The 72,089-nt window shown below is 37.4% G+C and overlaps 1 protein-coding gene across 1 annotated transcript; it reads left to right on the top strand.

Annotated features, from left to right (window-relative positions):
* Positions 1-39,393: 39,393 nt before the first annotated feature.
* LOC140016469 (uncharacterized) lies at positions 39,394-44,557 on the top strand. The gene is made up of 3 exons (XM_072069993.1): positions 39,394-41,057; positions 43,529-43,802; positions 44,495-44,557. Exons 1-3 carry the CDS (start codon positions 39,394-39,396, stop codon positions 44,555-44,557), a joined length of 2,001 nt encoding a protein of 666 aa, XP_071926094.1.
* The last annotated feature ends 27,532 nt before the right edge of the window (positions 44,558-72,089 follow it).

Below are 72,089 nucleotides of genomic sequence, written 5' to 3' on the forward strand. Positions count from 1 at the left end.
GCCCTTTTATAGAGGGAATACAAGCGTGCTAAGGCTTAGAAAAAGCCACACTCGTCTATATCCCATATTTAAGGGGACTCTCAAGTAAATGAACCCTATAACTAACATGAAATGCAAAAATCCTAAAATAGAGGGAAAAGGGGTTCGAGGGGCATGCAAAATGATAAAACTAAAAAGAATGCATGACATGTAATGAACATGCAAACATGTACTAACGAGGGGAAATCCCTAAGGGTCTAGCGTTGGACTAACCCATTCTATGAATTTCGACTAGCGTTGGACTAGTGGAAACGTACATTCATCCATCACATTCATTCAGGCTATGGAAAGCGAGTAGACATGCCAAACACTTATAAACACATAGCACATAACATTTAGCATGCTCGACTAGATGCAAGGCACTAACAAAGCAAATTAACACGTAGCAACTAAGCATGCAAGACACATAAGACAATTAAACCCCTAACTATTACATTTGCTAGCTAGGCACATGACTTCGATAGGTCTTCATTGAATGCTCCTCCAAGCCCTATCTATTACATTAGGGAGACCCTACTACAATCTAAAAGGGGGAAAAGGAATAAAATAATTAAATCCCTAACTATTACAAGCCAAGAGGTGTACACATACCCCATAAAGAATAACTTAAATAAAAAGCAAAAGTAAATGACATAAATAAAAGAAATTAAAGAAAGGCTAGGAAAGTAAAGTAGACAAGTATTTCTCACGTAGCACGTTGGTTCACATAGGAGAGACAAAAAAGATAAAAGAGATTATACCGCCTCCTTTTGTGGTGCTAACAGGGTGGACAAGACTTAAATGGCTTATTTATCCTCCAAAATAAAAGAAATGGTCAAGGTACCAATTTATTTGGGAAAATTAAAGGGAACAGGCAAACACAAGCTCATTTAGACACCCAGTTCACAAATTCATGCAATTAAGCATCACCTTAACAAAACATGATTATTAATGAAAGCAAACAAGCAATCGAGTTGAAAAAATTGAGGCTACCATGAACTCAATTGTGAACATTAACCAAGCACTCAAGCCTAATTAAACATTTTAGGAACTTCCAGGGCCCAAGAGCAAAGAAAAGGTCAAGTAAAGGTAAAAATGCAACTACTTCTAGGACCAAATTGCAAACATTAAAGTCATTCAAGTCCAAATGAAACATTCAAGAGCCTCAAAGATTCCAAAACGATAGAATGCCAAATAGTGATTCGACTTGCACCCAACTTAGGATCCGATCGCAAACTAAGGACCCCAAATGTCGAAATTGATCAATCATTCGAATTCAATCGAAGCTTTCAAGAACTTAGAAGGTCCCAAAATCAAGAAAAAGGCAAGTAATAATTCAGATTGCAAAACACTTTAGAGCTTAAATGCAAAAAATTGAAAAGCAATCGGATCTTGGTAACATTGCTGCAAAATTATAGGGACCAAATTGATTGATATTCCAACTATTTGGGCCATAGCGAGTCAAAGGGGACTTGAGGGGTTGGAATGCAAATATTTCTGTTGACTCTCCATGCATGCACACGAGAAAAAAGAATTAAGTTTCTACAACTTCATTTAGACAAAGCTTCTGCAATCCTCACTTCACCAAAATCAGCTTTCAAATAACATTAGATCCAAGCAAACAACCACACAATCCTTTCATTTTGCATCAAGGAACGCATAGCTTCAAAACAGATTTTCAGCAGCCAGCCAAAGTTTTGAGAACTTCAGCAACTAAACATAGAGAATGAAGCTTGCGGCCCTTTTGTTTTCAAAAACTTCAGCAATTTCCAGGTGCAACTACCTCCATTTCATCAAACAAACAAGATCATCAACCCATAAATTATTGACCCAAATCAAAACATGAAACTTGTTTGCAAGATTAAGACAGCAAATCTGTTTTTGATCAGTAACAAAAGAAAAGAGAGAAACTGCAGCAAAAATTTAAACTCCAAGTTTGCAAACAAGGAAAAAAAACAGATACTTCCTCCTGCTTACTCCAAACATCAACTTCATTTCAAGTGACCCAAACAGAGCAAAATCAAACATCCAAGCATACAAAGATATTGGAATAAAAAACCTGCAATTTTCCTGATGCCGAACTCGCGCCATGAAAAATGAATAGAACATTCGCATGATTGAAAACAACCTCAGATTAAACCCACTTGCAGATTTTTACTTGGAAAATTCACAATATAAAACCCATAGTTTTAGTTTCTTTCCCCCACCGACAGATTTACAAGCAAAACATCCACGGTAGAGGGCAAACAGAAACAAGCATCGCAGCAAAGTCTCAACTTTCTAACATGATTTTAATGATCTATGGACAGAAAAACAAATGAAATATTACCTCTAGCCTTTGGAGCAAAGCAGGTCGTAGCTTGATATGTTCGGAAGATGAAGTCTTTGTTCAGCCCACCGTCCAAGTTCACTTTTTTCTGACTCCTCTACTCTTCTCAGTGGCAGAGACAGCAGCAACGGCCGAAGCTGAACCAGCGCCGGTACCTGATTATCTTGCTTCTCCTCTTTTCGCTGTTATCCTTTTGCCCCTTGCTTGGTTCCCTCTCGGTTCTTTTCGGTTTTTTCTTTTTGTCACACCCCCCCAGCTCTCTATTTCCCTCCTCTGGTTTTTTCTTCAAGCTTGCAGCCGTCACCCTCTCTTTTTCTTTGTTTATGCCCGTCACTCTTCAAGCTCCCCTGTTTTCTTTTCTCAACTCTCTCTTCCTCTCTCCCTAGCCGCTAGTCTGATTTTTCTTTTTATCCGCCGCTACTCTACCCTCTCTCTCTCCTTTTCCTTTGCCAAAACCTAGCTCACTCCTCCTAGATTCATCCCCCCTCCAGGTGTCTAGGACACCTGGCCTTTTACAGCTCCAAATTTCCTCTCCAGGACCTCTTCCAATCTCATTTGCAAGCTGCGGCAAAAACGCAGCTTTCTGCATTGCCGTGACTTTTTTTTTTTTTTTTGAAAAGTAAGAAATAATTTTAACAAAAATAAATAAAATACTAAAAAATGCCCAAAACATATTTTGTGAACAAATTCTTTTCTTACAAATTTTATGCTAAAATTCTTATAAATAAAAATAAACAACTAAAAAACAAAACGAAACAAAACTAAAAATGAAATAAAAGACAAAAATAAATTAAGATGCTATAAAAATACTAGAAAATGCCCAAAACAAAAATTATGAAACTAATATATATGATTATCACTAAAATAAAATAAAATAAAAATTAAATAAAAGTAAAATAAAATGGTTCAAAATTTTGGTGTCTACATACACTCAATGAGGTACTAGAAGTATATACAGTACAGAATCATGTAACTTCATTTTCATCAATCATATACACACATCAGATAGAACAGGAAACAGTTAAACACAGTGATTCAAATCGAAAGGATACATGTGGCTCTCAGGAGCCAAATTCCTATTTGCTTCACCGGAGCTTGATCAAATAATAGTTGACACTCTGTCAACTTCCAAATAAAGTAACCAGTCCAGTCCAGTAGAGCACCACTTTACACCAAAATCTGTCTACCAAACCTACCGCTTACCGGGCCCGAACACCTCAACAGAAACAGAAGTGGTAATACTCGAGTATATCGGAAATTCAGAGTCTCCAATACCCAAAGATTTCCCAGAAAAAGACTACCATGACTTGTTATCTAATCAACCAGACCCTTGCCAACTCGACTCGAGTAACTTAGCCACATGATTTGAGCTCAGAGGTCACAGAAGGGTCGTTGGATACAAGCCTCCAAACGACGTCAAAACAGATACAGATACAGATAACAGATTCAAATTCACACAGTAAATGATCACAAGGCAAGAGAACGAGTGTGATAAGGTATACCCTCATCTCATTCAGAATAAACAGAATTCATAGTCATTCAAGTCACAGATTTAACAGATTTCAAGTACAAATAAACCAGTTAAGCAACAATTCAGGGGAGTGGTGGTACACTCACCAGTTCAAGCAAAGATAACTTCACAAGTTTTCTGCCAACGTATGCCTTTGATCATCAACAAACCCTAAAAATAACCAAGGTAAAACACTTATGGATCCTATATCCACAAATCCAGGAAACTGAATGCACAAATGAGACTCGACTACAAGTCGTTAATTAACTAGGGCAAAGAAATAACAATGTGGTTTTAGAGTAAAAAGGTAGCGGTTGGTATTAATAAATTAAACAACCCTAGAACCCTTCATTTCTAGCCAGAATCAACCCAAACTCAAAGGAATCAAGGAACCCTAAATTTTGGACAGCATGCCCTTTGTATTTATCTAATTTCCTGCCATTATGGCTTCATTGTTTTTCTCAATTCAGCCCCAAAATCACACACAAATAATCTTATCACAATAGCCTTTCACTAGGCTCAAAGTCATTCCATTACAAAACAATGCTAGCAATGTAACTGGAACTAATGTTCAAGACAAATAACAAGATAACCGGTTTGACACCTCTTGATGTTTTGGTCACAACTGAAACTACGCTTATCAGATTGGGGTATACTTTATACCGTTTCGAAGCTAACATAGATAACTACAAGTCTTATAAAGACATCCATAGCCAATTCATTTGTTTTTAATATCAAAATGTGACATCTTAGAGGAAAATAGAAAACTGCCCGCAAAATAGTACATTTGGCAGTCAAGGGTATTTTTGTCATTTCACATGTTACAGTACTGCGATTGAGTTGAAATTTTGTAGGCATCTAGTTAACACCATTTCCTACAATTTTCATGTTTTGATCTAAGCCTTATTCGGCCTCTAACATGGACAAACATAGAGGTCAGTAACAGGGCAGATTTGAAACCCTAATCTGAAATTTAGGTACACAAGATGAAAATTCCTTTAGGCAAGGTAAACCAGCCCATAAAACCTCAATAATTCATATAGCAAAGCTATCAAAAAATGAACAACTCTCAAGCATCACATATGATCAGAATTTTCACAATAAAACTAAAATTTACCATAAAACTATTTCAAACCATAAAATTTTCTCACAAAGCTACTAAACTACAACCTTAAGACACCAATTTACACATATATGAAGTAGAGGGGAGTTGCTAGCCAAAGTTACCTTAAGCCTTAAGCAAAGAGGCTGCCAGCACCTTATCTTCCCAAATCACTCCACAAAACCCCTTAAACTTCCTTAGAGATCCACTTTTATGGACTAGATTGCAAAACTAACGGTTGAAACTCAAGATTTAAGCAAAGAATGGAGGATGAAGTTGAAGCTTTGCTCTCTTGTTCTTTCCTCTCCATATATTTTGGCCAAGACAATGAAAATGAAAAGAAATTGGGTCAAACTTTGGTTTAGTAAATGTTAAGACAAGCCCAAGTCAAAGTCAAGGTCCAATGTTTCAAGGACAAATGGCATTAAAGGGTTAATCCTCATCTTCTTGTCTTCCAATGGTTAATCTATCTGGCTAACCTCTAATTATCCCTTAGCACCTTATAAAATAATACCCCTTTATGTAAAATTCACCTAGTCGTAAAAAATTTATCGTATTTACCGCACGAGCGGGTCCCATGTCCATGATACACTTCAAACTTAACATGAATTAACTTATACCAGGAAAATGATTTAAAAACTATACTTGTGGCGACCCCACTTCTCCCTAAGGCGAACCAAAGGGTTGGCGGGCCGCCTGCCCAACTCTCGCCAGGACTCACGCAAGCATTCTAATCCAAATCCTTTTGAAGAATAACCTAATCTATTACAAAACAATTCTCCCGAAGAAGACCGTCACTAAAACCACATTAACTTCAGAGATAGCAGTGATTTAAAATAGCCAATCGAAGCTCTAAAACGTCCCACGTGCTACATACCAAGGTATAAAGTCGTACCAATCCGGATGGATAATTACATACATCACTATTACAAACTTACAAGCCAAACACTCGAATTAGGATTTACACATTTTCCAGCTTCAAGTGGCAATCCAAAATAAAAGTACATAATCTCAATTAACGCATTACAGCCTACAAAATAAGTCTTAGTATTCAAATACATTCCAAAAGGAAAACATGAGTAAGTTTCAAAGCTTTCAACTTCCAAAGCCTGTTAAGGAAAACAAATAAACGTGGGGTGAGCTAACGCTCAGTGGTGCCCCAAAACATGCAATCATGTAAATCAAACAGCGAGTAATAACTTAACCAAATTGAACAGTTAGGAAAGCGTATAACAGCACAAGGTAGGATACAGGGGCTCTCAGGAGCCATTTTCCTTGCTTGATCACCATTCATCGTAGTTGACCCTCCGTCAACTCTCACTACTTATAGTCCATGTAGATCCACTCATTTTAATCCTAACCCGTCACCGTTCTTACCCCTGTCCCGGGCCCGAACACCGACTAAGGACGCAGTATACTCAAGATATACCCGTAGATGATTGGTTGAGGGATTCACCCAACGACGTTACTGCGTTTAGATTCACGGATTCATGAGAAAAGATGTTTCACGCAAGTCACCACTCGAACGGCTAGTGCGATAAAGTACACACTGCTCATTTCGATGGATCAAAACTAGTTTTGCAAATTATCACATATTGAGTCAAGAAAGCACTTTAACCAAGTAAGCATAGAACAAGCAGGGTCACTCATCAAGAGTGAAGTTCAGATGTCAAGTTGGGAATCGAATTCCGTGTCCTCGCAATATCCTAAAATACCAAATTTTGAAACTATAAGTTTTCTATTCAGTTTTTAAGCTTATACATATAGAGAATTATCTAATATATTACCAGTTTACTTTCTCAAGGAAATTTCAAAAATCTACTTAAGTTGAAACTTGACAAAAGTAGTAAAAATGTTTCTTATAGTTTTCCTTGAGATACTTTTCCTTAGAAAAGGGTAACTAGTATTATTTTCTTGAACCAATTCGACCATCCACTTAGGATTGAAATTTAGTAAAAGTAGGAAATGTTTTATATGGCTTTCCTTAAAAATATTTTTCTCTATACGAGTGCGGCTAGTACTATTTTATTTAGAATAAGTTTTCTTGCCGAGAAAGTTTTCTGCTATTTTTAGTTAAAGTCACTAAAATCTTGTATTTTGGAAATTTTCCTCTAGACAATTAGCCAGGGACAATTTTAAGGAAAGAAAAGGAAATAGATCAAGACTTAGGGTTTTAAAACTAGTGAAATCATTTTCTAAAAGTAATAAGGCTAGTTTACGCTTAAAGGAGAAATATTGAGTTGGCAAGGTTTAGTAAATCCCTACACAAAATTTCTAACTTTAACATACAGTGCTAAGTTTTATCGTACCATACTAGAGTGAAGATATATTTAAATAGCTTGCTTAAAAAAACTTCTCAAGTTCACAGGACCAAAATGGATTCCTTACGATTCCGATTTACAAGCACATAATGTTTCAGATTTGTCAATATAACCAACTCACATTTCAAATAGAAATCTCACTAGGGCTTCGTCAATCATTAGCCCTAGGTTTCAACAGAATCAATTCTGATCAAGAATAAAACGAATGACCAAGGCTTCGTCAATCATTAACACTTGGTTTTGGCAGGCTCATATCATATCTTAACTAAATCAAAATAAATGTAAGGCCTCCAAGCAATTCTAGCAATTAAATTTCATCACCCTTTAATACCTATAAAATCATTCAAATGGCCAAGAGCTTCGTCAATCATTAGCTCTGGACATCAAGCAATCACTTTCTACCACAATTCAAACAGAAATTCAACTCAAAACCAAGAGAAAAGTCACGACTAACTTAACTCTTAAATAACTCTAGTTCCACAAATCAAACAATTGTGAAAGTTATACTGTTGTAAAATAGATTTTTAGTACTATCACATCCCAGAAGACACTTTTCAGAGATTCAAATCACAAATAGGCCAAATGTTCGATCCAGGTCAAAATTCAGTTTCATGAAGAAACAGGACATTCAAGCAGGACAGCCTGCTTTGAGGAGTCACGGACAGCAGTACACATGGAGGAAAAATATGAAATTTCTACAGAACAAAGATCCATGACTCTAGTTTCAAATGCCACTGACGGCACCTTAATCGGATTTTCCTACACCAAGATATAAGCATTTTACTGAGACTGGTCAGTGAAATCCGAAAATCTGGAAACTCATTTTTCACTTGTGAAAAACTCCTTTTTCTCTTTTAAAACCATAAGACTTTTATTCCAACCATCCGTACATTTAAGTATGACATTCATACCAGCATATACCAAGGCAAATAACGCTTAATTCCAGTAAACGGTTCAGCCAAGAAATCATATATATACTAAACTGTCATCAGCTAAGTATAACAATCATCAGTTGGCAATTCAACATACGATTACTTCCTTAATTCCCTTCATTTTAAGTACAAGTCTTTCATGCATGAAGAAATCAAGGCTTTATACAATATTTTACAGCTTAGTTCAGAATTTTAGAACCAAAATTCGCAGAAGAAAACTGAAAAATTCTTTTCTTCTTCACTCGGCTACACTGGAAAAATTCCAGCAGCTTAGTCCATCTTTAAACCGAATTTTCCTCGGTTGAAACACTAAATTATGTACCCAAAGCTAACATGCAAGACTAATAAATAAAGTCACTATCAATTTCAGTTTAAAACAGGGTCGGTCACCAACAAAATGTATCCAAAATTCCAGAATTAATTCCACTATTCGCAGATGACATGCATGCAGCAGATTTTTGTTTTCCCTTCAAATTTCTGGCTTATACACAACTAATTGATCTCATGCAGGGCTTAATCATCCAATATTTAGCTAGCTACACACACAACCAAGAGAGTCAAATACTTTTCTAGTAAATTTCATACTACAATATCCATACAATTCCCAAAACAACTCCATCGGCTAAGCTGGAAAATTGATTAAGCAGTCCAGCAACTTCTAATAAAAATTTCCAGCCATGCAACCAAAATCCTAGCCATAAAGTTCACATGCAACACCAAATAAAAGGCTATCTATCAAATTGGCTCAAGACTAAGCTCAGATCATCACAATCAAACAAACTAAAGCTGAAATTCCCATCTCAAACGCACGGCCATCAAAATTTTTCCAGAACTTAAGTGTTCATAAATCCAATATTTTCTTGGCTAAAACATAGTATTACTTACTCAAATTTGACCTGTAAACACTTAGTTAACGGATTAACATTTCCAGTACCGAATCAAGTTCGAATAACAGCCATCAACATCAAAATTTCTAAAAATTATTCCAGCTTGGCTCGGATGAACATGCATCTGGTAGGTTACATTTTGATTTTATTTTTCTGGTTTAAACTAATTAATTAACTACATGCAGAGTCTAATTAACTTGTTATGAACTATCTAATCACCACAATAAGCTCGGCTTACACCAATTAGACTAGATTAAGGGCTGCATTATCCAATTAACACTCGGCAAAAAGTTTTCTTTCTTATAATCAGAATCTTCTTTTCCAAAATCATCATCCGATGGTTTTAACTCAGCATGCAAAGCTTTAAACAATTTAATTGGTTAGTGATTAGTTATTTAATCAACCATGCAAGTTCAGATTTTCGAAAATTATTAACTTAAGATCAACATTTCATAATCAACTCTCGGAAATCCCAAAGGTGCGCACAACAGAAAATTTTTTCCTTCTCTAAGTCATCATCCAGTACATAAATTCAACATGCATGCTACTAATCACTATCATCTACCATTAATTAGCTTAACTTGGCACAGAAATTACCTCAGAAACCACTTAGCTCACACACGAAAATCTAGAAATTTTTCTTTCCTTCCTCTCAGCTTCACGCGCAGGTTTGTTGGTCCTGGTTCCTGAGTTGCGGCTGGAGTGGTGTTGTGGTGGGGTTGATTTCGGTTGGTTGGATGTGAAGGGTGCAGAACTGGAAGTGCAAAATGGTGGGACTTGCTCACGGTCTTCTCCCTCAGCTTGCAGCCCGAAGCAGAAAATTTTGCAGCTCGCGGATTGCAGCTCTCACGGTTCCACTTTGCTGCTCACAAGGTTAGTCTCTCTCTCCCTCTTTGTTCTTGGTCCGGAGCTAAGTAGAATGGTGGAGTGTGGTTTGGGATATGAAATGAAGAGGAAGAGGGATGGTGCCGCTGTTTTGAGAAGGAGATTGCGTATTGAGATGGTTAAAATTTCTATTGGTCGGATGTGCGGTGCTTGTAAGGCTGTCAGAGGGATTGTTTGGTTTTGCATGGAAATGTTGTGGTTGTAAGGGCATTTTAGTCTTTTCACTTTTCTTCCTAACCTCTACTTAAATTCTCAATTCTAACCTAATTCCAAAAATTATCCCCAAGTGTGATTTGAACGCCTAATTATACACTAGTATACTTAAACCATTTTTATCGAAAATTTATCGATTACACTTTAATATTAAGGTTCCTAGTAATTCCTAACATTATTTAGCGATTAAATTAGTTATCATAATTTCCAATTATTTATTCTCAAGAAATAGAGTTAGTCTAACTCGAAATTTATCGATTTAGTATAATAAACTCAAGTGAAATAATGATTTAATACAAGTGTGTTAGTTTGCACATAAAAATTATTTTTACGCACTTATTGTGAAAACAAAGAAGGATAAGACTATAATTATCGAAATTTTCACGCCTTAAGTATGTTTAGTATATTACTATCATGTTTATCTAAAATTCATTGGTTTTCATCTTAACGCGGAAATTCCTATTAACATTTAACGTTAGCAACTAATTGGAATTAATCATTGGATTTTAAATAATTTGTTTTAAGTTAGTAAGGTTATCGACTCAAGTGTCATTAATTTAGCATAATGGCAACTAAGAATTCCAACGTTTTATGTTAAGGCGGAAAATTAATCTAACTCTAAAGATATTAATTTAGTCTAGTAAAACCAAGAAATTTCATAACTTAGGAAAATTTTATTATTTTTCACATAAACTTGTTTTTACGTACTTAATTGCAAACAAGTAAAAATAATGCTAGAAATTATTAAGGAATAAAAGAAATGAAATTGAAATATGCACTGGCTTATATATATATTTCAGGGTTCTCACAATACTCACTTATAAAAGTATCTAAAAAATTAATATAATAAAGTAAAGTAAAGAAAATGCATGCAAAGAAATAAAATAAATATAACCTAATTTTTCGGGTTCTCACACACTTTCTCCATTAAAAGAATTTCGTCCTTGAAATTCTCTCTTTTACTCACAAAAATGATTCTACAGTGAATTCTTCTGCTTTTCAATAGCTTCTCCTCACTCATGCCCTAATCAAGTCAAGATAGTCCTCGAAAGTCACTCAGGCACTAAGGGTCACTCTAATCGAAATTCAAAATATACATGAGATATCCCATCCTGTCGCATTAACAAGTTAGTACAAGTGCTTCCTTTGCCATCGAGTTCTGTGGAGAGGAAATAAATATTTTGGGTGAGCTAAAATCTCAACGAGTGTCCAATAAAAATCAATAATCAAACAAGTTTCACAATAGTACATTTAGATTATGTCATGAATCAGTAATCAAATGGATGTTTGTTGCTCTTGTGAGTCAGAGAAATCATGGTACTTAAACATCCAACTCTCCAATAAAATCCAGTAACAGTCAAGCAGTATAAGAGAGCCATCGGTGCTCCTATATTCATGTGAAGTGTCATTAAAGTGGAGACGTTGGTGTTAAGTACAAGATTTCAAGCACTCATCTAAGCCAAATCATTGCATGGAACATACGCAAGAAAACAGTGCACGAAATAGTTCGCAAATGATTTTGGAAACAGTTTTGGAATCATTCACCAACCACAGCTCATTATCCTCATCCATAATAGATAGTTTCCTAGCTCTAAGTCTAGTTCCCTAGATTCTAAAATCATCAAGTTCCTCTCACCTTGTGACATTCCAATTACGACTGAAGCTACACTTATCGGATTGAAATGAATCTTATGGTGTTTTGAAGCTAAGACATAGGCCTACACTACTTGGTCTCTTATTTCGGCCCTAGGTTCTCGATTTGTTCAGTCACAGATTTTCAATTTCCTAATCCTGAGGTTGTCTAAACCCATACAGATGCCAAAGTATCATTTTCTTAGCTTTCTTTTCCATTATATATATCCCAGAGGATAAGGTTCAGTTGGGCATGCAGACACAGGTAGTCACTCAGGAATCCAAAATACATTTATCTGATATATCACAAAATAGTTACATATGTAGTTTAAAGTATTCCATAGTAAAATCAAGTAGACACATAACAATTTTGCCATTCATAGGAGAAACAAAATAGGCTTTCAAAACTAACACGTTAAACACCCACAACAACTATTAAAGTCCAAATCTAACTACAATCTATCAAAACCCTAGCTAAACTTTTATTGGACAAGTCCAAGATAGCATTCCTCACTCCAATCTCTTCAATCGGTTAAATTTCAAGTCAAGTACAAAAATCCACCGTGCTCTGACCCTTGGCCATTATAACTTATCTTATAGATACTTATGATTTCTATTCACATCATAATACACCAGACTATATTCCTTCCGAATTCACAAGTATTCCCCTAGGAAAAGTATTTAGTACTCAAGTACAAGAATCCAAAACTAAGAAAATTTACAACTCAGGCCGTACGCTCTCGAGTGCAAATCAACAAGGTTCAAGATTCCTACCCGACGTACATATCTATTTATCTCAAGTACTATGATAAAGGTTTAAAAACCTCATACATTTCATGATTCATAACTTATGCTCAAAAGAGCACTAAATTCTTTATACTTATTCATGAGGTCAGGACCATAACACCACATGGCCCAAGTTTAGTAACTTACAATCGCTAACCCATATCTCACAATTTCTATCCGCCTAAATTGTAATCAAACTTTGATTCTATCTTATGAACCTAGGATTTTGTAAAAGTGTGAATTGTACTAGAGTCACTTAGAATCTCAGATAGACAATGAAAAGTAAGAATCATACCTTCAACGACCGTAGCAGAATTGGAAACCTGGTGATAGCCTAATGCATAAACCTTAGCCGGTGCTTTAGATCGACTTCCTCAAGCACTAGACTACTTAGCGGTTGACTTTTCAGGCCTTTGGGTACTACCTCCTTCTTTTGGTACGGTTGGACATTTCGATATCTGGTGCTCGGTACTACCATAATACAAGCACTTCCCTTATTTCCTAAAACAATCACTCTCTGTATGGTTGAACTTGCCACAATAACCACAAACAACTTGGGGAGCCACAGATTGACCACTTGGAGGTGTCCCTCTCGATTGATCTCGTCCATTGCGGTCTCCTCTTGATTGAGTCCCTCTTGGTGTGATAGATATCTCCACTCCACCCGTTCCTTTTCCCTTTTTAAAAGGTGGGGCACCCTTATCTGCCTGTCCAGAAAGGTTACTAGGAGTACCCCCTTTCTTAGCATGAAAGTCTCTAACTTGCAGCCTTGCACTCTCGACTCTCTGCGCTTTTTCTAAGACTTCAGTGAACGTAGAGATTTGGGCTGCTGCTAATCCCTCCTGAATCTCCACATTAAATCCTTGTACAAAGCGCTTTATCCTTCTTCATTCATTAGTTACCAATTCTGGGGCATACTTAGAAAGTTTAGTAAATTTCCCTTCATATTCGGCTACACTAGAAGTTCCTTGCCTCAACTTTATGAATTCATCTTCCCTTTTCTCTTGGACCAAGGGTGGGAGAAATTTCTCATTAAATTCCCTTGTGAAGTTTTTCCAAATCCAAGGGGTCTGCGCTCTTTCCCACTTCCCCCTTATCAAGTCCCACTAGGCACGTGCCACTCCCTCAAATTGGAAAGCAGCAAAATTTACTCGCCTATCTTCGGTATAGTCTAAAGTAGCGAATATATTAGTCAGTCTTTCTAACTATTTCTCAGCTGTCTCGGGGTTGGGCTCTTCAGTGAACTTAGGTGGGTTAAACTTTAGAAACCTCTCCAAAACCCTATCTTCTCCTCTATCCTGGCCCCCGGGCTGGTTAAGTGGTCCTGGACCCTGTTTCTCGGCTAACCGCTCAAGGATATCAGTCATCCTATTAATGGCAGTAGCCACTTGATTACCCTCTAAATTTTCTTGTCCCTGAGTCTGCCCAGTTGCCGATCCCTGATCATCCCCTTGAGGTTGGGCTTGCCTAGACCCTCACCCATGAGCTCGTTCACTCTTTCGTCCGTCCATAGTTCTAGTGGTGCCTAATGCAAGAAATAAAAGTGATCACGCGAGGAATTTCTTAAAACAAGAGCCGATCTTGAAAACATCAGAGATAACAATAATTAACATGTATTTACACTTTAAAGTTCATACAATTAGCAAGTCGGGAGGTATTACAAAAATATAGCACACAAGTGCCACAAAAGGATTTTTAGTCATGCACGACTAAAGTAAAGTCAAGCGCCTCAAAAGTAGGCCACATAATTAAACAAAAATGCCATGGCCTTGGAACTAGCATCACCCCCAACTAAGTCAATCCTTTATAACACTGGAAGGTTTGATCTTCTTGTTCATTTCCGACTCATATCAAGCATTAGGATCCTATTAAGTTACATAGGACCATCCATCAATCTTTCTCTACCTCTCTCTCTTAATTATTGTGCCATCTTAGCCAAACGACTATTGGTTTCCTGTAACTACGCGAATCAGCTCTGATACTACCTGTGACGACCCCACCTCCCCCTAAGGTGAACCAAAAGGGTTCGGTGGATGGCCTACCTAACTCTTGCTAGGACTACGGAATCAAATCACATAGAACCCTGTACAATGCGCGATAGAGCCCAAAGAAAACAAACAATCGGAGACTACTAATTCGGAAACATGATTACCAAACTATGTGGTACAATGGTACTTCGATTAAACATTACAATGGAAAGAAAATAAAAACAAAAAAAAAATGGAACGAAACATGGTCACGTCACAATCCGGCCGGATTTCCGGCTAGACTGGTGGCCGGATTCAGGTCAGTGGCAAAAACTAAAACACATCCAAACTCCTCTGCAAATCCGGCCAAGAACTGGCTGGATATACGGCCGGATTCTCTTGCAAACTTTCCCGCCAGAAATTTTCTTTCCTCGTTCAAATGCTATGCTCACTCGACCTTTCTAAAGGTTACATGAAAAGGTTACCAACGCCATAGAAGCGTAATACCTCAAATGATTACACTTAATAGACAAGATTAAATACTTATACATGTATTTACATCGGAGTCTTCCACATCTTAACTTGAAATACAAGCCAAAGTGTTCATACTAGTCAAAATACAATTAGGGTTTAGGTTACAAAGGAACTTAACAAAATAACATATATATTAGCTCGACCCTTTCTTCCAAAATCATGGTTTCAAAGTTTGTCTCCTGTAAGGAAAACAAAGAGAACGGGAAGGGGGTGAGCTTACGCTCAATGAGGTACTAGAAGTATAAACAGTAAAGAATCATGTAACTTCATTTTCATCAATCATATACACACATCAGATAGAACAGGAAACAGTTAAACACAGTGATTCAAATCGAAAGGATACAGGTGGCTCTCAGGAACCAAATTCCCATTTGCTTCACCGGAACTTGATCAAATAATAGTTGACACTCCGTCAACTTCCAAATAAAGTAACCAGTCCAGTCCAGTAGAGCACCACTTTACACCAAAATCCGTCCACAAAACATGCCCCTTACCGGGGCCGAACACCTCAACAGAAACAGAAGTGGTAATACTCGAGTATACAGGAAATCCAGAGTCGCCAATACCCAAAGATTTCCTAGAAACAGACTACCGTGACTCGTTATCTAATCGACCAGGCCCTTGCCAGCTCGACTCGAGTAACTTAGCCACAGGATTTGAGCTCAGAGGTCACAGAAGGGTCGTTAGATACAAGCCTCCAAACGAAGTCAGAACAGATACAGATACAGATAACAGATTCAAATTCACACAGTAAATGATCACAAGGCAAGAGAACGAGTGTGATAAAGTACACCCTCATCTCATTCAAAATAAACAGAGTTCATAGTCATTCAAGTCACAGATTTAACAGATTTTAAGTACAAATAAACCAGTTAAGCAACAATTCAAGGGAGTGGTGGTACACTTACCAGTTCAAGCAAAGATAACTTCACAAGTTTTCTCCCAACGTATGCCTTGATCATCAACAAACCCTAAAAATAACCAAGGTAAAACACTTATGGTTCCTATATCCACAAATCCAGGAAACTGAATGCACAAATGAGGTTCGACTACAAGTTGTTAGTTAACTACTAGGGCAAAGAAATAACAATATGGCTTTAGAGTAAAAAGGTAGTGGTTGGTCTTAATAACATGAACAACCCTAGAACCCTTCATTGCTAGCCAGAATCAACCCAAACTCAAAGGAATCGAGTAACCCTAAAATTTTGGACAGCATGCCCTTTGTATTTACCTAATTTCCAGCCATTATGGCTTCATTATTTTTCTCAATTCAGCCCCAAAATCGCACACAAATAATCTTACCGCAATAGCCTTTCACTAGGCTCAAAGTCATTCCATTACAAAACAATGCTAGCAATGTAACTGGAACTAATGTTCAAGACAAATAACAAGATAATAGGTTTGACACCTCATGGTGTTTTGGTTACAATCGAAGCTACGCTTTATCAGATTGGGGTATACTTTATACCGTTTCGAAGCTAGGATAGAGAACTACAAGTCTTATGAAGACAGCGACAGTCAATTCATTCGTTTTCAATATCAAAAGGTGACATCTCAGAGGAAAACAGAAAACTGCCCGCAAAACAGTACATTTGGCAGTCAAGGGTATTTTTGTCATTTCACATGCTATAGTACTCCGATTGAGCTAAACTTTTGTAGGCAGCTATTGAACACCATTTCCTACAGCTTTTGTGGTTTGATCTAAGACTTATTCGGCCTCTAACATGGACGAACATAGAGGTTAGTAACAGGGCAGATTTGAAACCCTAATCTGAAATTTAGGTACACAAGCTGAAAATTCCTTTAGGCAAGGTAAACCAGCACATAAAATCTCAATAATTCATATAGCAAAGCTATCAAAACATGAACAACTCTCAAGCATCACATGTGATCAGAATTTTCACCATAAAACTAAAATTAACCATAAAACTACTTCAAACCAAAAAATTTTCTCACAAAGCTACTAAACTACAACCTTAAGACACCAATTTACACATATATGAAGGAGAGGGGAGTTGCTAGCCAAAGTTACCTTAAACTGTGACGGCCCCACCTCCCCCTAAGGCGTACCAAAGGATTCGGCGGGTCGCCTGCCCAACTCTCGCTAGGACTCACTCACTTGTATCTCACGCATACATCCATATACAATAAATAACATCACAATTCAAACTTATAATATACATCGATGCACAAATTCAGATACAAAGCTTCTACACACCAAAAGTCTTCAAAGTATTTATAATTCAAGTACAAATCCCCCTAGTCGAGATATGGCGTGAGTACAAATTCAAAACCCAAAATAACTAGACTACGCTAGCCTGTACACGTCTCACGCCTCGCTCTACCCCCTGTAAGGAAAACAAATAGCGTGAAATGAGCTAAAAGTCCAGTGAGGTTCCAAATAACAAATTGACTATTTTAAAAGTACGAATATCAACATAGCAAATTAATGAGCATCAAAAGTTCATAAAAGTGAACAATAATACTTCAAGTAGCAAATCTCAAAGTGAGCGACTGTAAAAGTTTTCAGAAGAAACAATAATCCAATAAATAATAATCATTCCAAAGTATAAGGATACGGACGGCTCCCAAGAGCCAAATTCCCATCGCATCACCAGAGCTTGATCAAGTAATAGTTGATATTCCGTCAACCTTCAAGTAAGTAACCAATCCAGTAGAGCACCACTTACACTACTCTCCGTCCACCATTCACACCCCCTACTGGGCCCAAAATCCTCAATAAATACGGGTGGTAATACTCCAGTATACTGATTAGTCGATGAGATATCACTCCACTCGACATAACTAACTACCCATGGTTCGTTATTTAATCGACTAAACCCTTGCCGGCTCGACTCGATTAACTAGCCAATGGGGTTTGGGTCCCCAAGAAGTAGATGAGATAACCTCTCCAATCGACAGAAATAAGATAAAAGTATGGAGACGGGAATGAGAGGCACCTCCCACTCGAATTGAGTGTGGTACATACTGCTGCTCCACACTTACAAATCAAGTACAAGTATATCAAGTTAATTGCAACAATAAACAAGTATAAATCATGTTAGGGCAAGTGCGATAAAGTACACTCTTGCCCGATCAACAAATCTCATGTCATTTATTTACAAGTATAAAAACAAGTATCCAGTTCAATCAGGTATTTGGAAGCACTCACCAAAAGTCTAGTTCCTCTAAAATTCACATTCCGATCCAACTCCTTGGTTGGAGTCCAAATCTGCGATAAAATATCATTTATGAATGTAAACCTTTCTAGAGTTCGAAACATAGGAGTTTCGCTCCAAGAAAAGTAAGTAAATGCAACTCAGTTAAATAGTATTCAAGATACTTATCAAATCCCGAAAAATTCATGCTTGTTCGTTTAGTTTCGGTAAGGAGGCGGTTAAAACTTTAAAACTCTCATTGGAGTCGAAAAAACGAGGAAAACATATTTCAATTAGTCATGATTTCCATTTTCCAAAGGGTACAAGGTTCAGCTGAATTCTAACTTATAGACCTCGATAAACAAGATGCAAATATTCTAGATGGTTCACGTGGTATTCGCTCTTAAGGCTTACTCAAGTCGTAAGTATCTTTTTCTAGTCCTCGAGCGTAAATTTAGGCAGCACACCCTTTGTATTTACCTATTTTCCAACCATTTATGACTTCATTCTTTTCCTCAATAAAATCCAAAGTTACACACAACATAAATAGCCATTCGATAGGCTCAAAGTCATATGGTTACCAAACCAAGCTAGAAAAATTGACCGGAAATGAAGTTGAAGGCCTAAAATCAAAGGCAGATTTAACGTCACTTAGCGTATCGGACACAACCGAAGCTACGCTTATCCGAGTAGGGTGAAATTTATACCGTTTCAAAGCTAAGACAGAGTGTTACAACTTTGATGAAGACTACTCAGTCCAGTTCATAGTGTATCTAGGTCAAAAGTCCGGATTACAGAAACAAAATCTCACATTCGGGCTAGTTAACCGTATTATACGTAAACAATAATAACTTAGGCTACCGAGATCCGATTGAGGTGGTTTTAGTTGTGTTGGAAAGCTCAAACATAGGGCTAAAAGGTTCATGTTTTGGGCAAAGACCGGTTTGGTACGGATCAAGGTGAAAAACGCAGCCAGCCTGAGGAAATGTCAAAACTGTCTGCTGGACTCTACCTAGGGCAGTCTCAGGGGTAATTTTGTCTTTTCAAGAGCTAAAGTACTCAGATTGGGCTGAAATTTTGTAGACAATCATAAAATATCATTATTTACAACTTTTATGTTTTGTACTAAGCCTACTTCGGCTTCTAACATAATGAATTGGAACCGGGCAGAACTGAAGCTACAATTTCCAGAAATCTGGAATTTTGTTATATTCAAGCTATAATTCACATTTTTACCTTAAAACTACCACTACTTTCTCCATTTACAAGATTATATACCATATATATACACCATATAACACCTAACCAACAAGAATTATAAGTAAATCAATCAAAACCCTAACTTAAAATTCAGCACTCCAAACATCAAAACCACTTGAAATAGGCATCACAAGCACAATTCTAAACTTCATACCCAACTTAATCATGAGTAATGGAGAAAGAAAGGGTGATCAGCCATTATACCTCAATACAAGAGCTTGCAAGAGTGATCCTCCACTTTTCCTTGAAATTTTTGGTTCCTTAGACTTCCCAAGCTTCCAAACTAGTGATTAATCGGTTTAGTTTTTCTTGTTTGCACTCAATCAAGCAAAACCCAAGATGGATTGAAGCTCTCTTTCTCTTGTTTTTTCCCTCCAAAGCCACGACCAAGACCAGCAAGAATGAAAAAAAATCATCTAAGAAGAAAGATAAGAAGGTAGGAATTAAGTTGGTCAAACAACCATGGAATGGTTGCAACTTGTCGCGATGAGATTAGCTTTTAAAATTTTCTTTTCTCTCTCTTATTTTGGTCCACAATTTCGGTTGGCTTAAGGAGATATTTAGGTATGATTTTGTTCAATTAGTAACAAGGAAATTAAGGTAATAAAGTATGGGTCAAGTGGTGCACTCAGTCGGTAACGAACGGTACACTTCGGTTCAACCCGATTTTTCTTATTTCGCACGTACTAGGGTTTTCACTTATAATTCACTATCTTATGATTATTACTTATAATCAAACACTTAATATCATCTAAAACTAACTCTTAATCACCAAATTTAGTGCACACATCTCACTGAGTGAGCACATGGTCAAAATACGCCAAAAGCCCTAATTTACCCGAACGAAGAACCTAAAGGGAAAACCCTTGATTCTATGGTGGATTGTAATTACTGAGGGTGTGAATGAGTAGTAAAGCTATTATAAAGGAATAAATGCTAAATAAAAGGAATTTTAAGAAAAATATGAGGGATTTTACAATTCCATTGGTTACAATTATGGTTTTGATTAAAATATAAGGGATTTAGGAAAACCGGGTAGTCACAAGTAAACTAGGGTTTTTTTTTTCCTTTTGATTAGAATTTAGGGTTTCTAATCGTTAAAACAAAACAATGTCTTAAAACAAAAAGTAAAATATAGAAACCGTAATATCCTAAAAGTCGGGGCATCACATAAACCTTATGCAAAGAGGCTGCCAACACCTTATCTTCCCAAATCGCTCCACAAAACCCCTTAAGCTTCCTTAGAGATCCACTTTTATGGACTAGAATGCAAAACTAACGGTTGAAATGAATCTTATCGGATTGGGGTATATTTTATACCGTTTCGAAGCTAAGACAGAGAACTACAAGTCTTATGAAGACATCGACAGCCAATTCGTTCGTTTTCAATATCAAAAGGTGACATCTCAGAGGAAAACAGAAAACTGCCCGCAAAATAGTACATTTGGCAGTCAAGGGTATTTTTGTCATTTCACATGCTACAGTGCTCCGATTGAGCTGAAATTTTGTAGGCAGCTATTTAACACATTTCCTACGACTTTTATGTTTTGATCTAAGCCTTATTCGGCCTCTAATATGGACGAACATAGAGGTTAGTAACAGGGCAGATTTGAAACCCTAATCTGAAATTTAGGTACACAAGCTGAAAATTCCTTCAGGCAAGGTAAACCAGCCCATAAAACCTCAATAATTCATATAGCAAAACTATCAAAACATGAACAACTCTCAAGCATCACATGTGATCAGAATGTTCACCATAAAACTAAAATTTACCATAAAACTACTTCAAACCATAAAATTTTCTCACAATGCTACTAAACTACAACCTTAAGACACCAATTTACACATCTATGAAGGAGAGGGGAGTTGCTAGCCAAAGTTACCTTAAACCTTATGCAAAGAGGTTGCCAACACCTTATCTTCCCAAATCGCTTCACAAAACCCCTTAAGCTTCCTTAGAGATCCACTTTTATGGACTAGATTGCAAAACTAACGGTTGAAACTCAAGATGTAAGCAAAGAATGGAGGATGAAGTTGAAGCTTTGCTCTCTTGTTCTTTCCTCTCCATAAATTTCGGCCAAGACAATGAAAATGGAAAGAAATTGGGTAAAAATTTGGTTTAGTAAAGGTTATGACAAGTCCAAGTCAAAGTCAATGTCCAATGTTTCAAGGACAAATGGCTTCCAAGGGTTAATCCTCATCTTCTTGTCTTTCAAAGATTAATCTATCTAACTAATCTCTAATTATCCCTTAGCACCTTATAAAATAATACCCTTTTATGTAAAATTCACCTAGTCGTAAAAAATTTATCGCATTTACCGCACTAGCGGGTCCCACATCCATGATACACTTCAAACTTAACATGAATTAACTTATACCAGGAAAATGATTTAAAAACTATACTCACTTATAAAAATATCTAAAAAATTAATATAATAAAGTAAAGTAAAAAAAAATGCATGCGAAGAAATAAAATAAATATAACCTAATTTTTTGGGTTCTCACACCATCAACCTTCTACACTAGGCATAATCCTGAGAGGGGTGAGAATCATCTCAAGAAAGCGACCTAGTCCACGCCTCACCTAACCCAAATTACTTTATTTCTCTTTCTTTAATCTTTGTTTTACAGGTTGATCGTGCATATCGAATTCTAAAGAACAACAATACTCAAGCTAGATATGATGAAGGTATTTGAAAGGCGTATCCTAGAATTTTCTTTCTTTGTTGCTCTTCAAATTTGGCCTTCATCATTAGTTTGTATATATCTCTAATTTGGTTTTCAATCTTAGTGAAGGGCAAACCAAATGGCTTTTTTAAAGCTAGCGATGGCTTAAAACAGGGGGATCTTCTTTCTGCTTTTTTGGTTATTTTGGTTTCGGAAGCTTTTAGTCATGGTTTGAATGGTCTTCTTTCTGCAAGGAAAATTTCATCATTTGCATTGCCAAGTGGATGTATCTCAATCTCACATCTAAGTTTTACAGCTGATGTTATATAGGGGGCAGCAAAGATCATTGAGAACTTTGATGGATTTCTTAGATTTGTATTAGAGAGTTTCTTGCCAAAATATAAATAACGACAAAAGTTTCAACGTTATTTCTCCCTAATTTTTTCACCTGCTAGGATGCAACTGCTATCTCATGTTATAGGCATTGGACGGAGGGTTTTTCCCTCCACATTCTTCAAAGATAGAAGGAAGAAAGTTCACTTTCAACACCTTGTTGACAAGATGCAAGCTAAATTTTCCAGTTGGAAGAAGTTGTTATCTACAGGCGATCGAATGATCTTGATGAAACATGTCTTGTTAGCAATTTCTAAATATATTTTTGCTATTATGGAGCCTACGAAATGTCTGCTGTATAAAATGGAAAATATTATATCAAGTCTTTTCCAGAGTGACTTAGACGAGAAAGATCATCGGCGTTGGAGGAGATGGAGTAGTCCATGTTATCTTATGGAGGAAAATGGAAGAAATGCGTTTGGTACCAAATGCCATCAAAAAGTCATTTATTATATAATTAGCAATTAAAAAGAAAAAAGAAACAATTGTTTGGATAGAGTAATGTTTGAAATATTATTTGGAATAATTACTGTAACACTTTTTGTGATATGATGTATGTGAGATATAAAGATAGTTGAAAATATAAAAATGTGGATTAGGAAATATATTTATGATGCAAGTGAAATATTATTTGAAATAATGAGATATCCAAACATATTTGTTTGGTGATGTGGTACAAAAAAAAATTAAAATTTTGGTACTAATAAATGCCACTAATAAAGCGCCTTAGGGCTAAAGACCCTAATTTCAGCAATTTTTCGTACTTTCCTCTCAAAAGACTTTCCTCCTTTCTCTCAATTTCACCTGCGCTCAAGCATTGATACTCTTTAACTTTGGGAGAGCCTTCCCACAAGGAGTTGAACGCGAATCGAATAGGATTAGTCCAAAATGAATGCAAGTACATGTGATTGATAAAAAAAAGGCATTCATACTCTTCCTTAAAATCTCTCCCTTGCAATTTGCCAGAAACCGTCAAGTACTAAGAACCATGGGATGGGTTTTATTCCTCTATTTTCCTTTTTCTTAGAAAATTAAATTCCAGCCACAATCAGTACCAATTACTACCTCTTCCACCATCCTTTCTTTTTTATTTTGTTTTATATGGTAAGTTTTTGATCCACTGTCTTTATTCTTTTGTACCAAGAGCATCCTCCAATTACTCAAGTTTAGGGATTTATATTCAACTAATTTTCCTGTTCGTTTTCATAATTTTTCACTTTTTTTTTTGACTAATATGATAACCATACAAGGTGATTGTTCAATTTTAGATTTTGGCAGCATTCTCCATCAGCTTCATGTCCGCTGTTTCGCCTGAATTTACAAGACTAAGTGTCTGTTTGATAACATAAAAAAGTGCTGAAACTAAATTCATTCAAATATTCAAATGTTTTGGGTGTTTGATAAATAAAAATTTATCTGTTGAACTTATTAAGTGGTGCTAAATTTGTATGTATTTTTTTCAGCACAAGAATCGTAACTGAATGTTTAATTTGATAGGAATCAAGAGATTTACTTCAACTATTTTATCTTATCTACCAAATCTATTCTTGTTTGTTGATTACATTTAAAATCCTTATCTAATTAAACAACCTGACATTCTCTGTCTAATGGCTTTCTACTTCTATTTTCTCCCTATTTAATGACTTTTACAATTTCTTCATGCTCCTCACATCTGTCTACTCCATATCTTTTTCCATCTTTCTACTCTTTCATAATTTTGTCATTTTTTCGCCCAATTTTTTTTTATTGTTACCGTACTCACCGATCTCAAATTTATTTTATTCCAAGGTAAGTGACATTGATTATTTGTTGTTTTGATTCAACATTTTTCCATTGAAGTAATTAAATTTCTATATAATTTGGTGTGAATTTAAAACTTGTTTATTGCAGCTTCCTTTTGCTTATATTTGGGCTTTTCTTATCAAACTCTGAAGGGAGGCCATCACGAAGTCCTAAGCTTAAACAAGTACCATCACTAGTTATATTATTATCATTTTATTTTGGAGTGGGAGGTGTATTGCAAATATAGTATAGCCTTGGCTTACCAATGCTTTGGTGTCACTTTATAGGTTAAATGTCAAAAACATGAGCTCGAAAAGTCTTTACACACATATATATGGCTTAAATATTTATGCTAACACCAAAAAGTAGTTCCTTAGAGCTGAATCGTTAACATGCCTATAAGTTAATAAGAGTGCAACGAGGAAAATATTAGTGGGTGCCTGACACACTGTTTGACTACATATAAAATCATATTGCCTTGCCATCAATTTGCTCTATTGAATAGGCAAATAGATCCCAGAATTTTTAGTTTGTCGTCCCAATTTAGTACTAGAATAGATAATAGTATAATGGAGATATATATATATATATATATATATATATATATATGTATCCAAATTAGTAACTGATGATGATGCATTTCACAATTTCTCAAGGCATGACTATTTAATTCAAACTAACTTGTTTATTACAATTTATTTTATAATTTAATTTAAGATTCTTGATTCTTTAATTTAACTTTCATTACTGGTATGATCATTTGATCAAACTGTAATATGCCTTATCCTTAATATGGGTGTCTCTACATATTCAACAAAAATTCCTTTTATGTTGGTTTTTTAGTCCCATTTATTTTTTTTTATACTTTTCTATATGTTATGATATATAGGTTTACCTATGTACAATGTAGGTATGAAACCAGAGAATTCTGTCAGGGCTAATTGGAAAGACCCGGAAGTATTCCGGAGATTTATAGAATTATGTTTGATTGAAGCACGCCCTAATAATTATAGTCGAGGCAGTTTAAAAAAGGAATGTTGGGAACAAATTAAACCAACTTTGAAAGCTGAAAATAAGGGCGATTTTACGCAAAGACAATTGAAGAATGAATGGGATTATTTGAAACAAAAATATATAATTTGGGCAAGACTCATTGGTAACACAGGGAATACTCATTATGACCCTGTTACCAATACCATCAACTGGACTTCAAAGCAATGGGAAGAGTACTTAAAGGCACCTAAGTTTATATATCAATTTTATTATTTAAATAATCGGCATACTTTTGAAAATAATTTTTTTGTACATAATAATTTTTTTGTACATATCGTTACAGGATAATCCTAAAGCAAGCAAATTTCATTTTAATCCACTGGAATATCCAAATGAAATGAGGGCATTATTTGATGGTATTGTGGCTAGCAGAAAAAATGTGTGGGGTCCATCTAAAGAGGGATTACCACGGGATGGTCTTGAAGCTTGTTCACAGACATGTATCAATTTGGAAACGGAGGAAGTTGATATGGCCTCTTCTTCAACTAAGAAATCAAAACAGGGAATCAAGAGTGAAGGCAAACATCCCAAAAAAAACCAATATTGAAAAACTACATGATGTTGATAGCCAGTTGATGAATGTTATTGAGATCCTGGAAAGGTCAGATGGACCAAGTATTAAAGATTGTAACGAGATTTTAGATAAAATGCAGAGTTTAACAGAAATAAATCCACTGTACCTTGCAGCTTCTAGTATTTTTTGTGAAAGTAAAGCTTACAGAGAGCAATGGATCTAGATAGCAGAAAAACATGAAGAATTTAGATTGAATTGGATTGCAATGAATTCAAGAAAGCTAGGTTTATTTTGATTTTTTTTGCAATCTTGTGTCTTCTAAATTTAATTCATTTGTAGACAACTTCATTGGCAAGCAGTTTTATTTTTCATGGGATGATGAATAAATTATTTCATTGTCAAATAGTTTTATTTTTCTTGGGATAATGAATAAATTATTTTCTTTTATGTGATTATTTTTATTTAACTTTTCTTATAAATGGATTACATTATAATATATATGTTAGCTAACTATTCTTATTTCTTTTTTGTTTTGTCAAATAATAATTGGAAGAAGTGTACTATGCACTCTTTTTTAATGATATACTCAATTTGAAATTTGCAGACGTTGACAGATGAGCAAATACAACTTTTAAATGTTGTATTAATATTACTAATCCTAAAAAGAAAACAATTGAGGTGTATTGGAAGAAGACTTGATACAAATTCTATGTTGAGAGGATATGAATACGTAAATGAAATTCTTGATGGAAATCCTGCACACTCTATAGAAATACTACGAATGAGAAAAGAAGTATTTATGAATTTGTGCACTCATTTGCGAAATAAAGGTTGGCTACAAAATAGCTATTTTGTTTCAGTTGAAGAAAAAGTAGCAATGTTTCTTACAACTATGGGTCATCATCATACAAATCGCATGGTTAAAAGGAGATATAGCCATTCGACCCATACCATTCATACATATTTTTATGAAGTGCTACAAGCTATGCTACATTTTTCGAAAGAGATGATTGTCTCGAATTTTAATGGAAACCAGCATGCAAGTCAACAACAACGTCGACTTCTCCAAATATTTTAGGTATTTTCAAATGTAAGTGATCTTTTTTCGAGCTAAATATGTATCTAATTATTGATTTTTTAGGTCCTATTCAAAAGGGTGCTATAGGTGCATTAGATGGAACACTTATGCCTGCAATCATACCCGTAGATGAACAAATTCTGTATCGAGGGAGAGGAAAAGGCAAGTGCATGCAAAATGTACTAGCTATTTGTGATTTCAACATGATTTTCACATTCGTTTTGGTGGGTTGGGAAGGTGTAGTGCATGACTCTAGAGTTTTGTCAGAAGCCTTAGCAGACCCAGCGTGCAACTTTCCTATTCCTCCAGCAGGTTAAATTTTTTTTAACAATAGTATTTTTTTGCAGTAGTTTTCATCCACAAACATTTATATTTTGATATATTTTTTTTTGTGCAGATAAATATTATTTATGTGATGCAGCTTATCCACACACACGTGGTTTTATGACACCATATCGAAATATTAGATATTGGTTGTCTGATTTTCGAAATGCTTCTCATCCAAGATCAAAAGAAGAACACTTTAATCAAGCACATGCAAGATTGAGAATATCTTCTGGGACCTCAAGGATGCATATGGCCTCAAATTCATAGAGCTACAGCAGGTGTGGGACTGGCCAACTTTCCTGGAATTGGTGGAGCATCAGCCTGTGGTCTTCCGTATGCAGCCTATCCGGTGGCATTCTCCCCCGCCTCGTGATAAAAGAATATTTAATGTACATTTTGTACAAGTTTGGCATGAACTTTTGGTATGTTTTGAGAAGATTAAAGCCATATTTGAACTCTTGTGGTGATAATTGCTTAAATATTGTTTAAGTGTTCAAAACTTGATAAATGAGTGGATTAATGCGTTAATTTTGTGAAATTGTGAAGGATATTGATGTATGAAATTCATGCACGAGATGAAAGAAATGTAAGGATCGTCCAGAGGATAAAGCACACAAGAAATTAGGAGAAAAAATGAAAAAAAAAAAATTAAAAAACTGGAAAATGACCAACATGGATCCGAGCTCGGATTCGTGTGAATCAAGGGCGATCCGAGACCTTGTCTGTACTTCTGGAGTAGTTTGCATCCGAGGTCAAATGATCCGAGCTCGGATCATTAAAGAAAGGCCTCAGATCAGCCTTGATCCGAGCTCGGATCGTTCTGCACCCCTCGGATCCGAGGCTCGGATCTGTCTTTCTCTTCTGCAAATGGCACAGCCGGTTTTTCTCACATTTCACACAACTTTCCAACTATCTTGAGTGAGTGAATTCGGTGGCACATGCTTCTGCAACAAAAGGGAAGACAAAATGAGTTATTGACAAGTTAAAACAACATTTCTTTTGACTTTCTTTACAAAATCTGAGTTGTTGGAATCATGAAGGAGAAAAAAAGTGTCTTTTTTATGCAGAGACACAAGGGAAAGTTAGATATCACCATACGTAGCTAGTTTTCCTTCTTGCAACAAGTTTCTCTCTAGTGAGGAGTTCTTGAGGAAGTAATTAGAGACTCATCTTGTAATCATCTTATACAAGAACATAGCAGAAATTTGAGGGTTTCACCATTAATTGGCTAAGCTTTCTTTTATCTTTCTTGTAATTGTACTTTATGATGTTATGCATTAATAAACTTGTGAGTTTGATTTTTATTTCATTCATGAGTAGCTAATTTTCTTTATCTAGGGAGTAGATGAAACTTATGGCTAAATAATATGAATTGAAGGTGATTTACACTTGTTATATCTTGTATTAACTTGTCTATTTGTGCAGTTGTAATTACTTGTAGTTGTTTGATCACCAATAGCATGTTCATAGTTGTTATTAGTCAATGAAAATTGATAGTAACAATGAAAAAACATGAGTAGACCTTGAGTTGTATGTTTATGAAAATAGATGTACACTTAAGTGGATTTTTCAGCATTCATGAAGGAGAACAGAGTAGAACTAGTATTTCACCATGAAAATAGGGAAAACTATATTGCTCTAGGCCATTTCATCATGAGAATGAGATTTGGTAATATTGAAAATGAATCCCTGTAGACACCAAATTTTTGGTGTAATTTCTTTTACTTTTTATTCTCATTTGTCGTGGTTGCTTTTAGTTTTTTTTTTTTTTTTTTTTTTTTAGTTTCTAGTTTCTATTTTAATTCTTAAGTTTTAACGTAGAAAAATCATGGAAAAAGAGAAAAAAAGAAAATTGTTCACAAAAATACATTCAAATTTAATCTTTTGGCATTTTGGTTTATTTTTGTTAATTTATTTTGAAAAAAAAAGAAAAGAAGGAAAAAATGATGAAAAATGATGAAAATGAAAGAAAAGATCGAAAATGGTAATTTTGTTATTTTTAGTTTGATTGATTTTGATGTGTTTGTAATTAAAATTGTTGTTTTTATTATTATTTAGTTTTACTATTATTTTTGTTAAATTATTAAGTTAAGAAAAAGAAAAAAAAAGAAAAAGAAAAAAAACTAACTAAAGCCGTGAATGTTGTGTGAACCTTAGAAGTAGAAGTTGAGTGGAGAGCTTCGGTATTGACACCACCGACTGATAAGGAGCTGGAGTGATTAGTTACGTAGGTAATACCGACCGAGAGGAATAAAAAGGAAGAAAACAGAGAGCGAGGCTTTTTTTCTGCTGTCTGCTTGAAACTGTGAGGAAGAGTGAGAGTGGGGGAGTATTTCTGGTTCCTTTCAGCCACAACCAAAAGAGAGAGAGAGACTTACCTGGTAAGCACCGCGAGAGGAAAGAAAATAGCGAGCTGCAATCTTTCTTCTTCTCCTTTCTGTCCAGACCGTGAGCTAGAGCAACGGAAAGGAAGACACTGCGTGAGTTCCTCCCATTTCTGCACCCTTCACCCTCAATCAACTGCGATCATCCACCCACTTCAACAACCGCAGCTGCAACACCAACTCGCGAACCGAACTGGTGCGTGAAGCCGAGAGGAAGGAAGAAAAAATTTTCAGATTTTTTTTTGTGCGTGAGCTGAGTTGTTACAGAGGTAATTTCTGAGCCAAATTTAAGCTAATTAATGGTAGATGATAGAGATTAAGAGTCTGCATGTTGGATGGTGCGACTGAATGATGAAATTACCACCTGAGAAAATCTGTTTTGCAAAAGAAATGAGTTGACCGAGAACTGATTTGGATAATGCAGCGTTAATCTTGTTTCTTGGAGTAATCTGAGCTTTTAAATGTTATTAACTAACTAAGAACTGGATGGTTAGGTCTTGCATGAAGTTAGTTAGCTCAGATTAAGCTAGAAAAGAAGAGATGAAACAAAATCGGCTTGCATGCAAGTTCATCCGAGGGAAGCTGAACAAATTGCTGGTTGATTGACGAATTCTTGGTAATAACCGAACTGAATTTGGACTGGAAATGCTAGCTAATCAGTTCAGTAGTTGTGCATGTGAGATTTAAGTGCCAAATACAAGGTTTTAACCGAAGGAAAATTCTGTTTAAGACTATTCTATGTTACCAATTCAAATCAGTTCAAATGATTAGATGTTTGGGTTCCGTTTGCTAGTTCGAAGTGCTCAGTTTTTGATGGTCTTTTGTTGAAATTTCTGGACTGGTTCGATTTTCCTTTTGGTCTTGTTTGATCATGTCTTCATGCCTTTGCTGACTGCATTTCGAAGCAGCAATTTGCGGTACAATAGTGAGCTGCAACAGAGTATCTGTTGTTGCAGCAACATTGCTAGATGTATCGTTTGGTTGTTCTAAAGTTTGAGTGGTTTAATTTCTGGGGTGGGTTCGTTGTCTCTGGGTTGCGTTTATTGGTTAGTGGGCAAGAGTTGAAATGGTTTTTATCAAAGTTTCAGGGGTTTTCTTTCTCTTTGCTGGTGTCTTCCTCTGTTTCACTCATTTTTGTTTTGGTGGCTGATATGGATAGTTCAGGTCATTCTCTTAATGTTAAATCCTGGTCAGTGTACGTTAGGAGGATGCGTAGGGAATTCTGTTCTTTGATTCAAGTTGGATTTGATTGGAATAGCTAAACTTGCGGTGGAACATGAAATCTGATAAGTTGTCACACGAGGAACAAGGAAAATTTGCAGAATGCATGAACTTCTTTGAGTCATTTGCATGAGTTTCTTTTCTATGTTTTGCTTTGTTTGCATGTTGAAATCATGTTGCATGTTGCTTAGCTTAAAGCTGTGACATTGGAGCTGAAGGTATCTAATCAAAGTCGTGTGTTAAAATTGGAAATTTGAGTTAGGAAACCAAAATGCAGCAGGCTTTACATTCGGCATGCTGAAATCCTTAGTGTTTAAATTACTTAGTCTGTTTGTTATTTGAAATTTTTTGAGAAGTGTTTAGGTGAAAGGTTTGGTTAAAGAAGGTGTGCTGAAGTCCCAAGTTTGTGTTTGAAACCTGTTTTTTTTTTTTTTTTTTGTTTGTTGTTTGTTTTGAAAGAAAGTTATGGGCAGATTTTCTGTTTTGGCCGATGCAAGCTCAAAGAGCAAAGTGTTGCAGCGGTTTCTTTTTCTTCTTTCTTTCGTGATTGCATGAAAGTTTGCATGAAAATATTTTTTCAGAAAATTACACTTTAACCCCCCAAGTTTCTTTTGGTTGTACTATGACCCAGAAATTGGAAAAATTAATCAATTTAATCCTTCAAGCTTCTCCATGTTCCACAAAAGCCCAAACATGTTCTCATTTCTTTACAAAAAGGTCCTAAGGAGGTGTTAAGATTCTTCAATTGTTTGACACCCTTGTTGATGGAAAATCTGTATTCCGAGGGGTTTAGTGTGTGTTTGGAGGATTTTTATATACCAAAGGCTATTATTGAGGTTGTCCAGCAAAGTCTTCAAGATATTTCACCCTTGCTATATCATATGCGCTCAACTCAAAGTGAATCAATAAAATTACAGCAATCTTTTTCCATCTTGCCTAAAAGCTCCATAAGTGTTTTATATAATTTCCTTCTATGTTTTGCTTGTTGGATGTGAGTTTTATTTGTTTTGATTGCTTAATCCAGAGTTTGGACAAATGAAATGGTTATACTTAAGGCTGTCTAGAGCCCATTTGTAAATGAAGCTGCAGCAGACTTCTCCTTTAGTTGTAGCAGATTTTGAAACATGTTTTTCTTTCAGAATGTGGCGTGATATCCTGTTAAGTTTTTGGCCTTTTTAGATGCGGAAGTTCTTATATTTGGTTGCTTAGTTTTCCATTTTGGTATCTGGGGAACAAAGTTTAGATCAAAATTAGGCATTTGGATGGGAACCTGCGTTTTTGGGAAATAAAATTTCCAGCAAGTTCTATTTTCTGCCGCAATATGGTTCATCATTTGATCTTTCATTTCATTTTAAGGGTTGGTTGTTTATGAAGGGATTGAGTTAACAAAAATGTTCAGTTGTCAAGGGTGTTTGAGAGTTGGTGTTAGTTAGTTAGTTTGTTTAAAATCTGGCATGAAGTTTACAAGAGGAAGCTGCCGAAAGTTTATTGCAGAAACTTGTTTACGTTGTTTTCTTTGTTGCATGAATTTGGCATGTAAAAAGTTTCAAAAAAAAATTGCAAATCAGTCCCTCATGTTCCTCCGCATATTACTAAGGCCCAACTATGTTCTAGTAGCTTACAATTGAGTTCTAAAATAATTGCAATTTGAGTCATGACTTGGCCCCCTTCCTTGCTTTTGAGCTTGTGAATTTCTCAAAATGTGTTAATTAGACTTGAGTGGTTGTTGATGGTTGTAATTGGTTTCTAAAAGTGCAAATTGAACCATTCCTTGGCTTTTTCTTTACACTTTGGCCCCCTAAGTCTCTCCTTATCTTACCATGGCCCAAGCAAATTGAAGAATTCAATTAATTTGATCCCTCTAAGTTTCTCTTTGTGCCACAATAGCCCAAGCATGTTTTAGTATCTTGTAATTAAGTCCTAAAATCATTGCAACTTCAATCATTGTTTGGCTCTTTTTCTTTATTTTTGGAATCTTTGAAGTGCTTAAACGATTTATTTGGACTTGAATGTTTGAGTAATGCTTGTTTTGGGTCTTTAGTAGATGCTATATTTGGAAATTGAACGGGTTATTCCGTTTTCTTGGTCTTTAAGCATTTTTTGAGCTCATTCAAGTCGCAATTAGGTGGGTTTTGGTGTTTTTGCTTATACTTTACTTTTAAATTGATGCCTTGACCCCTTTATTGTTTTGAAGCCATTTTCCTTCATTTGCTTACCATTAGGGGAAGGTATAATTTCTTTTATCTTTGTTTATCTCTCCTATATGATCCAATGTGCTAAGTGAATTGCATGTCTACCTTGCTTTCTTTACATTTCTTTAATTCCTTTCATTCCTTTCATTTATGGGGTATGTGTACACCTCTTGGCTTGTAATAAATAGGGCTTTGGCGAGCGATTTGGTCCATTTTCCCCTTTCCCTTTTGTTTTAGTTAGTGAATGTAATAATTTCATTAGCTTGGTTGCATGCCTATGTGTTACGTGTTACTTGTTTTATTAGGTTTTGCATCTAGTCAAGCATGTTAAGTGCTACGTGCTACGTGTTTATGAGTGTTTGACATGTTTACTAGCTTTCCGTAGTGTAGATGAATGGAATGGATGAATGTACGTTTCCACTAGTCCAACGCTAGTCGGAATTCATAGAATGGGCTGGTCCAATGCTAGACCCTTAGGGATTTCCCCTCATTAGTACATGTCTGCATGTTCATTACATGTCATGCATTCTTTTTAGTTTTATCATTTTGCATGCCCCTCTAATCCCTTCCCTCTCACTTTAGGATTTTTGCATCTCATGCTAGTTATAGGGTTCATCTGCTTGAGTGTCCCCTTAAATATGGGATATAGACGAGTGTGGGTTTTTCTAAGCTTTAGCACGCTTGTATTCCCTCTATAAAAGGGCAAATTGAGTCACGATTTAGGTCTCCCCGTACCCAATATGCATGAATTCCCTAGGCTCATGCATTTTCAAATCCACTCTACCATTTTATACCCTCATCACACTTTCATTTTTCCTCCCATTTTGCACACGTGCACCTTTATGTTTTTTTCACTTGCACACGAACACTTTTATCATCCCTTGCACACATGCACTTCATATTATCATTTCACATACCGTACCTTGCCCACTCACGTGCACATTTTCATTTACATATTTATTGTTTTTTATTACTTTTTCAAACTCATGTCCTCACATTGCATACATGCATTTCATTCATTTGCATCCCACTCGCATTATTCGTGACCTCTCCAAAGGGTCATTATTGGGCTTCACAATTAATGTGATTGGCACCATCCAACCCTTGAAGAGAAATTTCTCCCAATACCCCTAGGTCTAGGGTTTGCATTCATATAGTACATCCAAATGTAATAAATTCTTTGGTTAAAACAAGAAAATCTTTGATTAAATCACGCAACTAGCCTTGGCTAGGTCGAAGGGGTGCCTTGGATTTTTATCCTTGCCTTCCCCTTCGTCAAATGTGACTCCCGAACTTTTTTTGTTGGTTTACGTGGACTAGGAGTCGTTTAAAAGGGGTTTCTTAATATTTTTTCCTATTTTTCTTTAAAAATTCATTTTAGGTGACTTGGTACACCTTAACTCATTACCAAGTGGCGACTCCGATTTTTTATTTCAAAAACCCTTTTTAAACTATAATTTTGGGTCAAATCGTCGCATTCTCAAACCCCCATTTAGACCCATTTTTCTTTTAAATAACAATTCATTTTCCAATCACAAATTGAATCAAAAAATACATCTTTCTCAAACCATTTATTTATTTTTTATCAAAAAAAATGGGGCGCGACAGTTGGCGACTCCACTGGGGATTTTCGAGAGTCCGAGCAAATTTGATTTAATCAATCTTTTTCTTCTTTTAACCTTTTCATATATCACATTTGGGTGTTTTAGGGTTGCATTTTTTCCTTTTTTAGGATTTTTTGCATTTCACGCGTATCCAACTACTCCCTCGCTCGTGAATGTATGATTGGTTGATTGGATGTATGTTTACTTGTTTATCTCGCGCTTGCATTGCATTTGGGTGGGGGACATCACCTTAGAGCCTCGCGTTGGTTCTTGATCCCTCCCCTCCAAACGAGCACTAGCATACGTGCATACGCTTTAATTATTTATCCCTTTTATTTTTCTTTAGTGGCTTGTCACGCCACTCCACCCTATTAGGATTAGGTGACTCACTTGGACATGTGATCACGACACGATGTGTGTGTAGCATGTTCCAATGGGTCACTCAATCTTCCGCTTAAAGCTATTGGTTGATAGCCTTTAGCTTTTGGTCGAAGATTGAGGTTTTGATAGATTCACTCAAACACGTAGCCGTGACACGATGTGTGCGTAGCGGTGTTTGGGGAATCGCTCGAGCCACCGACAAAGAACCTTGGGATTGATGACCCTTGGTTTCTAAGTCTGAAGGCTCGGGGGCCTATGACCTATCGAGTCTAGATGCATTAGTAAGCCAAGTCTCATGCATTCATATTAGAACTGCCTAGGGTAGAGTCAGCCATTATCCTGAACTAGGGACACTATTCACGAGGGGAGGGGTCCCAACCCTCTTTTCTTATTTATCTTTATTGCCTTTTATATTTTCTATTTGTCCAAATGTGTTATGTGATTATGTGTTGAGCTCACGTTTCCTTGTTTTTGTCTTTGGCATTCACAAACATTAAGAAATAAGAGGTCTGGCATGACCTTCTTTTAGGACCTACCCTTGTAGATAGGCTATTGCACGTTTGACAAATTATGGTTTATTTTGTTCATCAATTCATAATGCCATACCGTTTTAGGCCTACTCTGGCAAATAAAGGGTTCCTTAGGTCACGTTTCATTTCAAATTGCATATTTTATTGTTTTAATAAAATGGCATCATGCATAAACCCTAGAAAGGGAACGCCACGTAGGGAATCCCGTTTTAGGAATAAAGCCAACCCTTTTGTGTCCCATGGGTATTTAACCCTTCAAGGGACTGCACGTTTAAGTTATCGCATAACTGGAGGAATGAGACTCGTAGGTAAGGTAATTGACAAACTACTCTCTTCATTATCAGATGGCTTGCCCTCGCCGCATCTATCAATTGTTAATACCGTCAACTGAGGTTCAACAATGGCCCACCTTCATGTTACCTAGTGAATTGAATCAAGTAGCCCAATTTTTAGGACCAATTGGAGACTTTAAGCAGATCAAATCCAACAATTATTTGGTAGAGGCTTTAGTTCATCTTTGGGACCCCGAGTGTACTGCTTTTAGAATAGGCAATAGGCAAATGACTATAACACTCGAAGAAGTAGCTGGTCTCCTTGGTTTACCCACACGAGGAACTGCCTTGGTGTTTCCATTTGCCTCCGACAAGGCCGAATTTTGTCAAATTATAGGATTGAAAGAGTCCGTGCTACGAGGGTCAGATCAGGGCGTCGCTGTGAATATTCTGTTTGAACGATTTGCGCCACGCGATGGATTCGAGAGGCATGTGACGGATTTTGTGTTCACTTCCAAAGCCGTATGGGAGCGCAAAAGGCTACTAGTATATGGGGTAGTTATGGCTGGGACCTATCTCTTTCCGCGAAAAGATCAAAAGATAGCCTTCAAATCAGCAAAAATTGTGAATGACCTTTTCTTAGGAATTCAGGGTAAGCAATGCTCTATAGTCCCGACTATTCTCGCAGATATTTTCTTAGCTTGTACTGGTTGTCAAAAGGGAGAAAAGTTTTTCCATGGGGCGAACTTGGTTTTATACATATGGGCTACGGAACATTTTAAGAGACAAGCATCAGTTGCCAATAGTTTGCCGGTGGTTGGATATAATTGGGTAATCACACATCCCAAAAGAGTCAACGAGGGAGATCTACCTAAGAACGCATCCGAATGTGTGGATTACTTGGAAACATTGCAAGATTTCAACATTAGGTGGGTATTAGATTGGACGGACTGCTTTGAGCCGATACTTCGCACTAAGGAATCCAAACGTGTTCTCTTGCTGGGAACTCAAGGAATCATCTCATATACCCCGAAAAGATTTCTCAGACAACTAGGTCGCATTCAGGGGCCGCCACCGATTTCCGAGTTTAGTGAAGTCACTATTTTCTTTGATCAGGGGGTATGCCCAAAAGAGATCCCTATGAAGAGTCAAATCACTGAATCTTGGAGAACAATATCCGACGATAGAAGCATTCGTTATCTTCCGGAGCTCAAACAGAAGGGGGTAATGACCGCACCATACGAGGATTGGTTGAAAGATTCCACCACGCAAGGGTTGCAACATGAGCCGTATGAGGAAATTGAGAAGCTGAGAGCCATCATTAAAGCCCAGGACATGGAGGTGGTACAGTTGAAGAAATCCATCGAAGTGCACAAAGGAAAGGCAGAAGAAAACAAGAGGTTATATGAGAAGGAGCGAGAAAGGCGCCAAGAGATGAAGCGGAAATGTGGGGAATTATATGATCAAGCCGAACGTGTCCAGATGCCATATACTAGAGAGAGTAAAGACTCTGTACTAGATAGGCTTAGGAACTTTGGTGATCTTGTACAAAATCGCCTTCGCAATATGATGTAAACAGATGTATTTGGTTTTTGCAATGAATCCCTTCTCACAAAGTGTTTGTCAAATAACAGGTTTGATTAATGGGTCTCATTCCGAAAGTATTGCATCATGCTAGGCCTACCCTTGGCACAAAAAGGGCCCCCCCATAGGACATGCATCCGAATTTTTCGAATAATTACTAACTCATGCCTTTTTCTTTTTCTTTCTTTTTTTGAATAAATTGCAGAAATTCAGTAATCATTGGTTTATCTAAGGGAGTTCTTTCTTCATTTCAGGTAAATTTCAAAATAGCTTTTCGGAAAAGCCCCATTATTACGCGATCCCGAAGTAAAGCCCAAAGGAATCGTGTAGACATGAGTACTCAACCAGAATCATCCGATAAGGCCGTTGCCACTACCCAGCCGGAAGCTGCAAGTCCTGGGGTTCAGTTGACAGAGTTACTCACAAAATTTGGGGAAATGGCGTCAGAAATGGCCGCTCAGAAGAAGTTGATTGACGAGCTCGTTAGTAGCGGAGTGCAACCTGAGCCTGTACCCGCTACACAACCACAATCCGAACCATTTGTTATTCCTCCATTTCAAACCACCTTTGAGGGAACTTTTAACCCGCAATATGCTTTTACTCAAAATCCTCCTTTCTACCCTCCTTATGGTCAAGGATTTCAGCCTCAAAGCGACCCAAACATGCATCAGAACCCACCAGCTTTTTATCAAACCACCGCGGAGCCCGTGGTGCCGGAGCACACTTTTCAAAATAAGCCAGAAATGGGAGAGTCGTCTGCCCAGATTAATATGAAGTTACTTAAACGCTTGGATCGTTTTGATGAATTTATCCGGAAAAGCCAAGGTTTAAGCAAACAAGGGGTGTTGGATTATGATGATTTGTGCCTGTTTCCGAGCGTGCAACTGCCAGTGGGGTTCAAGACCCCTAAATTCAACAAATATGATGGAACAAGTAACCCTAAAACGCACCTGCGCTTGTTTGCTAACAAGTTGGGCAAGCCAGTGGATGACGAGAATTTGCCGTTGAGATTATTTCCAGAAAGCTTAGAAGGGGATGCGCTTGACTGGTATTCCAACCTAAAGCCGGAGGAAGTGAAGACCTGGCTCGATCTGTCCAATGCCTTCATTAGACAATATGAGTATAACTGTGAGCTAGCGCCAACTCGGACTACTCTGGAAGGAACGAAAAGGCGACCATCTGAAGATCATAAGACATATGCCAAGAGATGGAGAAAGATAGCTGCGAAGGTGGAGCCACCGATGACTGAGGATGAAATTATTCGCACATTCATAAAGGCGCATGATCCTCCATATTTCGAAGAAATTTTCCGTATGACTGGTTGTTCTTTTGCTGCAATTGTGAATAAATTGGAAGAGTTTGACGACTTTGTGAGAGCCGGGAAGATTGTCAATGTCTCTGCCCTGAAATCTCAGTTGGATGCTTTACAAGGGCAGGGAAGCAATATGAAGAAGCCGCCGTTCAAAAAGAAAGAGGGGGATGCAACATTTATTTGGAACCAAAACCCTTCACCCAGACCCCGATACCAACACAGCCCAATCTACCAACCCCATTACCCTTACTACTCAAATCCGCATCCTGTATATACTACCAACATCCACCACCCTCGACCTCGCCCAAGCTATCCAAACCCACCTTCAGCCCCTTTTCAAATTTCCCAACCAAATCCACCCCAAAACCGACCTCACCCTCCATATAACCCAAGATTTCCTCCACCAAATAGACCTGTTTACAACCACCCTCAACCTTCTGAACCTTACAACCGACCCCCTGGCCGTACATTTACCAATTTAGGTAGGCCTTTAGACCAATTGTATGATCAGTTAAAGGCCGCCGGGAAAATTGGTACGGTACCCCCTCCTACCTATCCCTATGGCATGCCCGCGTGGTATAATCCACAAGCTGTCTGTGCTTATCATTCTGGGGCCCCCGGACATGCCACCTTTGATTGCAAAGCGCTTAAGCATAAAATCCAAGATATGGTTGAAGCCGGGGAGATTGTAATCCGGAAAAGGGAGGCGCAAGGGCCGAACGTAAATAGGAACCCTTTACCGGAACATGCCAATACCATTGGGGTTATTCTGGATGATACGGAGTATGTGGAACCAGTCAAAGAATTGGCAAGGGAAGCTGAAGTGTTTGGGGTCACAGACCAACCTTTTGTCATAGAACTGCCATTTGAAGAGGACGAGAAACCCTTTATCTTGGATCTCACGCCAGCTGAGAGTGAGTCTTTAGAGCCGGTGGTTATTGAATTCCCGAAGCAGGAGCCTGTCCTGAGCCTGCAACAAGTACCATGGAATTATGATGAACCTGACGTGCAGATTGGGGAAAGGTCAATTGCAAAGAAGGAAGTATCAGTGGTCACAAGATCGGGGAAAATTGCAAGCCCGTTTGAAGCAACCATTCCGATTCAAGCAAATAACTCTGAGCCACCCGCTAAACTAACAATTACCGAGAGAGAAGCCTTAGATTTCCTTAAAAGGCTCCAAAGAAGCGAATACAATGTGATCGAGAAGCTTAGCAAGTCGCCCGCTCAAATATCCATGTTGGATCTACTTTTTTCATCAGATGTGCATAGGGATGCATTGCTCGAAGTACTGACTAAAGCTCAAATTCCTAGAGACATTTCAGTTGATAATTTCTCACACGTAGTTGGGAATGTACTCTTCACCAAGCAAATTACTTTTTCCGACGAGGAGTTGCCGTCGGAAGGCATTGGACATAACAAGGCCCTGTACATAGTTGTGAGGTGCAACGGAAAAATGCTGCCGAAGGTATTAATTGACAATGGATCTGCTCTTAATATATGTCCCTGGAGCACCTTGGAAAAGCTAGGATTGCAAGACGTCAAGTTGAGGCCTTCAGGGACCATAGTCCGAGGTTTTGATGGAGCGCAAAGAGAGCCAATAGGAGAAATTGATTTAGTAGTTGAAATGGGGCCCGCCCAGTTTCAAATAACCTGCCAAGTCATGCATTTTTCTAGTGTTTACAACGTTTTGCTTGGCAGGCCATGGATTCACAAGTCTGGGGCTGTGCCTTCTTCATTGCATCAATTGCTAAAGTTTGTAGTGAATGACAAGCTGATCACTATATTTGCCGAAGAGGATTGCCTTGTAATCACTGATTCTGGGACAAAAGAGGATGGAAGCCGCAATGTCACCATGACTCCCCATAGCACGGCTGATATCGTCTCTGTAAGTTGGATCACAAACGAGGAGCAAGTTCTACCAAAGGCCAGTGTTATGATGGCTAAGGAAATGATCCGAGGAGGTTATGAATTTGACAAGGGACTAGGACGAAATCTGCAAGGAGTTTTGAAGCCAGTGGAGATTATGGAGAAGAAAGATTCATTTGGCTTAGGGTTCCGACCAACTGCTAAGGATATCAAAGAAATGAAGGAACGTAAGAAAGCAGAGAAAGAGGGCAGGCAAAGGGTTTTTGACATTCCACCACTGCGGTATACTTTTCCACGACCAACAGAGGTTATCACATCAGAGGTTAATCCAGTCGACGAAATTGAAGCAAGTTTGGCTCAATTGTTCGTTGGGGCAACATTTGAAGATAGTGTTCCAGGCGAAGCTGAATTTCCTGACATCCCCGAAGGATCAATTCCCAATTGGACAGCCGAGTCCCTGCCCGTTCGGAAGGAGTTTCGGTAAACTAAAAGGGGTTTATCATTCATGTGAATTCATGAAAATACCTTTGCATCTGTAAATAGCCAATGAAGACAATTTTCCTTTTAACTAACGTTTGTGCATGTAAATATTGTTAAGTTTTCGTTTCAATTTGCTTTCAATCAAAGATCTTTATGAAAATGCACAAGTTGTTCTTGTCATGGTTGTGTTGTTTATTCGATTGTTTATATTCATATTGCTTGATTCATTTGTTTGTTGTATGCTTATTTACTTATTATCCCACATTCGTTAATTCTTTCAGATGGCCAAAAATAAAATTATTTGACCCTTTGGATATCACAATTCTGGAATTCAATAACGGCAATCTCTATATCACTCATGACTTGGAGGTCTGTGAATCCGAACTCCAAAGCGAGAGTGATAATGAGGAGGTATTCGATTCTTTTGCAAAGGACCTTGAACAATATGAGGAAAAACCAAAACCGAACCTGGAAGAAACAGAAAAGGTTAACATTGGCACTGAGGATGAAGTTAAGGAGGTGCAAATTAGTATTCATTTAAACGAGAGGCAGAAAAAGGAGATGTTTGAATTTTTGACTATGTTCCAGGATGTATTTGCGTGGTCCTATGATGATATGACTGGCATTTCAACTGATGTGGTGGTGCATAGGTTACCCACGGACCCTTCTTTTCCACCCGTAAAACAAAAACCCAGAAAATTCAAACCAGATATAAGCCTCAAAATAAAAGAGCAAATTGAAAAACAACTCAAAACCAACATTATCATTGTTTCCCATTACCCAATTTGGCTTTCAAATCCTGTCCCTGTTCCAAAAAAGAGTGGAGAGGTAAGAGTTTGTATTGACTATAGAGACCTCAATAAAGCCAGTCCTAAAGATGACTTCCCTCTACCAAACATTCACATTCTCTTAGACAATACGGCCGGACATGAGATTGAAACCTTTTGCGATTGTTTTGCTGGCTACCACCAAATTTTAATGGCAGAGGAGGATAGGGAGAAGACTGCTTTCATTACCCCTTGGGGTACCTTTTGCTACCGAGTCATGCCTTTCGGTTTAAAGAATGCCGGAGCAACATATCAGAGGACCATGACAACCCTATTTCATGATATGATCCACCGAGAAATGGAGGTCTACGTGGATGACATTATAATCAAGTCTAAAAGGGCAGAGGACCACTTGGTTGATCTGAAGAAATTGTTCGAGAGACTACGGAAGTACAATTTGAAGCTAAATCCTGCAAAATGCGCCTTCGGAGCACCTGCGGGTAAGCTGTTGGGTTTCATTGTCAGCAAGAAGGGCATAGAAATAGATCCGGCGAAAATCAAAGCAATTCGAGATATGCCAGTGCCGAAAACTCAGAAGGACGTGAAAAGCTTCTTAGGGAAGATCAATTTCATTGGGAGGTTCATCGGCCAACTAACTGCCACATGCGAGCCGTTGTTCAAATTATTGAGAAAGAATGTGCCGTTGTATTGGAATGAGGAGTGTCAACAGGCTTTTGACAAGATTAAAGATTATTTGTTGCATCCACCAGTTTTAGTGCCGCCCAAACCGGGCCGACCTTTGATTATGTATTTATCTGTACTCGATGGAGCAGTAGGGTGTGTTCTAGGTCAGCACGATGAATCCGGAAGGAAAGAACAAGCCATTTACTATCTAAGCAAGAAGTTCACGCAGTACGAGGCTAATTATTCATTCATTGAGAAAAGCTGCTGTGCATTGGCCTGGGCAGCCCAGAAGTTGAGACACTATCTGTTGAGCCATACCACTTATCTTATTTCCCGGTCTGATCCTTTGAAGTATCTTTTGGAGAAGCCGATGCTGACTGGGCGTTTGGCGAAATGGCAAATAATTCTCTCAGAATTCGATATTGTTTTCACCTCACAAAAGGCGGTCAAGGGGCAAGCTATAGCTGATCATTTGGCGGAAAATCCAAGGGATGATGATTATCAACCACTCCGTACTTATTTCCCTGACGAGAGGGTCCTATTTGTAGGCGCTGCAGATGATATAAGTGAACAAAGTCCTGAATGGAGGCTTTTCTTCGATGGAGCTTCGAATTCTCTCGGAGCTGGAATTGGAGCTGTTTTGGTGTCACCCGAAGGGAAGCATTACCCTGCCGCTGCCAAATTGCAATTCGCTTGCACGAATAACATGGCTGAATATGAAGCTTGCATTTTTGGTCTCAAAATGGCTTTGGAAATGGAAATCAAGGAGTTGATAGTTTTTAGTGATTCAGATTTGCTCGTGAACCAAACTTTGAAGCAGTGGATAACCAAAGATTCAAAAATTCTACCCTACCATTGTAGTCTGCTCACTCTGGCCAAGCAATTTCAAAATTTGGAATTCAGACATCTCCCTCGAGCTCGAAACGCATTTGCTGATGCTTTGGCCACCTTGGCTTCCATGATCCAGTATCCAGATGAATTAAAGATCGAACCAATCCAAGTTCAACTTCAAGACAAGCCTGCCCACTGCTGGGTTGCAAATGAGTCTTTTGACAATGTTCCTTGGTATAGTGATCTTAAGGAGTTTCTTAAAACTGGGTCCTACCCTCTGCATGCTGGTACAAAAGACAAGAATTTTCTGCGTAGAATGGCTTCCAAATTCTTCTTAAATGGAGAAGTGTTATACAAAAGAACCTCAGATTTGAACCTTTTAAGGTGCATTGATGAAGATGAAGCTCAATATATGATGAAAGAAGTGCATAGTGGCGTTTGTGGACCTCACATGAATGGCCATTTGCTAGCGAAGAAAATCATGAGAACCGGATACTTCTGGCTTACTATGGAGCATGATTGTATAGATTTTGTCCGGAGATGTATAAAATGCCAAATGCACGGTGACATTATACGCGCTCCACCCACTGAACTGCATAGCATGACCGCCCCATGGCCCTGTTCAATGTGGGGTATGGACGTGATTGGTACAATCGATCCTCCCGCTTCAAATGGACATCGATTTATATTGGTGGCGATCGAGTACTTTACCAAATGGGTTGAAGCGGAGTCATTCAAACATGTCACGAAGAAGGTAGTGGCCAATTTCCTGAGAGATCACATCATCTGTCGCTTCGGAGTACCCGAAACGCTTATCACGGACAATGCCAAGAATCTGAACAATGACATGGTAGATGGACTATGTGAGCAATTCAAAATCAAACACCGCAATTCTGCCATTTATAGGCCTCAGATGAATGGAGCTGTAGAAGCCGCAAATAAGAATTTGAAGAAAATTATCCGCAAAATGACAGAAAAGCATCGTGATTGGCATGAAAAGTTGCCTTATGCATTGATGGCGTATCGGACTTCTATCAGGACATCAACTGGGGCAACGCCGTATTCACTCATGTATGGGATGGAAGCTGTATTACCAGCTGAGGTTGAAATTCCGTCGCTACGAATCTTCATGGAAGCTAAATTGGAGGAGGCCGATTGGATCAAGCAGCGCCATGAGCAATTGACTTTGATAGATGAGAAGCGATTCAATGCTATCTGTCATGGGCAATGCTATCAAAAACGTGTGGCCCGAGCTTACAACAAAAAGGTCCATCGGCGGGCATTTGAAGAAGGTGATAAGGTACTGAAGCGAATTTTGTCAATGCAAGATGAAGCTAAAGGCAAGTTCGCTCCAAATTGGCAAGGGCCGTTCGTTGTCCAAAAGGTATTACCTGGCGGAGCTCTTATTTTGGCGGAAATGGATGGACGGGTTTTCCCTCAACCCATCAACTCAGATATGTGCAAAAAGTTTTTCATTTGATCATGCAAACTTTCTTTAGAAATTCATGCGAATGGCGAAATGCAAGTCAGGCCATCTTCTTTTACACTAAAAACATTTTATCTCTATTTGTCCCCTTTGAGCCATCAGAATTAACAATTTTCGTTTGATAACCCTTGAGAATTGCAAACCCCACACTGGGGCAAATTTGTTTCGAAAAAAAAAAAAAAAAAGAGGAAAAGAAAAAACCCTACACTGGGGCAAATTTAGTTTTCAAAGAAAAGTGCAAAAAGTGAGGAAAATACAATAAAAAATGCAAAGAGGGAAAGTCTGATCAAACTGGGGCAAAATTTTCCTCAGTTTTGGAGTTATTTTCAGAAGAGTGCAATTTTAAGTTATTTCACCCCTCGTATCAAATCTGCTTTCAAGCTTTAACTTTTTTTGAAAAACACCTCACCTGACCTCATTACAAAAGCCTAAAGTCCTGGCTTTCATCACTTGCTGCATTTCTATTAGAAAATTTGTTAATCAACTGGCAGGTGATGTCCGTAATGTCTTCGCCTAATTTTACAAGGGAAGTACATTTTACTGATGCCAGAAATCTTTAATTCATGTTTCTGAGTCGATCATGGTCGAGATATTTCAGTCTTCTTTAGGTGAAAACCCGAAAGGGCACCTCGAAAGAAAAAGAAAAGCGAAAAAGAAGAAAAAAAGGAAAAAAAAAGAAAAAAAGAAAAAGAGGAAAAAAAAAGGAAAGGAAAAGAGAAAAGAAAAACAACAAAAGCAAAAATAAAAGGGTGGGGGCAACCTTGGTGAAAACCCGAAAGGGCGCCAAGGTAGGTTTTCACAACAGTCAAGCTCGAGAAGGAACAGCTGGTGACCCGGTTCATTGAGGGTTTTCCTCATATTTGTGAAACTTCTGCTAGTATCGGATTCCGAAGCGAAAATATCCGAAGTCTTGAATATGATATTCATTGGCTAAACTTGTATTTTCTGTATAAACACCATTTTACAAAATGTAAATCTCCTGGTTTCTTTAATTCATTTGCCTTCTACTATCTATGGTTGTCTGTATTCTTCTGCATGTTTATCTTTGCCTGACATAGGAAATCATCTTGCATATACATTGATTTTTATATGACTAATTTTCATGCATCATTCTTTTACCATTAAATTCAAATAAATGATAAACCCTAAGGTTTGGGCAAAGATAAGGGATTCAATCATCAGCTACAGGGAGTAACATACAACAAAGCTACCACCTGGATTGGGTGACGTGGTAAATCCGTATTTTATCAGTCTCAGAAATTGAAAGGTTTCAAGTTCGACTAAGGCAGACGCCGCCAAGCCGAAATAAAAGCATCACAAGACTCATGTTTACACGATTCTCAAGGCAAACCGGATCAAACAATGGTGGCAAGTCCATTATTTCTTCTTTTCTTGCAGGAATGTTGCATTCACAAACAAAAGCAGTCACTCTCTTTTTGGCACCTAAACTGATGTCAGACAAAGCTTCCCAGTAAACAAGGATAGATGTTATTTGCAAGACTCGATCATAAGAAACAGCATCAGCTATCGTTTCAGTCACAGAAATCCAAATTTCCCTCTTGGTACAAAAGTTGAACTATTCTCAAAAAAAAAAAAAAAAAAAAAAAAAAAAAAAAAAACTCAATTCATTGTTTAAATTTCCCCAGTGCAGTCCCGTTTTAAATTCTTGTTCGGGCCAGTCCCGTTTTAAATTCTTGTTCGGGTCAGTCCCGTTTTCAATCCATGTTCGGGTCAGTCCCGTTTTAAATTCTTGTTCGGGCCAGTCCCGTGTTAAATTCCTGTTCGGGCCAGTCCCGTTTTAAATTCCTGTTCGGGCCAGTCCCGTTTTAAATTCCTGTTCGGGCCAGTCCCGTTTTAAATTCCTGTTCGGGCCAGTCCCGTTTTAAATTCCTGTTCGGGCCAGTCCCGTTTTAAATTCTTGTTCGGGCCAGTCCCGTTTTAAATCCTTGTTCGGGTCAGTCCCGTTTTCAATCCATGTTCGGGTCAGTCCCGTTTTAAATTTCTGTTCGGGCCAGTCCCGTTTTAAAATTCCTGTTCGGGCCAGTCCCGTTTTAAATTCTTGTTCAGGTCTATCCCATTTACATTCTTGTCCGGGTCAGTCCCGTTTTAAATTCCTGTTCGGGTCAGTCCCGCTTTAAGTTCCTGTTTGGGCCAATCCCGTCTTTAAAATCCGTTCGGGTCAATCCCACTTTAAATCTCCTGTCTAAGTTAATTCCATTTTTTTTTAAAAAAAAAAAAAAAAGAAGTTTGCCAAAAGGGGTCAGTCCTTATTTCTAAAACGTCCACCGTTCGTGACGTTTGCCACCGAATAAAGCAGGTAGGTATTTGGTGTCTACTTCTTTGTCTCAAGTTTTTCCAAAACTCAGACAAAGAGGGGCAAACTGTAGACACCAAATTTTTGGTGTAATTTCTTTTACTTTTTATTCTCATTTGTCGTGGTTGCTTTTAGTTTTTTTTTTTTTTTTTTTTTTTTAGTTTCTAGTTTCTATTTTAATTCTTAAGTTTTAACGTAGAAAAATCATGGAAAAAGAGAAAAAAAGAAAATTGTTCACAAAAATACATTCAAATTTAATCTTTTGGCATTTTGGTTTATTTTTGTTAATTTATTTTGAAAAAAAAAGAAAAGAAGGAAAAAATGATGAAAAATGATGAAAATGAAAGAAAAGATCGAAAATGGTAATTTTGTTATTTTTAGTTTGATTGATTTTGATGTGTTTGTAATTAAAATTGTTGTTTTTATTATTATTTAGTTTTACTATTATTTTTGTTAAATTATTAAGTTAAGAAAAAGAAAAAAAAAGAAAAAGAAAAAAAACTAACTAAAGCCGTGAATGTTGTGTGAACCTTAGAAGTAGAAGTTGAGTGGAGAGCTTCGGTATTGACACCACCGACTGATAAGGAGCTGGAGTGATTAGTTACGTAGGTAATACCGACCGAGAGGAATAAAAAGGAAGAAAACAGAGAGCGAGGCTTTTTTTCTGCTGTCTGCTTGAAACTGTGAGGAAGAGTGAGAGTGGGGGAGTATTTCTGGTTCCTTTCAGCCACAACCAAAAGAGAGAGAGAGACTTACCTGGTAAGCACCGCGAGAGGAAAGAAAATAGCGAGCTGCAATCTTTCTTCTTCTCCTTTCTGTCCAGACCGTGAGCTAGAGCAACGGAAAGGAAGACACTGCGTGAGTTCCTCCCATTTCTGCACCCTTCACCCTCAATCAACTGCGATCATCCACCCACTTCAACAACCGCAGCTGCAACACCAACTCGCGAACCGAACTGGTGCGTGAAGCCGAGAGGAAGGAAGAAAAAATTTTCAGATTTTTTTTTGTGCGTGAGCTGAGTTGTTACAGAGGTAATTTCTGAGCCAAATTTAAGCTAATTAATGGTAGATGATAGAGATTAAGAGTCTGCATGTTGGATGGTGCGACTGAATGATGAAATTACCACCTGAGAAAATCTGTTTTGCAAAAGAAATGAGTTGACCGAGAACTGATTTGGATAATGCAGCGTTAATCTTGTTTCTTGGAGTAATCTGAGCTTTTAAATGTTATTAACTAACTAAGAACTGGATGGTTAGGTCTTGCATGAAGTTAGTTAGCTCAGATTAAGCTAGAAAAGAAGAGATGAAACAAAATCGGCTTGCATGCAAGTTCATCCGAGGGAAGCTGAACAAATTGCTGGTTGATTGACGAATTCTTGGTAATAACCGAACTGAATTTGGACTGGAAATGCTAGCTAATCAGTTCAGTAGTTGTGCATGTGAGATTTAAGTGCCAAATACAAGGTTTTAACCGAAGGAAAATTCTGTTTAAGACTATTCTATGTTACCAATTCAAATCAGTTCAAATGATTAGATGTTTGGGTTCCGTTTGCTAGTTCGAAGTGCTCAGTTTTTGATGGTCTTTTGTTGAAATTTCTGGACTGGTTCGATTTTCCTTTTGGTCTTGTTTGATCATGTCTTCATGCCTTTGCTGACTGCATTTCGAAGCAGCAATTTGCGGTACAATAGTGAGCTGCAACAGAGTATCTGTTGTTGCAGCAACATTGCTAGATGTATCGTTTGGTTGTTCTAAAGTTTGAGTGGTTTAATTTCTGGGGTGGGTTCGTTGTCTCTGGGTTGCGTTTATTGGTTAGTGGGCAAGAGTTGAAATGGTTTTTATCAAAGTTTCAGGGGTTTTCTTTCTCTTTGCTGGTGTCTTCCTCTGTTTCACTCATTTTTGTTTTGGTGGCTGATATGGATAGTTCAGGTCATTCTCTTAATGTTAAATCCTGGTCAGTGTACGTTAGGAGGATGCGTAGGGAATTCTGTTCTTTGATTCAAGTTGGATTTGATTGGAATAGCTAAACTTGCGGTGGAACATGAAATCTGATAAGTTGTCACACGAGGAACAAGGAAAATTTGCAGAATGCATGAACTTCTTTGAGTCATTTGCATGAGTTTCTTTTCTATGTTTTGCTTTGTTTGCATGTTGAAATCATGTTGCATGTTGCTTAGCTTAAAGCTGTGACATTGGAGCTGAAGGTATCTAATCAAAGTCGTGTGTTAAAATTGGAAATTTGAGTTAGGAAACCAAAATGCAGCAGGCTTTACATTCGGCATGCTGAAATCCTTAGTGTTTAAATTACTTAGTCTGTTTGTTATTTGAAATTTTTTGAGAAGTGTTTAGGTGAAAGGTTTGGTTAAAGAAGGTGTGCTGAAGTCCCAAGTTTGTGTTTGAAACCTGTTTTTTTTTTTTTTGTTTGTTGTTTGTTTTGAAAGAAAGTTATGGGCAGATTTTCTGTTTTGGCCGATGCAAGCTCAAAGAGCAAAGTGTTGCAGCGGTTTCTTTTTCTTCTTTCTTTCGTGATTGCATGAAAGTTTGCATGAAAATATTTTTTCAGAAAATTACACTTTAACCCCCCAAGTTTCTTTTGGTTGTACTATGACCCAGAAATTGGAAAAATTAATCAATTTAATCCTTCAAGCTTCTCCATGTTCCACAAAAGCCCAAACATGTTCTCATTTCTTTACAAAAAGGTCCTAAGGAGGTGTTAAGATTCTTCAATTGTTTGACACCCTTGTTGATGGAAAATCTGTATTCCGAGGGGTTTAGTGTGTGTTTGGAGGATTTTTATATACCAAAGGCTATTATTGAGGTTGTCCAGCAAAGTCTTCAAGATATTTCACCCTTGCTATATCATATGCGCTCAACTCAAAGTGAATCAATAAAATTACAGCAATCTTTTTCCATCTTGCCTAAAAGCTCCATAAGTGTTTTATATAATTTCCTTCTATGTTTTGCTTGTTGGATGTGAGTTTTATTTGTTTTGATTGCTTAATCCAGAGTTTGGACAAATGAAATGGTTATACTTAAGGCTGTCTAGAGCCCATTTGTAAATGAAGCTGCAGCAGACTTCTCCTTTAGTTGTAGCAGATTTTGAAACATGTTTTTCTTTCAGAATGTGGCGTGATATCCTGTTAAGTTTTTGGCCTTTTTAGATGCGGAAGTTCTTATATTTGGTTGCTTAGTTTTCCATTTTGGTATCTGGGGAACAAAGTTTAGATCAAAATTAGGCATTTGGATGGGAACCTGCGTTTTTGGGAAATAAAATTTCCAGCAAGTTCTATTTTCTGCCGCAATATGGTTCATCATTTGATCTTTCATTTCATTTTAAGGGTTGGTTGTTTATGAAGGGATTGAGTTAACAAAAATGTTCAGTTGTCAAGGGTGTTTGAGAGTTGGTGTTAGTTAGTTAGTTTGTTTAAAATCTGGCATGAAGTTTACAAGAGGAAGCTGCCGAAAGTTTATTGCAGAAACTTGTTTACGTTGTTTTCTTTGTTGCATGAATTTGGCATGTAAAAAGTTTCAAAAAAAAATTGCAAATCAGTCCCTCATGTTCCTCCGCATATTACTAAGGCCCAACTATGTTCTAGTAGCTTACAATTGAGTTCTAAAATAATTGCAATTTGAGTCATGACTTGGCCCCCTTCCTTGCTTTTGAGCTTGTGAATTTCTCAAAATGTGTTAATTAGACTTGAGTGGTTGTTGATGGTTGTAATTGGTTTCTAAAAGTGCAAATTGAACCATTCCTTGGCTTTTTCTTTACACTTTGGCCCCCTAAGTCTCTCCTTATCTTACCATGGCCCAAGCAAATTGAAGAATTCAATTAATTTGATCCCTCTAAGTTTCTCTTTGTGCCACAATAGCCCAAGCATGTTTTAGTATCTTGTAATTAAGTCCTAAAATCATTGCAACTTCAATCATTGTTTGGCTCTTTTTCTTTATTTTTGGAATCTTTGAAGTGCTTAAACGATTTATTTGGACTTGAATGTTTGAGTAATGCTTGTTTTGGGTCTTTAGTAGATGCTATATTTGGAAATTGAACGGGTTATTCCGTTTTCTTGGTCTTTAAGCATTTTTTGAGCTCATTCAAGTCGCAATTAGGTGGGTTTTGGTGTTTTTGCTTATACTTTACTTTTAAATTGATGCCTTGACCCCTTTATTGTTTTGAAGCCATTTTCCTTCATTTGCTTACCATTAGGGGAAGGTATAATTTCTTTTATCTTTGTTTATCTCTCCTATATGATCCAATGTGCTAAGTGAATTGCATGTCTACCTTGCTTTCTTTACATTTCTTTAATTCCTTTCATTCCTTTCATTTATGGGGTATGTGTACACCTCTTGGCTTGTAATAAATAGGGCTTTGGCGAGCGATTTGGTCCATTTTCCCCTTTCCCTTTTGTTTTAGTTAGTGAATGTAATAATTTCATTAGCTTGGTTGCATGCCTATGTGTTACGTGTTACTTGTTTTATTAGGTTTTGCATCTAGTCAAGCATGTTAAGTGCTACGTGCTACGTGTTTATGAGTGTTTGACATGTTTACTAGCTTTCCGTAGTGTAGATGAATGGAATGGATGAATGTACGTTTCCACTAGTCCAACGCTAGTCGGAATTCATAGAATGGGCTGGTCCAATGCTAGACCCTTAGGGATTTCCCCTCATTAGTACATGTCTGCATGTTCATTACATGTCATGCATTCTTTTTAGTTTTATCATTTTGCATGCCCCTCTAATCCCTTCCCTCTCACTTTAGGATTTTTGCATCTCATGCTAGTTATAGGGTTCATCTGCTTGAGTGTCCCCTTAAATATGGGATATAGACGAGTGTGGGTTTTTCTAAGCTTTAGCACGCTTGTATTCCCTCTATAAAAGGGCAAATTGAGTCACGATTTAGGTCTCCCCGTACCCAATATGCATGAATTCCCTAGGCTCATGCATTTTCAAATCCACTCTACCATTTTATACCCTCATCACACTTTCATTTTTCCTCCCATTTTGCACACGTGCACCTTTATGTTTTTTTCACTTGCACACGAACACTTTTATCATCCCTTGCACACATGCACTTCATATTATCATTTCACATACCGTACCTTGCCCACTCACGTGCACATTTTCATTTACATATTTATTGTTTTTTATTACTTTTTCAAACTCATGTCCTCACATTGCATACATGCATTTCATTCATTTGCATCCCACTCGCATTATTCGTGACCTCTCCAAAGGGTCATTATTGGGCTTCACAATTAATGTGATTGGCACCATCCAACCCTTGAAGAGAAATTTCTCCCAATACCCCTAGGTCTAGGGTTTGCATTCATATAGTACATCCAAATGTAATAAATTCTTTGGTTAAAACAAGAAAATCTTTGATTAAATCACGCAACTAGCCTTGGCTAGGTCGAAGGGGTGCCTTGGATTTTTATCCTTGCCTTCCCCTTCGTCAAATGTGACTCCCGAACTTTTTTTGTTGGTTTACGTGGACTAGGAGTCGTTTAAAAGGGGTTTCTTAATATTTTTTCCTATTTTTCTTTAAAAATTCATTTTAGGTGACTTGGTACACCTTAACTCATTACCAAGTGGCGACTCCGATTTTTTATTTCAAAAACCCTTTTTAAACTATAATTTTGGGTCAAATCGTCGCATTCTCAAACCCCCATTTAGACCCATTTTTCTTTTAAATAACAATTCATTTTCCAATCACAAATTGAATCAAAAAATACATCTTTCTCAAACCATTTATTTATTTTTTATCAAAAAAAATGGGGCGCGACACCTGATACATACCCTACATTACGATTTCGGCCTGTATACTTGCAGTCAACGGGTATAAAATCGGATTTAAATTTGCATTGATATAAAAGTCCATTCAAGTTTTTGGCGCCGTTGCCGGGTAGCGGCAATATTAGGGCCTAATCATCTCTATTAATTTAGATATTTTCATTATTTTTATTCAAGTTGTTTATAATTGATTTTAACAATTAAAACTGCAAAAATTTCTGTTGTTTTTATTTGTAGTGTATGCACCGATCAAATCGAGCAGTTGCACTTTTCGATCCTGAAATTGAGAGGACACTACGGAGACAAAGGAGAAATACACCGTATCAAGAGGAACAAGATGTTTGGCAGCCGATAGAAGAAATCTTGATAGAATTACCATTTGAAGAAGAAGTGGCAGAAAATGACCCAAATAGGCGAATTCTACGAGATTTTGCTTTATTGGAAACACAAGGTTCTCAAACTAGCATTGTAAGTCCAACGATAAATGCTAATAATTTTGTGATTAGACCATCATTGATTCAAATGGTATAACAATCTCAATATGGAGGTAATGCTACTGAAGATCCAAATTTTCACTTGTCAACATTTCTTGAAATTTGTGATACAATTAAGTTCAATGGTGTTAGTGATGATGCAATTAAACTTCGATTGTTTCCATTCTCGCTAAGGGACAAAGCCAAGGTTTGGCTACAATCTCATCCTCCTAACACTTTTACAACTTGGGTTGAATTAGCTAAGGCGTTTCTAAATAAATTCTTTCCACCTGAAAAAACTGCTAAAGGTTCTAACTCTAATCAAGGAATAGTTGTGAGAATTTGCAAATTCCTTATATATTTCTTGAAAATTTCCTTTTATTTGAAAATTATTTGGAAAATATTATTCTATACCATCTTACTACTCAATCACCATAGAAAAAAAATTGTCAATGATCATAGGAAATATTATTCCTTTTCGTTGGATTACGTGGACTAGGAGTCGTTTAAAAGGGATTTCTTACTACTTTTTCCTATTTTTTCTAAAAATTCATTTTTTTTAGGTGACTTGGTACACCTTAACTCATTACCAAGTGGCGACTCCAATTGTTTCAAAAACCCTTTTTAAACTACATTTTAGGTCAAATCGTCGCATTCTCAAACCCCCATTTAGACCCATTTTTTCTTTTAAATCAAAATTCATTTTCCAATAAAAATTGCATCAAAATACATTTTTAAACCATTTATTTATTTATCAAAAAATGGGGCGCGACAGTTGGCGACTCCACTGGGGAAATTCGAGAGTCCGAGCAAATTTGATTTAATCAACCTTTTTCTTCTTTTAACCTTTTCATATATCACATTTGGGTGTTTTAGGGTTGCATTTTTTCCTTTTTTAGGATTTTGCATTTCACGCGTGTCCAACTACTCCCTCACTCGCGAATGTATGATTGGTTGATTGGATGTATGTTTACTTGCTTATTTCGCGCTTGCATTGCATTTAGGGGGGTGTGTCACCCTAGAGTCTCGCGTTGGTTCTTGATCCCTCCCCTCCAAACGAGCACTAGCATACGTGCATACGCTTTATTTTTTATCCCTTCATTTATTTTTCTTTTAGTGGCTTGTCACGCCACTCCACCCTATTAGAATTAGGGGATCCACTTGGACATGTGATCACGACACGATGTGTGTGTAGCATGATCCAATGGGTCACTCTGTTGACCTTGGTCGATCAATCCTTGGTTTTGATGATTATCAAATCAAAAAGAAGATTTGGGCTAATGTTTTTATGTGAGCAATTTGTTAGAACAGATTCTTGTGGCACAAAAGAAGAAGCAAAAACAGGGCACTCATGTGGGACGTCCGAAAGGAAGCTATCGGACGTCCGAAAGGATGAAGAACATCAACGGACACATGCATCGGACGCACATCGATCGCATCGGACGTCCGAGAAATTTCGCAAAGATTTGATGACTCTCTGACGACGTTCGGACGCAGGGTTCGGACGTCCGACAGGTGGTTCGGACGTCCGACAGGCCAACGGCTAGTTTTGATAGCATTTAATATTTGACCGTTGGAGAGTCTTTTGGAGCCATTTCTCACCTTCTATAAAAACCCCAAAGCACAAGAAGACAAGGGACTTTTGCCAACACAAAATACAAGCTTACAAGTGAGATTTTTGAGTAGAAAGATTCTTTGTTGGTTGTATAAGGGGTTGGGAAAGTTGGGTTGTGAGGTTGCTCAAATGAAAACCTTGGTGAAGGTGAACCTATCACTTGGAGTGGTAAAACCTTGGTGAAGGTTGCCTCATTTGTATAAAATAGTTCTTAATTGGGTGAGTGACCTTTCAAGTGTAGGTTGTTGAGGGTTAACTAGAATTGTTGTAAAACTCCTTGGCTCAACCAAAGAGTGTTTGGGGTGAGGAAGGAGTGAACCTTCACTTGTACATCTTGGTTAGCATCGCCATCAATTGAAGAGGCTATTGGATTGATATTTGGTTTGCATTTCTTATATTTTCTCTTTAATTAAGTTTTCTTTATTGTGCTTAAATTTGATATATCTTTGTGCATCATTATGAAATTGTTTGTACTCATTGGGTTGCACCGGGCATTACAATTGGTATCAGAGTTTGGTCTCTTTTGATCAAACTTAACCGCTTAGAGTAAAGATCACGGCAACCATAAAAGTTTCTTTTTTAGAAGGGCAATCTATTGATAGACCACCTATGTTTAATGGTTCTCATTTTAGCATGTGGAAACAAAGAATGATGATTTTCTTACAATCCGTTTATATTGAATTATGGTATGTGGCAGAAGATGGTCCTTATGAAGCTAGAATAGTTGACTCTACCACCAATTTGAGTAGATTAAAAACTAGACAAGAATTGAATGAAAAAGACAAGAGATACCTTTCTTTGAATGCTAAGGCCATGTGTATATTGTACAATGCATTAGATGTAAATGAATCTGATAGGATTAAAGGTTGTAAATCAGCTAAAGATATTTGGGATAAATTGTGTGTATTTCATGAAGGTAACCAAGATATTAAAGAACAAAAGAAATCTTTGCTTGTTTCTCAATATGAATTTTTCAAAATGCATCCTCTTGAAAATGTTGATAAGATGTGTAGTAGATTTTGTGACATTATTGAAGATCTTAAATTGCTTGGAAAAGAATATTCTTTGGGTGAGAAAAATAGAAAGATTTTGAATGCCTTGCCAAAAGAATGGGAAAATAAAATAAATGCTATAGAAGAGGCAAATGATTTAAATTCTATGTCCATTGAATCTCTTGTGGATACCCTAACCTCTTATGAATTAAAGCTGAAATTCAAAGTGCAAGAGGAAGAAAATGCAAGATTGTATAAGAGAGGCATTGCTTTTAAAGCATCTCAAGTGGGGGATAACCCATCCTTCATGGGTAATGAAATCATGGAAGTGGACAATGATATAACTCCTCACATCAAAAGTTTCAAGAAAATCTTCAACAAGAGATGTTCAAGAGGAGATTGCAAAATTACATGGGATGAATGCAATTCAAAAAGAGAAAAAGAAGAGTTGGCCCAAATGGCACTAATGGCCGTTGGAGAAGATGAGGTAAGTTCTTATCACTCTTCTTGTGATGAAGATAATGAAGATGATGATGTGAAAATTCTTATGATTAAAATGCATAAAAGTTTGAGAAAATCTTATGCTAAAAATAAAGATTTGAAAACAAAAATAAATGATTTGTTGGAAGAAAACTCCAAACTTTTTCAAGAAAACAAATGTTTGAGAATGGAAAATGATGATTTAAAAAATCAAAAAAATGTTTTTGATTGCAAAAATAATTTGAAAAGGAAGTTGGAAGAGAAAACAAAGTTTTATGAAAAAATGTTGGAGGAACAAAATTTGTTGAAGAAAAGAATTAATGACTTGAACGAATTTCTCCAAAATGAAAAACAAAAGTTTTCTCAAACAAACGAAAGAAAAACTTTTCAAGGCACAAATAAGTTTGCTATGATAAGAGGTAAGAAAATTAGTTGCATTAAATCCACCTATGTGCAAAATACTTCTATCATGTGTCACTTTTGTTGCAAATTTGGACATATGCAAAATGATTGCTATGTAAAGAAAAATATGAGAAAAGGCATGAAATCCATGTGGATTGCTAGATCATGTTGTATTAACTCCCAAGGACCCTATAAAGAAAGGGTACCAAATGAAATTTCTCATATTTAGGTACATCATGAAGATTTGATCCAAGGTGTGCTGAATGGTTGTAAGTACATTTGAAAATTTTGATATTCAATATGGTCTTGATTTGAAAAATAAAGGGGGAGTTTGTTTTTTTGATTGATGCCAAAAGGGGGAGTAGGATTTATTGAAATTTCTTTGTATGTTGGCACTTTCTAAGGGGGAGCTTTATTTGAATTTATTTGTTAAAAGAAATCTTCATTTTGTTTGTCATCATCAAAAAGGGGGAGATTGTTGACCTTGGTCGATCAATCCTTGGTTTTGATGATTATCAAACCAAAAAGAAGATTTGGGCTAATGTTTTTATGTGAGCAATTTGTTAGAACAGATTCTTGTGGCACAAAAGAAGAAGCAAAAACAGGGCACTCATGTGGGACGTCCGAAAGGAAGCTATCGGACGTCCGAAAGGATGAAGAACATCAACGGACACATGCATCGGACGCACATCGATCGCATCGGACGTCCGAGAAATTTCGCAAAGATTTGATGACTCTCTGACGACGTTCGGACGCAGGGTTCGGACGTCCGACAGGTGGTTTGGACGCAGGGTTCGGACGTCCGACAGGTGGTTCGGACGTCCGACAGGCCAACGGCTAGTTTTGACAGCATTTAATATTTGACCGTTGGAGAGTCTTTTGGAGCCATTTCTCACATTCTATAAAAACCCCAAAACACAAGAAGACAAGGGACTTTTGCCAACACAAAATACAAGCTTACAAGTGAGATTTTTGAGTAGAAAGATTCTTTGTTGGTTGTATAAGGGGTTGGGAAAGTTGGGTTGTGAGGTTGCTCAAGTGAAAACCTTGGTGAAGGTGAACCTATCACTTGGAGTGGTAAAACCTTGGTGAAGGTTGCCTCATTTGTATAAAATAGTTCTTAATTGGGTGAGTGATCTTTCAAGTGTAGGTTGTTGAGGGTTAACTAGAATTGTTGTAAAACTCCTTGGCTCAACCAAAGAGTGTTTGGGGTGAGGAAGGAGTGAACCTTCACTTGTACATCTTGGTTAGCATCGCCATCAATTGAAGAGGCTATTGGATTGATATTTGGTTTGCATTTCTTATCTTTTCTCTTTAATTAAGTTTTCTTTATTGTGCTTAAATTTGATATATCTTTGTGCATCATTGTGAAATTATTTGTACTCATTGGGTTGCACCGGGCATTACACACTCAATCTTCCGCTTTAAGCTATGGGTTGATAGCCTTTAGCTTTTAGTCGAAGGTTGGGGATTTTGATAAATTCACTCAAACACGTAGCCGTGACACGATGTGTGCGTAGCGGTGTTTGGGGAATCGCTCGAGCCACCGATAAAGAACCTTGGGATTGCTGACCCTTGGTTTCTAAGTCTGAAGGCTCGGGGACCTGAGTTTATTGAGTCTAGATGCATTAGCGAACCCCAACTTCATGCATCCATATTAGAATTGCCTAGGGTAGAGTCGACCTTACCCTAAATTAGGAACACTATTCACGAGGGGAGGGGTCCTACCCTTCTTTCCTTATTCTTTGTTGCTTTTATATCATCTAATTGTCCAACGTGTTATGTGATTATGTGTTGAACTAACGTTTCCTTGTCTCTTGTCTTTTGCATTCACAAACGTTAGGAAATAAGAGGTCTGGCACGATCCTCTTTTAGGACCTACCCTTGTAGATAGGCTATTGCACGTTTAAAAATTGTGGTATATTTCGTTCATAAATTAATAATGCCATATCATTTAAAGCTTATCCTGGCAGATAAAGGGTTGCTTAGGTCACGTTTCATTTCGAATTGCATATTTACATCGCTTTAATAACTAGTATCATGCATTAAACCCTAGAAAGGGAATGCCACTTAGGGGATCCCGTGTTAGGAATAAACCACCTTGTGTCTCGGATACTTAATCCAAGGAGACTTGCACATTTACATTTTTTGTACCATCCAAAGGGGTAGTGCACAAGGTAAGGTAGGATCCGATTGTCTTCATAAGAGCGATTTTTGGAATATGGGCGTCTAATAATCACTTTTTGGCCATTTTATCAAAGTTGGTAAAAATCTCTTGCGCAAAGGACATTAATTTGAAGAAATTCACAAATGATTCCTCTTGTTGAGACGATGAACAAATTTAGGCCAAATCGTGATTTTAGAATGCTCATAGACTAATTTTTTGAAACCACCAATGGCCGGCCGATTCAATCGATCCATTTTGTCAATTCATAATCAATTTTGAATAAACCATCTTTTGACCAATTTACCCTTTTTAGGGTCAGTTGACCAATTTACCCTTTTTAGGGTCATCCGGTCGATTTTGAATAAATCATCAATTCATTTGACCAAATTACCCTTTTTCAGGGTCATTTGACCAATTTACCCTTTTTAGGGTCATTTGACCAATTTACCCTTTTTAGGGTCATCCGGTCGATTTTGAATAAATCGTCAATTCATTTGACAAATTTACCCTTTTTAGGGTCATTCGGCCGATTTTTGAATAAATCACTAATTCAATTTCATTCATTTGACCAATTTACCCATTTTTGGGGCAACAGAGCCGATTTTGAATAAATCAAGTTTCGTTCAATCTATTTGATCAATTTACCCTTTTTAGGGTGATCTGACTAATTTTGGATAAATTAAATTTCATTCAATTCATTTGACCTGTTTCCCCTTTTAGGGTAATTCGGTCGATTTTAAATAAATTGTCAATTTCATTCAACCCGTTTGCCCTATTAGGGTTTCAGTGTCGAATTTCAAATTGGGAAACCTAGTCGATTTTGAGAAAACCATCCATTGCATCCAGCCATTTGATCAGTTGGAGTTTTGACCCGTGCTTCATTGAGAAAAGTTGTCAAAACGAATTCCAATCTCTTCGATAGGAAGTTCGTCAAGGTCAAACCCGTGCGTTTTTGCAAGTTCTTGTATCGATCAAAAGTGATCAATCCCTTCGGACGAGGTCCTCATTTTGACAAATGTCTTTCGTCTCTCCAATTGACCAAATTTTTCAAAATTATTTTTCACTCAATGAGTTGATCGGATTCATCAGGTATGGTATGGTGCCTACTCTAGCGGATTGCATTTTCATGCTAGGCCTACCCTTGGCATAAAAGGGTTCCCCCCATAGGACATGCATACCGATTTTATATTCTTTCTTACTAACTCAGGGTATTTTTCTTTTGTTTTCCCCCCTCCCCTGCATTCATAAAAAAACACTTCAATAAAAGGAAAAATATTTTTCTATATCGGATGGCACTTCCGATCTAATAAAGTGTCAAAACTGCAAGTGTTATTTGATTCTTGGGCAGATCTTACAATGAAAACATAAATGATCTATCTGGAAGCTCTACGCTAAAGCCTCTGAGAAATTTTGTAATTGTTTGTCAAAGGAAAATTCTATTTATTTGATTTATTAATACATTTTTGTTTCAAGAAAAAAGAAAAAAAGTGTATATGTGGAGCTCTTTACAAGTTTCTCTCTTCTCATTTGTATCGTAATTGAATGAGAAATTTTGTTTCAAGCTTTTTCAGCAATAAAATTTTTGGACAATCATTGTTTTGTATATTTATGTACATTTCATTCTTTATTCTTATTCATTGAAGATTTCATGATGAATTTTGAGAAATAAGACCCAATTTGAAGATTTTTCAACCTATAGCCTGAATTTCACAAGTGTATACTCTCTAAAATCCTCATGTACACTAAATTGGTGATCCGAGCTACACAATAAGAGTGCTCAAAATTAAAAGAGGTCACTCAAAAGGCCCAATGAGATACCTTTTCTCCTTCACTTAACCCCAAAATAAAATCAGTCACATTGATTGATAAATTGCAAATTGGGGCCATCTTTGCTTGAAAATATCCATTGTGTTTATCCGATTCAATCACATCTAAGTGAAAGCAAAAATGTGCATTATTCTTGTTTGTTTTGAAAATTTGGAATGATACTTCGAGCATTCTTTTCTCTACCTATACACATTTTATCATTTGCTCTCCTATTTGGGCCTTTGAAAGAGTAATTTCGTTTCAAATAAGCGCCCTAATGATCACTACCATATATTGGAAAATTTTCAAATATCAAAAAGGGGAATGAATTTTCAATGACTATTTCGTTACTTTGGTTGTCATGAAGCGTAAGAATGATGCTTTGGCCATCGTTTCTACGACCTAAACACCATTTATCCCTTGCATCCTCATTTGAGCCAAAAAATTGGTAGGTTCTTTTCGAGTGCACATATGATCGCACCCCACATTGGGGAAGGAGATTGGGGGAATTGTGAAAAAGAAAAAAAGAGAAAAGGGGAAAGGGAACCGCAAATTGGGAAAATTTGATTACACTTGGGTTCCAATTTTGAAAAAAAAAAAAAGATTTGTCCGCACGGACCGCCTATGTTTCACAAATATGGATGAACAAGGGTCTTCCTCAGTCAGTTAATTCAGATACATGCAAAAAATTTCGCATTAACGAAAGTTTCCTTTCAGAGTTATTGTAAGGGACGGAACAAAGGTCAGGCCCTCTTCTTTTCCAATCAAACATTCTATCCCTAGTTATCCCTTTTGAGCTATCAGAATAAATTATTTCGTTTGGCAGCCCTTTGATAATCGCAAACCCCACACTGGGGGCAAGTTTGAGTTGAAAAGGAAAATTTCAAGAGGTGAAAAGTGAAAAGCCACAAAATCAAAAACAAAAGAAGAAAAGAGGACCTCAGTTCAAAAAATAACTGGGGCAAATTTTGTGAAAGTTCAAAAGAATGGCAGAAGGTCGAAAAATCAAAAAAAAAGAGAAAAAAATGAAAGAGAAAAGCCTCAATTGAGCATAAATTGGGGCAAATTCTGATTTAACCCTAAAATAGGGTTGGCACAACAATGCTATTTCAGATTCTTCAAACCACTTTTGAAATCCGCTTTCAAGCCTTAACTTTTTTAAACACCCCACCTGACCCCATTACAAAAGCCGAAAGTCATGACTTCTGTTTTTTGCAATGGCCCTGTCAAGAAAATTTCTGATGCCTGAAAATTTTAGCTATATTTCTGAATTGCTTGGGTATGGGGTTGACGCTACTCACCATGTGAAAACCCACCGAATTGAAGGAAAGGAAAAAGAGGCAAAAAGCAAAGCAAGAAAAGTAAATGAAAGGAAAATGCAGAAAAATTCGACGCTGAAATCCCTGGAGAATGATGAGAAAATTCAAACAAAGTCTGAAATCTTTTGAATTCAAAATAGGGGCAATTTTGGAAAATGCGATTTTCGGTGCAATATCCCTGAAAGTCTTATTCTTTAACTATCGTTTTCAAGCCACATTACAAGCTCACAAAGTCCATCGTTGACTTATTCCTTCATGACAACCCAAGGTGAGAATTATGCTCATAAAAATCCATCAATCATTTGTGATCTTAAGGGTATAACCAGTTTTCACATGTTCAGCTATCGTTTCTACCCATATGTTGCAAGCTTAAAGCTTATGTGTTGACTAAGTTTTTTTAAGAAATAAGGGTGACAAACTATCTGCTTTCACTAAGATGTGATCTTGAATGGATTACATACAATTGGGGCACAAAAATAAGACAGATTCTGACCTCCCATTTCCTTCAGCCATTTCCAAATCAGAAATAAAGTCACTTGATTGGTCCTGAAGATGAGCCAACAAAAGGTGGTGACCCGCTACTCTAAGCACAGATGCTAAAAGTGAGGAAGAAATCTTTGGTAATTTGACGTTATTTTGAGAAATTCATCATGAAATGTGCTATATGAGTTTAAGCAAGACATTCAATTTTCTTCACATGATTTGATTGCTTACTTTGATTCAAATAAATGGATGGTCATTCAAACAAATTTTTTGCAATTAAATAGGCCTACACTGGGGCAAAATTTTTGTAATACATTTGAGGATGTCAAACCAATCACGCTTTTTCTTTCCAAATAAGAAATTTGAATGCATGACACACTTTGATGAACCCCTTGTACAGGTATTCATGGTTCAAAATGATGAAAAGCATCCAGTGAGGCGGAAGGCGATACTGTAAAGAGAAGCAAGAAGAAGGAGGGAAAATGGACCCGACACTGGGGCAAATTATTTTGAAAAAATTCTCTCGGAAAAATCCGAAAGGAAAAAAAGGAAAAAAAGGAAAAAAGAAGGAAAAAAATCAGAAAAAGAAAGAAACATTCCAAAGATCACGTTGGGCCTGGACTTTGTGCCGCCAACATTCCAAAAATCACGTTGGGCCTGGATTTCGTGCCGCCAACTCCACAAAGAGCATGTTGGGCCTGGACTTGGTGCCGCCAACATCGCAAAATTCACGTTGGGCCTGGATTTCGTGCCGCCAACTCCACAAAAATCACGTTGGGCCTGGATTTTGTGCCGCCAACTTCACAAAAATCATGTTGGGTCTGGATTTCATGCCGCCAACATTCACAACATCACGTTGGGTTTGGACTTTATGCCGCCAACATCCCAATTGGGCTTGGATTCTGTGCAACTGAGGCAGGTTCGGGTTTAATCCCACTGACCAATTCATCATACTGGGGCAAATTTTGAAAAGATTCTCTCAAAAGATCAGAAAAAGAAAAAAAAGATCAATCAAAAAAATCAAAAAAATCAAAAATCAAAAAAAAATCAAGAAATCAAAAATCAAAAAAATCAAAAAATCAAAAATAAAAAAAAAAATCAAAAAATCAAAGTAAAAAATCAAATCAAGTTCATCACGGCAGGCTCGGGTTTGATCCCACTGTCCGATTGTCAAGACATTTCATTTTCATTGCTATTGGAGCTGGGTTTGTCCCGCCAGTAAATATTTTTTTTCATTGCTATTGGAGCTGGGTTTGTCCCGCTAGTAAACATTTCATTTTCACAGCTACTGGAGCTGGGTTTGTCCCGCCAGTGAGCATTTTCATTTTCTTTGCCACTAGCCGTGGGTTAGTCCCACTAGTGAGCATTTCCTTTTATTCCGCCACTAGCCATGGGTCAGTCCCACTAGTGAGCACTTCCCGTTTTAAATTTCTGTTCGGGTCAGTCCCGTTTAAATTCTTGTTCGGGTCAGTCCCGTTTAAATTTCTGTTCGGGTTAGTCCCGTTTAAATTCTGTTCGGGTCAGTCCCGTTTTAAATTCTTGTTCGGGTCAGTCCCGTTTAAATTTCTGTTCGGGTCAGTCTCGTTTAAATTTCTATTCGGGTCAGTCCCGTTTAAATTTCTGTTCGGGTCAGTCCCGTTTTAAATTCTGTTCGGGTCAGTCCCGTTTTGAATTCTTGTCCGAGTCTATCCCGTGGGTCTATCCCATTTAAATTTCTGTTCGGGTCAGTCCCGTTTAAATTCTGTTCTGGTCAGTGTCCCGTTTAAATTCTGTTCGGGTCAGTCCCGTTTAAATTCCTGTTCGGGTTAGTCCCGTTTAAATTCTGTTCGGGTCAGTCCCGTTTTAAATTCTTGTTCGGGTCAGTCCCGTTTAAATTTCTGTTCGGGTCAGTCTCGTTTAAATTTCTATTCGGGTCAGTCCCGTTTAAATTTCTGTTCGGGTCAGTCCCGTTTTAAATTCTTGTCCGGGTCTATCCCGTGGGTCTATCCCATTTAAATTTCTGTTCGGGTCAGTCCCGTTTAAATTCTGTTCGGGTCAGTCCCGTTTAAATTCCTGTTCGGGTCAGTCCCGTTTAAATTCTGTTCGAGTCAGTCCCGTTTAAATTCTTGTTCGGGTCAGTCCCGTTTAAATTCCTGTTCGGGTCAGTCCCGTTTAAATTCTGTTCGGGTCAGTCCCGTTTAAATTTCTGTTCGGGTCAGTCCCGTTTAAATTCTGTTCGAGTCAGTCCCGTTTAAATTCTTGTTCGGGTCAGTCCTGTTTAAATTCCTGTTCGGGTCAGTCCCGTTTAAATTCTGTTCGGGTCAGTCCCGTTTAAATTTCTGTTCGGGTCAGTCCCGTTTTAAATTCTGTTCGGGTCAGTCCCGTTTAAATTTTGTTCGGGTCAGTCCCGTTTTAAATTTCTTGTTCGGGTCAGTCCCATGATTTTAAATTTTCAGTTTCGGATCAGTTCCGATTTTAAATTTGGGTCAGTCCCATTTCAAAAAAATTTTTTTTTTTGTTTTGTCAAAAGAGGTCAGTCCTCATTTCAAAAACAGCAGTCGTTCGAATAAGTGACAGCCAAATAACACAGGTAAGTATTTGGTGTCTATTTCTTTGTCTCAAGTTTTTTCAAAACTCAGACAAAGAGGGACAAACTGTAGACACCAAATTTTTGACTTTGTTTTTCATTATTAGTTTTATTGATATTTATTTTAGTTTGGTTTTACTAATTTCTTTTTTAGACATTTTAGCATATTAAAAAAAAGAGTAAAAAATCAATCAAAGGATAAAAACAAGACACATGAACCTATTTTGAGGATGAGATCTTGGCCTTTTATATTAGGTTTAGGGTTTAGTGTTTTCGGGGGCCTTTAAAGGAAAACAGCCGCAAACAAAAAAAGTGGGGACAAAACAGGGGGCTTCGTCTAAGCAAAGAAAAAAAAAGGAAAGCAGCGAGAGAAACAGCAAGAAGAAAACTGTCGAGGCGGCAAAAGATAGAAAAAGAGAAAAAAGAAATAGAGAGGGAGACAGAAGCAAGGAAAGGGGGGGTTCAGCTGAGTGAACAAATAGGGGAAGAAGTGGAAGGGCGGCTGACAGATAGAGCTAGAGGAAGAAACGGCTAGAAAGGGAAGAAAAACAGAGGGTAAGCTGAGTGAGAGGAAGAAGATGACTGAGAAAAGTCTTCGGCCAAAGGAACAGACAAAAAACAGAAAAACTGAAGGAAGAGGCTACGGGCTGGTGGCAGGTTTTGAAGGAAGAAAATGGCTGCTGAAGAGTGCGGTGAGCAGAGGCAAGCCGAGGAAGCAAAGGGGCCATGTCAGGTGGTCCAATGACCAAAAGGGTTCTGGATTCATCACTCCTACTGGCAGCGGCAAAGGTTTGTCCGGGCACCACCTTCACCTTCATCATCGGTCCACCATGGCCACGCTGATGGCTGCCAATCAACCCAAACCCTCCAGTGCTCAGGTCAACGAAGCCACCGCTGTCGGCTGCTACCGATCCTATCATCGTCAATCCTCCACCGCCATCAGCGGATCTTCACCAAGGAAATGCGTTTGGGGAGAGGGAGCTTCGGCTGCAATAAGAAGAAGGAAACAGAGGAAGGCTTCGGCTAACTGGAATCCACCGCAGCAATCCAAACTCTGCCACGGTACTACCACCTCCAACCACCATCTCTCCAACGCCGCAGCCGCCAGACCTCCTCTTTTCCTCAACCACCACCCGTGCCACCACCATCCAAGTTCAATTAGGCTTCAGAAAATTAAAGGGCCCCGTAAGTTTCCTCTTTAAAATTTAGTTCCTCCCCAAGCTCTGAGCATGTCTGCCGTGGCTGTTATTGCAATTGTCCCGTTGATTGTTCAAGTTTTTTTAGCATACGTATGTTTATGTATTGATTGGGCTGTAATTTCTTGATTTTTGGTCATTCTTGGGGCCAGTTATGACTTCAATTTGAGCAAAGAATCTTGTGGAATTTTGATACTTACAACCTGTTTGATAAAATGCCCAATTGAGAATCCCCCTTGAAGATGGTTTTGCTTATGTCTACGTATGAAGAAAAATGATGGTGAACATTCGGTGGGCTTCTTGTTTTGTCCGAATAGCCACAATTTGAATTAAATGTCTGTGTTTCCGATGGATTTTTGGGGTCTGATTAACTTCAAGTGTCCAATTTGCTGTTTACCCAGTGTGTGGTTCAGCTGAGCTACACTGTTGCTAATAAAATAAAATGGGTGGACAGTTTGTTAAGTGATTCTGTTTTGTTGACATGTCTGGACCTCGATACGCTCTCTCGAAAGTGTTTGAGTTAGAAGTAGATATTCATATTTTGTCGAATTGCAGTTGAGGATAGATGAGCTTGCTCCATTACCTTGCTGCCTTTCATTTTGTTGATTATAAATGCATTGAGTCATTTCCTGGTTACTGGTATGAAGAATTGCACAGCAATGGTCGCGTCAATTGTTTGACTGATGAGGGTTTTATTTGCTCAGAATTGAAGCATCATGTATGTACTTGTCGCAGGTTTCCTTCTTAACATTTTTGCTGCATTTTATGGGCCTGGTTGTGTCTGCTTGGAAAAAGTAGAGGCATTTGATTGATAGAAACAAGGAATTTTGGAGTCAGTTCTTGCTGTTGATAATGGCCTAGAATGTATGTGGTGTGCGAAAATGGCCGATATAGTTTGCCATGGAACTACTCTTCTTAAAAACAATTAGAGGCTGCCAAAAAAAAAATGTTTTGTTTGCTGATTCACTGAGTAAGGTTTTGAGCTAGAAGAATATGATTTCTCTGGTTTGCCAGATTGGCCTAAGAATCATTCGCCAGTTTTTACCCACTGCTTTCCCTTGCCTGTCCCTGTTTAGTTTATGGGTTCCTGTCGTTTAAATATCTTTCTTTGATTAACCTGTTGAAAGTTGAGACCTTCTTTGATGACTATAAGTCATGCCCAGAACCCATGAGGCAAAAGTTTGCTGGTTTGCATTGGCATCAGATAGTTGTCCCCATTTCTTTTCAATCATTTGCATGTCCATTATTTCCGTTTTTCTTATTCCCCTGGCTCGCATTTGATTGCATTAAAGTCATCATTGGGTTGATAATTGTTTCATCATGTTGGTTTCCGGTTCTCCAAGTGTATGGGGCATAAATTCATTTCTTTTCTTTGCTCACTTGCTGCCTTTTATGGTCGCCCGATAGTGCGGTTTCTTGCCCTCATTTCCCTCTCCCCTGAGCAAATTACTTTGAGTTTTACAAAACAAAACTTGGTCAAAAGTGAGGAGGAGATTCCGGGTTTATTGCAGCAATGTTGACAGATGTATTGCCTGGCTGCATAAAATCTGGGTTTATTAGAATTTCTGGGTTTGTTTGCTATTCCTGGGTGGCATTTCTCATTTCTCTTACTTTGGGTTTAGCATGGTGTAGTGGGGGGGCAATTGAAATGGGTCTTTGCAAAGGATTAAATGTTTGCCTTCTCATTACCTGCGTTCCCTTCTGTCTGGGTGAGCCAGAGTTGACTGGCTTAGTTCTTGTTTTGCCGTCCCAGCTATGAGGTTAGCATGGTGTATTGTTCACTCTTTTTCTCTTAGTTAAGCCGTGGGACACAAACCAAGGGAATAACTCAAAGTTGCAGGAGCTTTTCTTGGAACCAGATTGACATGTTCTTTATGTTTGAATTTTGGTGTTTGAATGTAGAATTTCATGACCAAAAATGAAAAATGTTTGACAATCTTTTACTCTGATCTAAGTTTGTTCGTCAAGCTATCGGTTGAGTTGGTTTAAAAAAGAGATTGCATTCGAATAACCCAGAAGCAAGTTTTCTTGGATTGTGGCAGCAAAGTCTCTTCCTAGCATTTACATAAAGTTTGCCTGAAAGTTTTTGTTCAGAATTTGCATGATTTCTGCTCTAAGATTCGTTTGTTTGGATATCCAAGTTATGTGTTCTGTTTGCTTGATTTAAATCTTGGATGTTGGGTTGAGAAAGTTTGATTGAAGTTTGTGTTAGATTTAGAAGGCCATGTTAAAAGATGAAATTGCAGCAAGTTGAGGTGCAGAAGCGTTCTCCGTAGCTTGCATGAAATAACTCTTGGGAAATTGCACTTCGGCCCCCAAGTCTCCCTTTGTTTTACTGTGGCCCAAGAAACTTTCAACTTCTTTCAATTGGGTCCCTGCTTTTATTGCATTTGAACCCCTCAAGCTGCTTTTTGTTCTGTTTTGGCCTAGAGCATTAGATAATTTAATTCATTCTGTCCCTTTAAATGCTTTCGTCTTTGATATGAGTTAATGTGATTTTGGATAGATTAATTCTGGGATTTAATGCATAATCAAAGCTTAAGTGATTTTTAGTTGGTTTGTTGTGGGTCATAACATTTGTTTTGGGTTTGTAAAAATGAAGTTCAATTCATTTTTGTTTGGGTTTGTGATTTGGGTTTAGGAGGTTAAAGACCACTCTTTTGATTGTGGTTTTTTATTGATAAATAGAAGCCAGCCCACATGTAACCTCTGGGCTTTGTAGCAGACTGAAGGTTTTTTGGCCCAAGCAAATAAATAACATGGCCCATTTCATTTTTGTTTTGGACTTCCGTTGGGCTGGGAAGCTTTGGCCCAAACAAATAAAGGAAATGGCCCAATGGTTTGGTCCATTAAGAAACCAGAAAACGATTTTGCAAATCAGTCCCTGAATTTCCCCTTAACTGTACTGTGGCCCTGGATATTTTCAACTACTTTCAATTAAGTCCCAGGTTTAATTGCAAATGGGTCCCTAAACTTTATTTTTCTTTAATTTTGACCCCAAAGCTTTGTTAATTTTTGCAATGAAATCCTTTCTTCTTTTGACTTCTTAAATGTGGGTTGTCTACATGATTTAATTGACTCAATTTCATGTTTACTTTTATCTTTTTGTGATTATTTCTTGATTAAAGTGATGCCTTGACTTTTTTATTATTTTGGAGGGTAAATAAGTGGTTTTACTCCATTGGAGCCCCAATTCAAGGGAGGTACACCCTAATCCCTTATTTCTTACTACATTTGACTATACGTGCCCTATGTGACTCTACATGTTGATTGTTTGCCTTTTGGATGTCTTTCATTTATTTCATTTATTTATTTATTTGCTTTATTGGTTTTGAACATTTATTTTACTTCAATTTCACCATTTGGGAGGCACTCGAATGCCAAATTTGTAATAGTTAGGTATTTATTTTAATTATTTATTCTTTTCCCCTTAGATTGTAGTAGGGCATTCCCTTTTGTAATAGATAGGGCTTGGAGGAGCATTTGATGAAGACCGATTGAAGACGTGTGCCTAGTTAGCAAATGTAATAGTTAGGGGTTCCTTTACTTCATTTGCCTTGCGTGATTTGCATGCCTATGTGTTATGTGCTACCGCTTTATTAGGGCCTTGCATCTAGTCGAACATGCTAAGTGTTATGTGCTATGTGTTTATGAGTGTTTGGCATGTCTACTCGCTTTCTATAGCCATGAATGAATGTGATGGACGAATGTACGTTTCCACTAGTCCAACGCTAGTAGGAATTCATAGAATGGGCTAGTCCAACGCTAGACCCTTAGGGATTTCTTTCGTGAGTCCATACTTGCATGTTTCACTTCATTTCATGCATTTTTCTTAGTTTTTAGCATTTGGCATGTTCCTCCGATCCTTTCCCCTTCATTTTAGGATTTTGCATCTCATGCTAGTGATAGGGTACATTTGTTTGAGAGTCCCCTTAAATATGGGATATAGACGAGTGTGGCTTTTTCTAAGCCTTAGCACGCTTGTATTCCCTCTATAAAAGGGCAAATTGAGTCACGATTTAGGTCTCCCCGTACCTAATATGCATGAATTCCCTAGGCTCATGCATTTTTAAATCCACTCTACCATTTTATACCCTCATCACACTTTCATTTTTCCTCTCATTTTGCACACGTGCACCTTTATGTTTCTTCACTTGCACACGAACACTTTTATCATCACTTGCACACATGCACTTCATATTATCATTTCACATACCATACCTTGCCCACTCACGTGCACATTTTCATTTACATATTTATTGTTTTTTTTACTTTTTCAAACTTATGTCCTCACATTGCATACATGCATTCCATTCATTTGCATCCCACTCGCATTATTCGTGACTTCTTCAATGGATCGTTATTGGGCTTCACAATTAATGTGATTGGCACCACTCAACCTTTGAAGAGAAATTTCGCCAATACTCCTAGGTCTAGGGTTTGCATTCATGTAGTGCATCCAAATGTAATAAATTCTTTGGTTAAAACAAGAAAATCTTTGATTAAATCACGCAACTAGCCTTGGCTAGGTCGAAGGGGTGCCTTGGATTTTTATCCTTGCCTTCCCCTTCGTCAAATGTGACTCCCGAACTTTTTTCGTTGGTTTACGTGGACTAGGAGTCGTTTAAAAGAGGTTTCTTACTACTTTTTCCTATTTTTTTCTAAAAATTCAATTTTTTTAGGTGACTTGGTACACCTTAACTCATTACCAAGTGGCGACTCCAATTGTTTCAAAAACCCTTTTTAAACTACATTTTGGGTCAAATCGTCGCATTCTCAAACCCCCATTTAGACCCATTTTTTCTTTTAAATCAAAATTCATTTTCCAATAAAAAATTGCATCAAAATACATTTTTAAACCATTTATTTATTTATCAAAAAATGGGGTGCGACAATATGAATAAATGGTTCCAGATTTATGATCATTATAAAAATTAAATTATCTAAAAGAATATTTATAAAAAAGGAATATCTACCAAGTTTCTGATATGGGTTACATTATTTGATATATACTATGATACTATAGAGAAAGTATGTAAACAAATTTTTTAAAATTAGTAAATAATTGAACATTTAGAATACAATAATTTTTTAAAGTTAATATAAATTCATAATAAATAAAAAAAAACCATGCTAAGGTACGGGTAGAATTTTAGTTATGCATGAGATTGATTAAAAGTATTCATTTGTGTAGCTTTTTCTATTATATTCAAGTTCGCAAGGGACTTAAAATCAAATATTGATAAACAGATAACAATGCTTGATAAATTGATGGAAGAAACAAAGGCAATTTTCATCATTTTTCGAAGGGGTGCTTGATATCAGCGTAAATGAAAGGGGAAAAAAGATCCTTACATATTTAAAAATTACATCAGCTTGTGATGGGGAAGGAGTTCAAATTTACATTTACAACTTGGATCCTCTCCTCGCAGAAAAAAAAAGCCAACAAAACTTTCCTAGAAAATTGATTGAAACAAAGAGAGGATTAGTTGGACTTGTGAGGACCTGAAATTTTATTTTTTCTTACTTTTATTTCATTTTACTGGTTTA

Source organism: Coffea arabica, chromosome 11c, assembly GCF_036785885.1.
Source record: "Coffea arabica cultivar ET-39 chromosome 11c, Coffea Arabica ET-39 HiFi, whole genome shotgun sequence".
Taxonomy (NCBI): Eukaryota; Viridiplantae; Streptophyta; class Magnoliopsida; order Gentianales; family Rubiaceae; genus Coffea; species Coffea arabica.

Excerpts from the sequence above, each read along its gene's own strand:
- LOC140016469 (XM_072069993.1), top strand. The coding sequence starts at position 39,394 with ATGCCCGCGTGGTATAATCCACAAGCTGTCTGTGCTTATCATTCTGGG. Across the intron at positions 41,058-43,528 it reads GAAGCAAGTTTGGCTCAATT|ACATCTCCCTCGAGCTCGAA; the intron begins GTTCGTTGGGGC and ends TTTGGAATTCAG. Across the intron at positions 43,803-44,494 it reads AATTCTTCTTAAATGGAGAA|GACATCAACTGGGGCAACGC; the intron begins GTGTTATACAAA and ends GACTTCTATCAG.